This window comes from Tyto alba, unplaced genomic scaffold (assembly GCF_018691265.1).
Source record: "Tyto alba isolate M040663 unplaced genomic scaffold, T.alba_DEE_v4.0 Super-Scaffold_28, whole genome shotgun sequence".
NCBI classification, from domain to species: Eukaryota; Metazoa; Chordata; class Aves; order Strigiformes; family Tytonidae; genus Tyto; species Tyto alba.
In genome coordinates this window covers 16,166,965-16,231,706 of record NW_024881302.1, presented here as the reverse complement: position 1 = coordinate 16,231,706, position 64,742 = coordinate 16,166,965, and the positions used below count along the sequence as shown (strand labels likewise).

General features: G+C 40.4%; 2 protein-coding genes and 1 long non-coding RNA gene across 15 annotated transcripts in view; 2 read left to right on the top strand and 1 right to left on the bottom strand.

Annotated features, from left to right (window-relative positions):
- Positions 1 to 11,743: 11,743 nt before the first annotated feature.
- IL20RB (interleukin 20 receptor subunit beta) lies at positions 11,744 to 24,017 on the bottom strand. Its single transcript, XM_009965925.3, has 7 exons — positions 23,905 to 24,017; positions 20,551 to 20,677; positions 19,637 to 19,827; positions 16,743 to 16,867; positions 13,403 to 13,553; positions 12,947 to 13,092; positions 11,744 to 12,352 (listed from the first exon to the last, which is right to left on the bottom strand). Exons 1-7 carry the CDS (start codon positions 23,990 to 23,992, stop codon positions 12,227 to 12,229), a joined length of 954 nt encoding a protein of 317 aa, XP_009964227.3. The 5' UTR covers positions 23,993 to 24,017; the 3' UTR covers positions 11,744 to 12,226.
- Positions 21,109 to 24,601, top strand: LOC116959367. The gene is made up of 3 exons (XR_004405807.2): positions 21,109 to 21,504; positions 23,543 to 23,642; positions 24,563 to 24,601. It is a non-coding gene; the product is annotated as an uncharacterized LOC116959367 (long non-coding RNA).
- A 39,104-nt stretch (positions 24,602 to 63,705) lies between these two features.
- Positions 63,706 to 64,742, top strand: part of RBFOX1 (RNA binding fox-1 homolog 1) — a 1,320,820-nt gene continuing 1,319,783 nt past the window's right edge. For 3 of the 13 annotated variants that reach the window (XM_032983544.2, XM_042798376.1, XM_042798372.1), the window contains exon 1: positions 63,707 to 63,985. In XM_032983544.2, coding sequence (XP_032839435.2) covers positions 63,764 to 63,985 — 222 coding nt within the window. In that variant the 5' untranslated portion in view covers positions 63,707 to 63,763. Of the gene's footprint in view, positions 63,986 to 64,742 lie in introns of all 13 variants that reach the window. The other 10 variants (XM_042798374.1, XM_042798373.1, XM_032983541.2 and 7 more) reach the window with 6 other exon arrangements.

Sequence of the window (64,742 nt, the reverse complement as noted above, 5' to 3'; positions counted from 1 at the left end):
TCAGGGCCTTGCCCTGGCAGTCAGCAAAGCCCCGGAGGAATTTGGATTTGCAAGTGTGTAATGAGTAAACCCCACATCTTTCACAATACCAAGTGGAGCCCCTTTCTCAGGCTTTCATTTCCAGACACAGCCCCCGCGGATGCTCAGTTTGAAGTGGGTCTGTAGGACATTTTGTAGGTCCTGGTTTGTGCAGGCAGAGAGAACTAGAGCAAACCCTGGCCTTTACTCGCCAGATGGCAATGCTGTGAGAGCAGGGAGCACTGCATAATATCCCGTTTCCAAAAAGAAATGTACTGTCCTGTCTTGTTGGTTGGCCAACTGATAGAGTTTATGGCCTCTTTCCACACTGCTCAGAGCTATCTGGTGAGTACTGAGTGCTGCGAGGAGCCCAGGGCACCGGACGGTGGTGGTGGCACAATCTGTAAGACCTTGTATTCAAGCACTGAGTTTGGCCACATTTGTCACACAACAGTTCTGTGTCCTTAGTAGGTGAATGAAATTTTCTGTGCTGAAGGAGTTGCACATACCTCTTGGACTGAGTGATGTTTCCTTCCAGCCTTGTTTGGAGCCCCTGCAAGGGCCATGGGGATGCTTGTGGCCCCTCAGAGCAGTCCAGCAGTGGGTTTCCAGCAAGCCCTGGAAATAACCATGCAGCCACACAGACTCATGCTAATAGGTGGGACAATGCTCTCATCTCACACCCTGTATTCTGTTAAGGCATCACACTGAATCAAGATGCAAAGCTCATCCTATGCCTTACTGCCTGCAGACGTGAAATGTGGTGGTGGTTTATCCAGCTCCTTGAAGAAATCCAGGAAGGACCAGGTGAAGTTTCTCCTTAGCAAGCCGCCACACGACGTCAGGGACCTGTTCCTGATGCCCCTCTCACAGGTAGCCATAGGACTCTGTGTTATGCCTCTTGTTAGTGCCTGTTCTGCGTGTCTGGTCCCCATTGTTTATGAGATTTTTCACTATTTACACAGGCTCACTTGGCTTTAGCCATTTTGTGTTATAAATGAACTAGAACGTTGCTAGAAAATTCTGCTCCGTGACAACAATTGTGATGGCAACTTTTCAAGGTCAGTGAAAGAGCTTTGTGCTGCAGATACTTCCCTACCTAGGTAGCCTTCATTTTGCCCACTCCTGCCTGTACGTGATGGCCACTACCTCCTCAGTGCCAGGTTTTTCTGGTAGCCTGTGCTAGCAGAGTGTCTCTGTGCAGCGTCTTCCCTGTCCTGTTGGAATTGCACTGCACCTCTCCCTGTTCCAGTCCTTTCAGCACTACATTTTGCAGCCAAATAATCAGCATTATTTTCTTGGTTTTAATTGCACACAAGAAATACAGATGATAGCTGTTTAGAGGACCACAGGATTATTACTTCAATTATTTTTATGTTGCAGGACATTCCGCTTAGTAACGCGTTTGTATGTTCCTGTGTGTCTCAGGCTTAACTACCTGCTTAGAGGAATAAACAATGCACTTTAAACTTTGACAGAATGCCTTCACAAGAAAGCTAGCACTCTTCTTCAGGATTATCTTTCAAGTGGCTGTCAGTAGCTGAATCATCACACTTTTCCAAGTGTGAATACAGGTCTTTACAGGTCTTTTCTCACGAATTTTCTCTATCTCCTGCTCTGTGGCTTGTGTTTCCTGGTCCCAGAACCAACTTCTGCACAGTTTCTCCCTGTGCCCATCTCCCCGAGGGGTGGGCATCCAAGAGTTTGATTATCTGTGATAATTTTGTCCTAAATGCTTTTTAGATTTTGGTTTTACTCATAATCCTAACAGGTATTTCTATTTCTGTTCCTCCTTATCTTCTTTATTCTTGTTTTTCAGGCTGACAGGGCTGTTGAGAACAGAGATGTTGACAGTATATTAAAAAAAAAAACAAAAACAAACACACAACAAAATAAAGCAGAAATTTGGTTTCTTTTGTGATACAGAACTTTTAGAATTTTAAGCATTTAAAAATATTCAGCATGAACTGAAGTGTACTCAAAGTCAGGGAATTTTTTTATCATTAATTGTTTTATTTTTCCCAGCAGAAGTCAGTTTTTTTTCTAATTATTAGACTCCTCTGGCCGTGTATGTTGGGATTACTTGAAAAGAAGGAAACTAGTCTGTGCTATACTCATGCTGTAATGCTCCAGTGATTTATCTTTATATAATCTGTTTATCAGATTTTTTGTGTATAAAAATGGAAAGATCACACATACATTGAAAAAAGCAGTTCAGATCCTTGGATTAAGTTGTATTTATGTAGTATTACCTTTAATAGTAAAGCAGAAGCATTTGCTACAGAGAAGTAGTTTTCATATTGTGGCTACAAGAACCTTTAAAATCCTTTTTGCAGCAATAGCTTTTCTCTGATGTTGTGAGAAAAACTCCTTTTGTGAGTTATAGCTAAACCCACTTTTCCTTTACTGTTTCTTATAGGATCAATGTAAATTATTATTACTTGGTATTTACTCAAGTACAAAAAGAATTTGACCCAGAGGATTTAAAATAACAATAGCATTTGCAAAGGAACCCTTTTGATCAGGCTGTGTTTTTCACTAGTGGGAAACAGAAGCAACATTCACTAAAATGAGAGGGAGCCCTAATTTTGGGTCCTCTGGTGATGATGAGGGGCATGGTGGGTTTAGTCTGGCTCCTTATCTGATACAGAAATTGACACTGGGATTATGGAATTATATGCTGATTTTAAATCAACAGTTAAAAAAAAACTATAGCTTTTCTTTAAATTCTCATTTCTTACAGGTCTGTCCTCCTGGGCTTCCTCATACGTTTGTGTTGTATCTTTCAGCTGTCGCTGGATTGGGCTTCGTGGCTCCACCTGCCACCATGGGTTGGACCCCTCCTGGTAGCTCATTTTTGATTTTCCTCAGCACCACAGAATCCACTCATTCAATTCACTCATCTTGCAAGTGGTTCAAAATCTCCTTTTCTAAGCAGAATTTTCTTCCTTTGACATAGAGATCTTCATAGCCCATCTTTTTCTTGTTCTCTTACCATGGCAAATACAAATTCTTGGTGTGTCCCTGATGTAATTCCCCTGTCCCCACTCTGCCCAGAAAATTGCCATGTTTTTCCTTACCTCAGTCACATAACAGGATTGAATTTTACATTTGGAGAAGAGGGTTAGGATAGAAATGCTCTACATACTTCCCCCTGAACACTACTCTGTATGTTAGTCAACTACGCATAGTTTGTATTCTTTCCACTCCATACGTAGGCTACCATTTTCTGTTTTCACCTCATTTAAAAATTTTTTTTGTCAGAACTCTAACCCAAAGTAGTCTGTGTTCAGCAGCAATGCTTAGCACTCCAAGCCCACAGGTTGAGCTGTACAATCCTGTTCATCTAAGAGATACTCTTGAGAGAGATTACTGATTTTTTTACAGAAATTAATCCTTCAGCAACTGGACAGTCCCACTAGGGTATATTTGAAGGTGGGCTGAATATTAATATCATATGAAATCTTGGTCTTCTTTTTAACTTTTGACTCGAGGTGTCTTTCATGCTCTTTGCTTGTGGGCATTGAGGCAAGCACAGGAAGATTGCTCAGGAAATTCTTCCTGTTTCTAAACTTACCAGGCAAAAAAAGGTTTCTGACAGTACTGTAGCAAAGACCTCTAGCAGTCATGACAGAAAGGAAAGCAGTAAAACAAACTGCTGATTCTCCTGTATGTTTTCCCTGTAACAGTTTCCTTGGCTCAGTGTTACTGGTCAGTAGACAAGACATTCCTCGCTGCCTTCTTCAGAGTGGCTGGTTTGGATATTTTAATCAGTTGTAGGTGTTGCTCATCTTTGCTTGGACACCAGGACTGTGCCAGTCAGAGACTACACGCACTCTTCCTCCTGACAACAAATGGGGCCTCTGCAGCTCTCCCATTTGCAGTCTGTCCCAAACAGAGTTAGATTAATCACCCAGCACCATTCTCTGTAAAAACTGGGTGGTCCATATATTTATAATAGGACTGGGATGCTAACAAATTTATATTTGTCTGGTATCTGCATTTAATTTTTCCAGCAGCTGGTGGAGAGGAAAGGAGATGAAAAGAAGTGACAGGCCTGAGTCATGTTGTAAATTGTGTCTAGGAGAGTTGACTGGCTAAATTGCCTGAAAAGGCAGTCCAAAAGGTCATGGCTGACCAAGTGAGATACTCCCGTGTCCATTCCCAATAGGCCATTTACATGTGTCCACCTATTCCGGGAGTGAATAAAATGTAATGGTATCCTACTTTTGACCCTGAATTAGAAATTTTTTTGTCTTGGAGTTATAAGAATTATTTCCTCACAATCAAGATGCATACTGTTGGATTGGATTAAGATAAAAGCTTAATTAATACTTAGTACTTTTCTTAAGGCTAGCTTTGCTCAGATATGTTTAAATTATTACAAGTTACAGGCCCACTTAAGAACTCTAGAAGCAGAACTCACCTGCTTTATTGCTACAGTTAAAGAAGCATTCTTGCACAGCAAAGCCTTAATGGCAGCTTGTGAGCCTTTCAATATTCGTAGTCTCCTTGGCCTGGCAAAATAGTAGCCCCAAAGCCACAATAAACATAGCAGTGCTGAGAAACGTCAGAGGGCCCATTACATAAACGTGCTTTTTTATAACCCAGGCATCTGATTTCCACATTCATATAAAGTTATATATTGTCATATCCCACTGTGCCTTTGGAGGTGCCTAGTCTGCTAACTACAGATGAATTCGTTTATATCACTTCCATTTTTTGAAACATTGCTAGGGTTACACTGATGCTAGTTGATCACTGACAGTTGAACAAAATCTTTCGAAATCATATAGATTTCAGAAATATTGCACCCTAGCCCTTGTGGCAAAGCAACCAAATCTGAGGGATTTAATGAACATTTGACTTCTTCCTCAGAATGGCCTCAAACTCTGAAATAACATTTTAACTCCTCTCAGATATCACCTCACCTTTTTTTTTTTTTTTTTTTTTTTTTAAAAAGGCATTTTTTGCCTTCTATTATCAGTATATTTCTAGGAACAGAAGCTAGAATGTTTAAATGACTGTAGTTTTCAGTCTCTGCCTGGCAAAGGAGTAAACTGTGTCTATTTGGTATCATTTATGCGAAGAATAATATTGCTTATTTGTATATCCATGTATTTTATTCCCATAATTAGGCTACATCCATATGCCCAGGCATTGTGAGTGGTAGAATATGATTTGGCAATGAGATTTTAGTTCAAAAAGGGGTGTCCAGGCAGATTTGTTTGAGCAAGGTCTGTATCCTGGGGTTCATGTTTCTGTATATTCTCTGCAGAAATCATGCCCTGTACAAAATCCATTTGGGAAAATAGACTTTACCAGAGCAGAACAGGAGAGGCCACTTATGTACAGGGATGGCTTTTTGATGGGGCCAGTATGACTTGCAGAGAATGAGCATACCTTCTGTCACTGAAGCCATATTCCAAGCCAGTGGATCAAGAGTCCCTGGGCTGTGCTCATGATCTCAAGTGGTGTTGTTGGCTGGGAGACAAATGGACGCAGGGTAGTGATCCTGAAGGTGAGCGCAAAGTCTGGCAACCACAGGAAGGCAGGATAGTCAGGCTGGCTCTAGAAGCTGAAACTGAATTTTACAAAATACTGCATTCAGTCTACATTGAGACAGAAGCTACAGAACACAGCAAATTCATACATGCAGCAAGTAGATTTTAAACATTTCATTCCCAAATCTCAATTGGAGCAGAAGTCTTTCCCCCTGGGAAGACAGTAGAAAACAAAGCAACAAAAGTAAAAATCAAGAGATCGATATTAAAAGCAAAACAGGGAGGAAAAGATATCTCTTCATGGCACAGCTAGGTAATTACATAACTGTTCCAAGTGGAAGAGAAAAGGTCAACAGGCAGATGACAGGCTGGTGCACAGAAAGCTTGTGCCTAGCAGGGAACAATATTTCACAGTGCATTGGAAGAAAAATCAATGATTATGCAGAAGTGACTACGAAAATGCCAAACTGTATGGACAACATGAAAAACTGAGGAAGCCTGGGTAAGACTGTCCCGCAATGCCACACAGTGTCATGGAGAGAGACATCCTCTAAACTGCAGGACATTTGAGGTAGCACCAAACTCAGCAGAGTGATGGGAACAATGTCAAAATTAACTATGAAGTTGTACCAGATGGCAGAAGAGGGAGTCAAGGCCAGAACTTGGCAAAAAGAGGGAAAATGTTAGCCATCAGCCTGTCTGGATAGCAGCAGGAGGGATGAGATATATGAGCAACCTGGAGGACAAGCAGGACACTACTCAATAGAATGAAAGCACAGCAGTGAACAGATAGGGATTATACAGTGGGAGATTGGTTTGAAGACCACAGTATGTTTAAAAGTATAGAGCTGCAGCTGGTTTGTATCAAAGACCACTTTCAGAGGACTATGGGAACTCTCCAGTCTCAGCAGAGCGGCAAAATGAAGGAGCATTCAAAGGAAAAATGCAATAAATCTCCTGGGATGGGAATGAAGTTGCAGGAATGAAAAAGTTCAGCAGCAGCATAAGGACTGCCTGCTCAGCTCAGGAGCCTGGGGCTGTTTTTCCAGGCTCCCGGCCGATCATGAATATTTACTCTTTCCAAACCCTTCTCTGACTGAGTTTTGGATGAGGAAAAGTCCTCCTTTCTGTTCTCAGTTTCATGCAAGCTCTCAGGTGGGGAACACTTCACCTCTCCACTTGGCCTCTAAGGTTGTATACATCTTTGAAGAGGTCCCCCTTTTCTCCACCATGTGTGCTCCTGGTAGTCTCCAAATCATTCAGGTTTCACAGAAGTCCGATATTCTGCATATGTTAACATAGCCCCATAACACAAAATGGACTGCATAATTTGATGTAGATACAGAGCACTCAATGAAAATAGTTCTGCCAAATGTGAATTGTAGAATATCTGTGATTGGAAGGCCTGTCTGGAGTTCTTTTGATCCAACCCCCCACTCCAAGATAACTTCAAACCTAGATCAAAACTACTGGGGGCCTTGCCAAGTTCAGTATCATGCCCAGTATAATGCAAGAGTGTTTCTGTTCAGGCTTAAGGAGGCATTTTTTCACTGTAAGGACAGACAAGAAGGTGAACAGGTTGCTGAGAGAGGTTGTGAAGTTTCTGGTTTGGGAGATTTCCAAGCTCAGACTGGATAAAGCCCTGAGCAGCCTGGTCTGACACGAGAGCTGATCCTGCTCTGAGTAGGAGGTTGGGCTAGAGACCTCCTGAGGTCTCTTCCAGCCTGGATTATCCTGGGATCATATGAGGAGCTATGCACCACAGCTAGTACTGAAATCTCCCACCCACGCGGATGAATTCCAGGCTGAATGTTGGAGTAATTTATCCATTTTGTTCCCAATGAACAAACATCCCAAGCATATCTGCTTGGTAAGGTAATCCTATGCTTTCAGGCATAAAGGTTCAGCATGGGAACCTTCATAAATGTCTTCAGAGTAAGGAAAGTTGTTACAAATTTAGTTTGTTTTTTTTCTGCCATTGCTCTCACTTCTCTGAGAGATCCTTTGATACGTGATCATCTATAGGCCCTGCAGACTCCCTGGCAAGCATCCCTTTTCTAGGATCTATTATTAGTTTAGAAGTTTGTAGGAATTTGTATCTCAAATTCTTTTTGTCCTGATTTATTGTGTGTTTACATTTAGTCAGATAGAAATTGTGATCCCTCATTTTTTTCTCATTTGGATATGACTTCAGATTTTTGAAGGATGCCTTATTGCATTTACTATCATCCCTCACCTTGCTGTTTCACCATGCCAACACTTCTCCGCTCTTCCAAGAGGCTTTGTTGACAGGTGGAATGCATTTATTTTAAGTCTCTGCTGTGTCTTTAAATAGGCCCCATGCTCTTGATTCAGATGTCTGACAAAAAACCAAAGGATAATGTAAAAATAATTTAAAAAAAATAAATTTCCAATGTTGCTAATGTCCCGAGGGACAATGACACAAGTCCTTCAGCTCATTTGTAGAGGAGGTTGAAAAACCCCCGGGGGTCAGTGGCTGGAGGGCCTGTGTCCACGACCAGCGAGCCTTGTTGGGACATGACAACCCTGCCCACCGCGGAGCCATCCCCTCCCCGCGCAGAGCCACCGCTCCGCTCCCGGCTCCGTGGTGAGGGGCGACAGACGCTGGGGTGGCACCGCAGACCCTGGTGCGGGCAAATGCCGCTCCAGGAAAGTGGAGGCTGGCAGTTTCCTCGTTTCTCTATTTTATTCCAGTGCTGAAGATCTGCAAAACAAGTGCAAGCTCTTGTCAAACCGCGCTCGGGGACTGGAGGCTGTAGGGGTGAGCAGGATGTCCCTGGGGCAGGATCACTGCCTCTGGCCTGCACCGCCAGAGCATGTCCTTGGCTCGAAACGGCTGCCTGAGTTTGATCCTAAGCAAATCATGAACATTAAACTCCTCAGGAGTAGCCATTTCTGCAGTAATAGCTAAATTATAGCCCATACTCTGAATGAAACCAAATTAGGTTTCCATATGTAGTATTTATTTGGGCAATTTCACTTAACCTTGTCATCTTTTAATTCCTTCTATACCTTGATTTAGTAATTTCTGAAATTCTTTATAGTTCCGTTTATTGAGAAAACCACAAGAGACCTGAACTGAGTAATTTTCTGTTTCTGCAGTTTTGTATTTTAATAGCAACAGAATCGTCTGTACATAAACTCTTTAAACAATAAACATCTTTATCTGCAGTGGTTTAGATGTTTATTATCTTTGTAGCACTTCTTTTGCAGAACACAGTACTACCTTTACAAGAAATTGAATCGATTTGTAGTCAAAGTAGTGATTTTGGTTATTTTTTGATTTTGTAAGAAAAAAATGTAACATATAAAGAGACAAAACATTGTAATAATGCAGAAAATACTTAAAATGGTAATTGATCAAATTAAAGATCTCTGATTGGACAGTGAAATAAATGCTGGACTGTAAATTAATATCAGCCCTTAAAAATTGCTGACAGTAATATACCTCTAAGGAAATATACTTCACAGGAAAAATTAGGCTATATTCCAGCCAGTTAGTGTCATGGAAGAGATAACTGAATTCCTTGCTTTCTTGTCAACCCAGTAATATCATGTAACTCTTTTTAAAAGTTCATGTAATCAACAGTCCTTACGCTGGTATACATTTAATAGATTGAATCTTTTTTTTTTTTTTAAAACCGGTCTTTTCATCATTTCTTCTGTTCTTCTGTTCCTATAAAGTCTTCAGGAAAAGATGGGTTTTTTTGGAATCACATCCCACAGGTTACGTGCAGCACAGAAACAAAATTCATTAAAAAGATGATGCAGGTTTGTGCAACAATTTCTGAGGAAAGTAAAAAAGAAGTATATTTTCAAAGAAATGGAGCCACTTGCTGCCGCATCAATGGAAAGAAACAGACAAAAGTTCATCAGGACACATTGCTCTTTGCTTCAGTTACTTGTCTGGTCCTTCTTTGAAATGTAGTATCATGGTTGTGGGAGCAAGATCAGTCATCAAAGGCAGCCGTTGCCATGACTGCTAAGGCTCGATTAACTCTTGCAATGCACAGAAATGAACTAGAGGGACTGATGGCAGCTGTCTATGCCGATGCCACCGTGCTCCTATGTACATGGATGGCAAAGGAATTGCTCTTGTTCTATACCATGATTTTCAGGCTTAACAAAATGCAGCACGTACTTCAATGCAAGAAGCTTTCCAGGGACTTTCAATCAGCATCTCAAACCACAGATACAAACTGGAATATCCTGATGCAAATTGAATATGATCTTGATAAGATGGCAGCAGCACTTAAGCAATGCCCTTCCATCTCCCCATTGTAAGAATTTTTTTTTCAGGCATTCCTTTTGTTTAATGTTGCCTGGGCAGTTTTGTACAGCTGAACCACTTTACTGGCAATGAGGAAGGGCATAAAATCCATTGGCAATGAGGAAGGGCATGGAAAATCTAGCAAGTGGGAAAGAAACACATGCTTAATATGCAGCTGAAAAATAATTTTTAAAGCCCTTCACATTCAAATTGACAAAGTCATTTTCTCCCTGCTTTCCTCCATACTCATAAACAGTTGCTGGTACTGCCATAATGCAGCAATGTTGGGGAGAAGAGACAGGGCGAACTGCTAAAGCTTTTCAGACCTGTAGCCATGGAATGGGCAAGTCCTGTATGGGCACGCCCCTTGGGGCACACTAGAAAGCAGGACAAGACACTGAACTCATCCAAATCAATGGGGAATAAAATTAGGATAAATGGGACGCATAGGAGCTTTCTAAACCACCTTTCCCACCAAGGCCATTGTAAGGGGGAGCTATGCACGAGACCTGCTGGCCCCTCAGTACTTGCCACATCAGCCCATGCACGTGCCCTTCTCCTCTTTGCTCCCAAATCTTCTCCTCTTCTGGGCCCACCGTCATATGGGTGTTTGCAGCTAGGCATTTCTTAATTAACTATCAACAGCCATTAAAGTAAACCCTGAAACTTCACTGCTCGGACTTGCACAGATTTTCTCACCATATAATTTGCTACAGATTCAGCTGTACCAATCTTACTCTTTAACACCAAGGCACTATATCCTAATATTGTCCAGACAGAAGCTATCGAGACAGGAATAAAGCAACTGGGCTACAACACAAAAGTGAGGTGCTAGTCAGGGGCTGGGGCGTGAACTCAGAGGTACAAATAGTCCTGAGTCACTTCTGGTTTTTTTAGTGGTTCTTGGTTGCCACCTGATGGCCTGATACAAGATTGCAAGAATTAAATTTGAAAAGGCACATTCTTTCAGAAAGAGATGTCTTACATTTTATTAGATCCACTGATATCTTGAAAAAAAAGTTTCTCAGCTCAAAGTCTTTTCATGTCCTGCTAACACAAGTCTCTGCTCTGCAGTTAATAAATTACTTTTCTTCTGACAGCCATAATTGCAATATACACAGAACAACTGTATTTTATTTGTATTTAAAAGTAATTTCTCTCTGTATTTTGCAATTTCCTTCCTTAAGATGATGACAAAATATCTGGAAGACAATGAAATCATCAGGCCTGGAATGGCCATTAACATGGTAATGCTGCCATGTTTGATCCATCCACCCTGATATTCCCCCACTAGCCACAATGAGCACCCCAGCTGCCTGTCACTCTGGCCCTCTTGACCACAGTAGCAGGTTTGCCTTGTGTGACATAATCGGTGTCCTGATTCAGGTGTGGTGTGGAGCCACAGGGATGGCCAGCTGGCACCCTGGGCAATCCTGACCACATGATTTGTACATCTTTTTGTCCCTTTCCCCATTTCTTGAGCCTACCTTTCTCTGTCCTGTCCTTACTTTTCTCCACTTCAATCCCCTTTCATTTAAACAATTCACCCCTAATTATCTTTTTCCTAAAGGTCCTATTTTTCCCTCATGCATATCCAGCTTTTGTATTTTTGACACATTTGCTTAGGTGATCTTAGCCCTATAAAGTATTAGCGATGCTGCTGGTCTGTCAAAGCTCTGCTCCCAGAAAGGTTCTCAAAGCTCCCTCCAGCCGTCTTTGAAGTCTGGCTGTTCCTCACATCACTTCCCCCTAAGCACTGGTGAAACGTGGCCAGCCCTTATGGTGCTGCCTGTAAGTTTTGTTGGCACTGTACGTTGTTATCTGTCACATGCAGCCAATTATTATGTTGTGTCCAGTCACTGTCAATATCCTTTTCAATGAGTTTACCTCAAGTCAGGACTTGCACCCTAAAAACCTTTTTTTTTCCTGCTCATTCCAGCTGTTTCAAACATGTGAGAAGCTCTTACTGGCTGCTTAATTTCTTTTAAAAATACTGAGGCAAAAATACTGAGGCTGAAATGGTTTGGAACTAAGGGACTGGGCTCTACATATATTGCTCTGGTGAAATCCTGGTGGCTGAAGGGTGGGCTCTGCCTTGGGACCATTGATGTGGCCGACAGAGGCAAAGGGAACATGAGGTAACTCATATCTGGTCATGGGTGTGGATATGAAGAGAAAGTATAGAAACTGTCAGTTGTCACCTATGACCTTTACTTGCTTTTTGTGTAGGTGGATGAAGATGCTACAAAGAGGACGAGAGCAGGCCGTCATGCATACCACCTTTTGTTTGCAGCAGCTTTTAGACTCAAAGAAAACAATGTTACGTATCGGTACTGAGGAAAGTGACTGGGGCACAATCTGCCAGCTCTGCTTAGGAGATCTGTTGCCACGGGCTGTTCTTTCCTGGGGTGCTCTAAAGTGTTTCTTGAATCCACAGTCGGAGAAGTTCTTCTGAGGGCATCACACGCACCATCAGATCACATTGCTCAGCTTCTTCGCTGCCACAGAGTATCAGCTGGGTGGGGGACTCTGACACTTTCTGTAAAACAAATGCACTCACTCACTGTCAGGCTGATGAGATAGTCTGCCTGTCTTCTACTTTTCCCCACAAACCGTTCCTCGCATCCTTCCTGCCACAACTGCCCAGAGACCCAGTGCTCAGGAACGCACAGCCACAGAAGCTGCTGCCTGCATTCTCACTTGAACTGAACGGCACGTTTAAGATACTAACTTAAACATACTCCTGACTGAGCGAGAAAAGCAGCTGCTTTTGATGATTGGTTTCTCCTCACCAAGAAGTAGATAAGCTCAGTGCTGGTACCAGGGGACACGGAGCGCTGTTGCCAACGACACAGCTGTTTTGTTCAGGCAGCAGCTGGTCGGGCAGGGTCAGTCCCGGCCTCCCAAGCTGCTTCCCCCCAAGTACCAGGAGCATCATCTGCTCAGGGCTCTAAGGCGAAGGCAGTGACAGCCATGCAGCCAACTCATGTGGGCTGCTTGACCCCTGCAACTCAACTCATCACACCAGAACGAGCAAAGCTGCCTATGCTTGTGTCTGCTTTTTCAGCCTGCCCCATGCTCCTGTGAATACCCAGCACCCTAAAAACCAATAAAGCCCAGTAAAATAAGTTACCAATGTGTCTGGCAGGACAGCAATGGGGCAGCAGGAATACTGAAAGATTTTACTTGTTTTCCAGGTAAGAAAGGGGAGTGTCAACGCAGCCACAGCAAAGCCAGCAGAGGAGATGAGGGCAGTAACCAGCCACATGGATGTGCCACCTAGAAAGAACGGAAGCGGAAAAAGTTCTGAGAGACTGTGAGGACAAACCACACAATGCAGTCAGCCTTCACCCTCTGCGGCTGTGCTTCCCACCCACCCTGGTGAGATTGTTGACACACTCCAGGAAAGGATACCAGTGTCAGTGCAGGAGGCCACACTCCTGAGCCTTCCTTTTTTACCCCACCCAAAGGAACAAATGGGCAGCACATTTGCAAACAAGACAGGAGATAGTGGAAACAAAAGGAAGAGCTACTGGGGTATCCTTCTTGGGCGTGACTACACCAGGGGAATAAGAAGGCTGGATGTTACCTTGTGCCCTCACGCACTGTGTCTGGCTGAAGCTGCTGCTCCTGTTGATCGCCTCAACGTATGTCTGAGCTTTTACACAGTATTCAGGTCCTGCCTCCATGGTGTCCAGGTGAACCACGGAGCTGACCTCCTTCACCACCTTCTGCTGCATCTGCCACAGACCCAGGAGAGAGGGCATCAGAACTCAGGGCAATGACCTGAGAACAGGAGACCTGATGTTCAGACTTCACTGGGAGAAAAGGAAGGAGCAACAGGAGGTATTAGAAAGGACAGTGTGAATAAGAAGAGAGAGGGCAAAAAGTAGCAACAAGGAAGCACAGTGGAGCGCAGAATGAGACCCCATACACCTGGAAGGGTAGGAGGGGATGTAAAGAAGGAGCTGGGAGGCAAAGAGGCATAATGGTGATGTTGGGTGGTAACACCAGCCCATGACCTGTGGGGGACTGCGACCTTACTCCCCAGGTGTAAGGTCTTGACTGATCTCAGTTTTTGCTGGGATACCAAAATCATGCCTGTGCTAGCATGATATGATGGGAATGCCAGAACCATGCTGTGATAGTGGTGTGAGGGCTGTGCTGTGACTAGGGCACATAGAGGGGATGGACTAGGCTAGTGAGTGAGTGAATTTGGTGTGTGCAACTGTAACACACTTCAGCGATACTTTAACCACATATGAACACCAGTATATAATTTTCTTGCAATAAATAGGACTCCATTAACTGCTAGTAAAATGAAGTTGCTATTCCCAGTCTCCCCAGTCATGAGAGGACAGATAACAATTAGCTAGTTGCTCCTAATTCTTGTTGTGTTGCAGAGGCAAAGCCCGTGCTTGCAGAAGGCCTGATCAGCTTTCAGCATCACATATGTACAGACACCTCCAGTGAGCCAGTAGGACTCTCCGGACAGGGCAGGTCCTTCTTTCCATCAAAATATCCTTCTCCACAGAAATGTGATCTTGAGGGCCATTAGTTTGAAAAGATTTCAAGGACAAAATCAGGTCAATGACTACCTGGGGTGTGTAACCTTTTGCAAAAACCTCAATCAGACATGTCAAATGTGACCATTTTTTTTTTTAAATTAAGTGTTCCAGTAGAGAACTGAACATGTACTGACCAGCAAAACCTGATGTTGTGATGGTCCAGTTGGTAGAAACTATTCTGATGTTTGGAATTCATGTTTAGGTTATTAATATAATAAACTGAAGAAGAGTTAACCATTCATAAAAGGCAATCAGGTACAAACCTATATGATTCTTTCTAGTGACAGAAAGCTCATGGACAAGGTTGATCTCATTTACTTGGATTTCCAAAAGGTAGTCAAGATTATTTATTTCAAAAGCCTATTAAGCTAACAATCATGGAATAAAAAGGCATCAGAGCTGAGTGCACTAATCAGGCTGCAATGGCCCTGACCAGCTCTGCCTGGATCCCCGTCTGCACCCTGGCCCATGGTCCTGGTCCATGGCCCAGGAGCCTCATTTAAGCTCAACCTAGGACCTTCAGTCCCAGTCTGAGCTATGCTGGAGGTGTGCCTGTCTCCAGACTTGTCTCCAGGATGGACCTTGGACCTACATTGTGTGTAGCTTGTCTTCTGGATGGACCCTTGTAAAGTACATTGCAGCCTTGTCCCCCAGTCCTGGCTCTGGTCCTACCTCTTTTTGCTCCTGGCTGGGGTCCCTGTGCAGACCTTGGGCCTGGTCCATCGCTTGCCTTCTCTGGATGGACCCTCTTGCCAGTATCTGGTTCTGCCCACTGTGGTCAGACCCTGTGGTCTGTGCTTCACTGGGGAGGGCACTGCTTGCACTGGGATCACCCTTAGCTCCTGTCTTGCCTGCTCATAGTGAGCTTCCTGATAAGACTTATGTATGGTTAAATTGCTAATCCCTTCTCAGAGTGGAAGGAAGTCATGGTGGAGGCCCATGCAGATCTGTGCTCACCACTGTATTGCTACGGATGATCAGGAAGAGAAAGGGAAAACTGATACATGCTAATGATACTAAAAATCCACTTCAGCATAATAAAGATGACAGCCAACTGTGAAGAATGGCAAGAGGATCTTGTAATAAAATGCCAAATTAAGTTCAACACAGATAAATGTGAAATGGTGCTCATGAGAATTTTTCCCCTTCATTTTTACAGTCAGTGACTGGACCTGAAGTCGAGCTCCCCCGTCAGAAACAGGAACTTGGGGTTCAGGTTTCATGGAACAGTCAGCTCTGTGGTAGTCACCCATGTTAACAATTGCAGGGAGAAGAAAAGAGTGTGAAGACTTGTTTTGGTTTATGGTGCTAACCCACAGTGCTCCTGCACCTTGAGCTATGCAGGTTTACTCCCTGCCTCTCTGGTAAAGGCAGAAATAGCTGGAAGGGCTTCTACAGTTCTTGGCCTGAAAAAAGATATACAATGTAAAACTATTAGAGTGGTAGGGAAAGTGAATAGGGAATAACTGTTCTTTCTCCCTCTCCCCCCTAAACCAAGTCTGAGACTGCACAACAGTTAAGCTGCAGAACTCCTGACTACAGAAAGTTGTACATGCTAAAAGTTTATATAGCTTGAAAACCAGAACTGATAAATTAATGGAACAAAAATTCATCAAGGGCTATTAATGATACCACTTCTGGCCCAAGAATTTCCTGGAGCTGTGTCTCTGAAAGATCATAATCTAAGTCTAATTACACACAGGCTCTTTCCTTACTATCTTCCTTGGTCATCTCCATTGCCCATTGGCAGAGAGAAGATCCTGGGTTTGATGGTCCCATGGTCTGACTTTATATGGCTGATTTCACACTTTTAGGTTGTATGGAAACAACAATTTTCCAGGAAAAAAAAAAAAAAAAAGATGTCTAGTGAAAACAGAAGGACCTGAATGGAACATAGTCACACTTCAGTCTTACCTAGGTATAAGAAATGCCCTCAACTAAGCAAGTTACAGCTCACTGTCACAGACAAGCTGCTGTACAAAAAACTCCTGAGAAAACCATGTCAGCACCTCAGTGTGACACCTTAACCTTGGTCTGAGTAAATCAAATGATGTTCAGAGAAGAAAGTCAGCATAAACACCTTCAGTTCCTGACTTCTGGTTTCTTTCAATAGTTGAGGTCTCTGGGAGGATTCTTCTCCCAGAGTAGGAAATGTGGAAAGAACAGACAAGCTTCTCCATGGGGGTAAGAGCAACCCATTGGTATGTGGAGAGGAATGTGGCACACACTGACTCCAGGCAGGTCCTCCAGCCTCACAGTGGGAGCTTGGGCTGGCAAATAGGCCCTGGGCAGCGTCTGTATGCTTTCACTCTAAGTATCTGGGCTCTCTGTTATTGCCCAAAACCCAAGGGTAAAACTCACCCTACTCTCCTGGCCCTTCTTCCAATAGAGAACACAGAACTGAAAGGCAGGCCCCATGTCTTCCAGCTCCACTAGTAAATGATACCCATCTGCTATGACCTTCATCAGAGGTGGGGTCAGGGAAGCTGCCAACACAGAGAGAGTACCATTATCACATCAGAGACAACCCTTAAAAACTGTCTTCCTTCTCCCAGCGAGGACAGGAAAAGAAGCTGCCATCGTGAGCACAGTAACATTAATCTGGAATAACAGCTGGTTGTTTCAGCAGGGCACAGACTTCTCCCTGCTCTACCTCCCAGTACACCTAGATACAGCAGCAGGCTTTGAGCAGAAGGACCATGACTGGCATTGCAAATGGGAGTTTGGCAGTAGCTGAGTTGCACAGAACTTAAAAGGTTTTGAATTTCCTGCAGTGGAGGAAGTGTCTGGCTTGAGGGTCCTGTGTGATCAACAGCAGCAGAATCAGCTGGGCAACCAGAAGTTGAGACACCTGATCAGGCAAGTTCTGCTCCTGGGCATTAGCTTAGCACTAACAAACAGAACAGGAGCTGTGAAACCACTGCTTCTTATGGGAATTTTGGCAGTTATTCAAAGGTGAGAAAAAAAGCAATGAGACTCAGGATAACTCTGGCAGTTTACATGAATCCTGATTTTCTTTTAGTGTCTACATGGTTTAGATAGACTTGGGCTGATGACCTGCTGTGACTTAAGTTTTTGTGAATGTATGCAAGTAAATCTGTAGGTGATTTGCTTCATGCTTAATTTTATATTCAAAGCTTGGTTCAGTCTGGGGTTCTGCTGTGAGGAGTATTAGTGAAAAAATCAGAATCAACCAAGCAGGGATGAAACTACACACTGTACAATTGTGGACTGGGAATCAAGGTAGTATTGAGATCATATCTGCACTACTTATCTACGCCATTCTTTACCACTCTGTTGTAGCTGAAACTGGTTTCAACCTCCTTGCTTTCAAGAAAGGAAGGAAAGCAATGTATAGCCACATACAGAAGAGATGTTCTTAATAGAATTTGCTCTTACATCCAGTGAATTGCCATTAATACCAAGCAATATGAAAACATAATATCCAAGTATGTTCATGAGTGTGCCGCAAATGGGAGGCCTGGAAAACTACTTTATACTTTTAAATGAATAGCTGAGAATCTGCTTAACATGATGTCTCAAAAGAAAAAAGTAAAAAAAAAAGTGATAACAACCCTTGGAAGTTAAAAACAACTAGTGGGCCAATATATTAATAAATGGACATTGCAAGATGCAACTACTAACCAAACATGAGCATTTTATTTATCTCTGTGCTGGCACACTACTTATTATTTGAATTTTGATAAATGAAGAAGTAAGACTGACTCAACTGTTAGTTTTAGGCAGATCTTTTAAAAGCTTTTTCCATGTGTTATCATACTTTAGGTGTATCTATCTACACCTAAGGCTTTGACACTGGAGCTATTTAGTCTAGAAGTACTGTGGGCTGTACTGATGTTCTGACTCTCCATGAACCACACATGGAACTTGTGGGTTGTGCTTAGAATTCCTTAGTTCCTCTCAGACTCAGTGCCAGGTTTCCTAAGAGATGTGAAAGCAGAGGCAAGGGAAACTGAGCAGTGAAAATGCATAAGGGAATTTACAGTGAATTTTCTTTCTCCTTTCAAAATTTGTCCATGTATGCATATTCACATTGCAGCCCACTGCAAGCTGTACCCTCTGAACTTTCACAGCTTAGCCAGAGGATTGTACTGAGATTTCTAAGACAGGACCAAGCTGTCAAATACTGCACTCTACCATAAGAAAGTAGATGCTTTTCTTCATGAAGATGGCCAAGCTAAGGAATAAGCTTCCCCTATCTCTGCCTGACCCTGTGGTCTGGGGCTCAACTCTGTGCCAACATAGCTCCTGGAAAAGGGAAGGATCTTCCATCTAAAGCACTATCTAGAAAACACTTTCACACCAAGAGACACACTCACCAACTCAGGTGGCATTTCTGATGGTGCTGATCCAATGACTGATGAAGGCTTAAAATTTGGTCAGTTCTGGGCTCAGACAGGCAATTTCTTTTCTGCCTAAAACAGATGACTGCTACACATCCCAGACTGAGAGCTGCATTCTAATAGTGACCTCAACAGAGGTTTTCCACCACAGTTTTTATTGCTGAAAGTAGTTGACCACATGGTAGAGAACAGACATAATGATTCCAGAGAAACACTGGAAATAGTATGCTAATTTTAGGCTGCATCATGATTCTTGGGTTGAACTGGGATGCAAGCTTTGCATGAGTTGGAAGGATATGGAGAAAATACCCTGCACTGCTAGGACTGCAGCAACAGTATCCATTTTTCTTTCCTCTTCTGAGGTTACTCTATTTATCAGACAATGTGGGAAGAAGGAATCAGGTCTGGATGGTAGCAGGGTTTCCAGGACAGCATGGGGCAGATAGAGGATGACATGGCTGTTTTCTAGAGTAAGTGCTTCTGTAGGATCAAGTTCTGGACCTTCAGAAGTGACTAGATAACATGGATTAGATGGAACATTGACAGCAACCCTGATTGATCAGAATTCTTTGAAATCAGGGGCAAGAGTGGCCAACTTGCCAAAAGAAATTCCTGGAGTTGTCTCATCTATCTTTGAAGCCCTGGAAATTCAAGCCCTGGTAAATTCAGCCCTGGATCAGGAGGGACTCGTTGAAGAACACAGTATGGTTGTCTAAGAGTGAAACATCCTAAGCCTGCACGAGAGAAGCGGAGAAGTAGGATGTGGTCTCTGTGTTTATGGGCTTCGTGTGACATGCACAGTACACAAACATGCACGTGAGCAATCTCTCAACGCCAAATTCTGAGAAATTAAGACAACCAATGTATCTTAAGCTGAAAAGCAGGACTCACTTGTGATGCGATTGAAGAAACCTTTCAGGGTGCCCCACTCTGATCTTCTAGCACCAACATCTGCCCTTACACGCAGGTTGTAGGCCACAGTGGCTGAGATATCCTCTGTGATGTTACACACTGTGGCTGTGATGAGTGAACATTCACAGATGGGAATCCAGCTCTCATTGGCGTACTCTCGTTCATACTCCCTGAGGAAAGGAAAAGAGAGAAGACAGGCAACAGTCTGATGGGAGATATATCTGTGGCATGGGCTAAGGCTGCTTGCTAATTCTTTCCAGGTGAAACCAGTACTGGGATACCTGGAACTGGAATACCAGGAATGTATGAAATCAGTATGGGTGTGTTTTAGATCTTATCTAGAGAAAATCTCCCAGAGCCAGTTTATTCATGAGCCAAATGCAGTATGATATTGTAGGAGGTGGGGATAGCCAACGCAGTGTTGATGCATCAGATCCTGCCCACTCATTTGACTTGATCATCCCCGGTAAATCAGAATTCCAAAGCCATACTGTGAAACAAGTCATAGCTCGAGATGTATCAGAAACCTCCCATAATGTGTGTTAAATGTTTAAAACATCAACACTGAATAAATCTCCAATGTTTTCTCTTTCCTCTTCTAAATAAACTGTTGCTAATCTTCCTAAACTATTTAATTCTTTGGACAGAGAGAGTTTTCACATGGGGGCTTAATGCATGCCTTGGATTACTCAGGTAATTAACCTGTAAACGGTCTCAGAATTATCTCAGTCTCAGAATTATTTCTTTTCCCTACTTGTGATCAAGTTGGTTGGAGTATCAAACTGATCCTGTGTCTGTGAACTGAATAGTGCTCAAGATATCCAAACGGTGCAGAATTTTAAGTCTAAGTAAACAGTGTTCAAAGAGGAATGAAGAAAAAAACCAGAAGTTACCCCTGAAACTCAACAGAGTATCTCACAGTTTCTCCCTGGACAATCACAGGACTCCAAGTTAAGAAGTGTTTCATGTTGGTAGAAAGAATAGAGATATTCTGAGGTGCTGGCAACAAAGCATCTTCACCTAAAATTCCCAGCAAAAGGAAAAAAAAAAAGGAAAAAGGTATATGAATGTACTAGAAAAAAATCTCAGAATGGTGCAAAACTGTGTTTTGCATCAGATATACACACTCTTAATTTCACTACTGTCACTTCAGTGTTTCAGAGTATTTTACAGAGAATTAAAAAATGACAAGCAAAGAGCAATGACAGAGCAGTTAGGCTGGCACTGCTTACTGAAAAGCAGAGCATGCCTTTTCATATTTCAGAGTTTTTCATTGTATCAGTAACAGTGAGAAAAGGTCAAGATTTTATAAAGCCATACAATTCAATTTAATGAAGTCAAGTAACAGATACTCTATTTCTCTCTGTAGAATGTTCCAGTGGATGTCATGGTTCGAAATGTGTTATTTCTTTCCAGGCTTGTCTGGACTGGACACTATAGAAGATCCTACCTCTGGTACAGCTTTTTCATGTTGCAGGATTCTAATAATATAAGTGCTTGTAGGCCGTAATCAAAGTACCTCTTAATAGAATAAACTTATTCAGTGGACTATAAATGAAATTATTACATTACTCTGAGGTCCTCAAAGCATAAGTAGGGGGTTGTACCTACAGTGTAGTTAATTATATCCTATGGCATCTTAATGTAAAATCCTTATCAGCATTTGGACCAGCGCACAGTCAGGATTCCCGAGGGACACATCCTGCACTTTACTATGGGAACAGACTTACCTCTCTCTGTTCTGCTGCTTTCCACTCCCAAGGAACCACTGGAACGGAGGAATGGATGGAATGGTTGCACCCAACCCAGCATAGCAGTTGTCACTTCAACACTCCCCCAGAAACAAGGTAACTGTTCTATCACAATGTATCTATGTTACTTAAAGATAACTTCCTAATTATTATTTTTTTTAAATTATATATATCTATCACCAAACAAGGTCTATCTTCCATTAGTCTTTAACTATCTTTTAAAGAGGGTGTCTTCTTTTAAGATGTGTTCACCAAGTTAACCAGTTAATGTCCATTGTTCTACCCAAGATCAAAACCAGGTTGACAAGTCCATGAGCAATGTTTTCATGATGATTATTCTTTTAAAACATTGGAATAACATCAGTATTCTTTCTGCCCTTAGAATATTCACTGTATTCATAACTTTATAAAATCACCAATGATGTGGAGAACCTTGATGCCAACTCTTTTATGATTCTTTGGCATTAGATATATGGATCTGTTGACACGATGCTCAGCTGTTCTTTAAACTAAGAGTCAGATATTGCCATTTAGACAGCAGAAGAGTCACTGCCATATCAGCAGTTCTATCGCTTCTGGCCAGTTGAGGGTCCATAGTAGTGTCAAGGCAATTTTTGTCTTTTTTTAAAAATAAGAAGGCTTTATTGACCTTGGCTTTGCAGCTTAATCACCCATTTGGTTTCTTGTATTCTCCATGGTTCTCAACATTTAGATTGTTTGCTACTACTTTACCTTGTACTCTTGGTTCCCGTGTTCATTTGGGGAGTTGGCATACCTAAGTGTGTGAATTATGTAAAAGGCTTCAGTTACATGATCAGACACTAGTTTTTCCACATGACTCATGCACACAATGGTGTTCCAGGTCTGAACAGGGGTGTACTGCACTGGAGTGTTTCCTAATTTTTTTAAGTCATTGACTTTAGTACTTTTTGCATATATATATATATATATATATTTTTTTTTTTTGTATGCAACAGTTCTGAACCTAGAAAATAGACTAATGATGTAACAGCCCCAAAAGCTAAAGGAATTTCTCTGTAAGCTAAATGGTGAAAATGAAAGCCATATGTCTTTAACTCATAGAAACATAGCATTTTAGACAACAATAATAAAATATGCTAAACAATCTCTTTGGCTCTAATTCTAACCTGAAGGCTCTGGGAACATCCTCTCCCTCATTTACTGATTGCACAAACTGACTGCAAAAGGCAAGACCCTAGTACATACCCCTTGCCTGTTCTTCTCCCCAGCACCAGGGATACAAAGCCTGGACTCCCAGGCTAGGCAGGAACACGCTGTCTTCTGACCTGGTGTCTGTTCTGCACAACTGCAGGGGTGGATTTAGACATAAACATTGAATCAAAACGTGTTATTTGCTCAAAAAGGAGACTAGGACACAAATTTTTGTATTTCAGATCAACACCAAGAGGATGGGGGACATAGTGTATGTTATCCCACCTTTCTCTCCTACTGCCTGTCACAGTGTAGAAGACAAAATTGGCTAAGTATGCAGCTGAGCAAGGCTCAGTCACTACACGCACAGATAAAATGGCTCCTGTGCGGATACAGTACACAACTAGCCAGGCCTTAAACAAAAATACAGTAAAAATAAAACCAGATTTCTTTATAGTTGCTCAGCTCTGCCATCTTTTGAAAAACATTTCCCATAATCTTCTTTACTCCACAGAATAAACTTTCAGAGTTTATGCAACTTGACGCTGAGTCAGTGGTTTCCATACCTAGCTACCAAGAACTATAAATAATGATCCAAAGTGTTTTCCTGGCTAAGGAAACTATAACAGTATTTTTTCTGAGACAGAGAAAAAAAATGCAGCAAGACACAACCTGAATTCAGGAGCGAAGATGGCACATTTAGAAAGACAAAACTGAGCAAAATTCAAGCACATTGGCAAGCCATGTTTGCTTTCCAGAGGACTGACCATTGCAAAACCACTGAAGTGTAGTCGGAACATCTGAGGCCAAATTCCTTCTCAGAGATGCATTTGGAGCCTTCCGTTTACTTGGAGAAGCAGATTACAAATTGCACAACCTCCTTCCCGGGTAAAGGAGACCCTCAGAGAACACTTTAGAGCTATTAACACCTTATACCCTTCCTCTCTGATCCACTCCACAGGCAGAGCATCCCCTGCACTCAAAGAGACCAGCAATAAAAGAGGACTTGAAAGTTCAACGTCCCACTGAAGAGCAAAAGAGCAGAGACAAATGCAGTTTTAGTAAGTTAATTTTCTTCAAACTGAAATTCCCCCTTACATTTCAGAATTAACTTGCAGAACATAGAATTTATGATTGTCTTCTTCATTTGCTTATGCTAGTATTAATTTTAGACAAAGAATTAAAATTCCACATCACCTGACCTCATACTATTTGGCTTAAGTTTTGTAAAAGCACGTGTAACAAAAGGGAAAAAGAATTCTTGTTTCTCACAAGCCCTTCGTCTTCTGACTTAAGTCAACTGAAGATATTTTAGCCATTTACCTGTGAGATTTGATGCAATCAGAGCGCAGAGGAAGAAGCAGAGGAGCTTTAGTAACATTTTGCTCACGCTTGTCGCCTTTTCCCACATTCATACCCTGTTGTGCAGCTCAGAAACTTCCCATCCTGGACAGTGAGCTCTATCTGAGCCAGCCATGATGCGAGCAGGGTGGAGGCTCCAGGGGAATACTGCAAACACTGCTCCTCGACCTGTCCGTGCCAATGCCAAAGTCATATGTGCATTGTTTGTAAGGGTGTAGTTACAGGGAGTGCCCAGGTAATCCGATTTCTTTACAGGTCTGTGCAACTGCTCAACTAGATGACATAACTCGGTTTCACTTTGTAATTATATGTATTAAAAAAAGACATTATAAGGAGGAAACAGGATTCATTGGATATTTCCATGCAGTTTATGTAGCTGTAAGAGCTCACCTTTCTGCTCAGCCCCCAAACTAGATAGATCTTGATGCTTCCACGCACCAGGCAAGTTCCCCAGTGTTACTAAGGTATGCCTGTAACCACAGACCTCGCACAAAGGACTGGTGAAGGACTGTGGGCCTCTGGGCTGGCAGAAGGGATTTGTGTGCTCCTATTTATATTCAAATACTATTTTTATGGAAGCTGTGTTGGGTGTGTACTGAGGAGGACATTGTGTTTTCAGATCTGTTTTGGTGCAGGCACATGTATCCCACGGTTCTGCCATGTGCCAACGTCCACTGCTGTCCACCTCACCTCTTGAGCAAAGGCAGGCTCTTCAGCTGGACGCAGCTCTGAGACCTTCTTAGAAACCCAAACTGCGCACTGGCTCCAAGGCTGGAGCAGCAGCTACCTTTGTGCTTGTGAGGCTGGTTTATTCAGAGGCCAAGGGAAAGAAAAAAAGTAGATGGAAGATTTTTATGTTCTGCAAAATGACACTTAAATTCAATTAAATTCTGACTGTACAGATCATGGCAGAAAGAAGACAAATCCTGTCATGTGTTTTAGCTCTGATGAAAGTAAGTATTAGAAACTTCTCCTCTAAAACCTTTTACTTCTCCTTACAGATTGTCATGTTAGAAAGGGCTTTTTTTTTTTTTAATATTTCCTTTCTGATACCTTTTAATAGCAAATATGTGCCTCCTGTTTTCACTAGTGAACTAAAGGGATCTGTCAAAATATGTTTAGTCCATATTTTCTGAGGATAAGAAGGATCTTTTTTTATTTATTTATGAAAGAATAAAATTTGTATTCAGTTAATCACAGGTCTCCAGATTCTCAGACATGAAGGAACAGCACAAGCAACTACACTCCAAAGTTTGTTCTTCTCTTCCTTTCCTCTTTCTTTCACTTATTTGCTTTCTTCTTTCCTTCATTTCTTCCTTCTTTTCCTTTCTCTGCTGTCCCTTTCCTTTCCTCCTTTCTTTGTTCTTTCTGTCCTCTTTCCTTCCATCCTCTTTCAATTTCCTTTCTTCCTCTATTCCTATCTCCCTTCCTTTCTTCATACCTTCCATCCTTCTTTTTCTTCCTTCCCTCCATCTTTGGGACACACTGAAAAGCACATGCCAAGCATTTCCCAAACATGGGGAAGTATTCCTTCCATGATATAAGGATGTTCTCTGAAAGTATTTCATAGCTTTCAGGTAAACTTTTATCTTCTTGCTCTTCATTATCCTCCATGTCCTACTATATTTATTGGGACCAGCGCTGTTCAAGATCTTTGTTGGAAACATGGACAGTGGGATCGAGGGCACCCTCAGCAAGTTCACCCACGACCCCGAGCTGTGTGGTGGGGGACACGCTGGGGGCAGGGGTGGCATCCAGAGGGACCTGAACAGGCTGGAGAGGTGGGCCCAGGCAAACATCATGTTGTTCAACAAGGCCAAGGGCAAGGTCCTGCCCATGGGTTGGGGCAATCCCCAGCACAAACCCAGGCTGGGCCCTCGAGGAGCGGCTGGAGAGCAGCTCCGAGGAGAGGGACTGGGGGGGATGGTGGGGGGAAAACTGCCTGTGAGCCAGAAATGTGCACTCGCAGCCCAGAACCCACCCGTGCCCTGGGCTGCAGCCAGAGCAGGGGGGGCAGCAGGGCCAGGGGGGGGATTCTCCCCCTCTGCTCCGCTCTGGGGAGACCCCCCTGCAGTGCTGGGGCCAGCTCGGGGGCCCCCAACAGCAGAAGGACACGGAGCTGCTCGAGCGGGGCCAGAGGAGGCCACGGAGATGCTGGGGGGGCTGGAGCAGCTCCCCTGGGGGGCCGGGCTGAGAGAGTTGAGGGGGTTCAGCCTGGGGAAGAGAAGGCTCCGGGGAGCCCTTCGAGCGGCCTCCCAGGGCTTAAAGGGGGGGCAGGAGAGAGGGGGAGGGACTCTGGGTCAGGGGGTGGGGGTAGGGTGAGGGGGAATGGCTCTAAACTGACAGAGGGCAGAGTTAGATGACATAGAAGGCAGAAATCCTTCCCTGTGGGGGGGGTGAGGCGCTGGCCCAGGGTGCCCAGAGCAGCTGTGGGTGCCCCCTCCCTGGAAGGGTTCAAGGCCAGGTTGGACGGGGCTGGGAGCCCCCTGGGCTGGGGGAAGGGGGCCCTGCCCGGGGCAGGGGGGGGCACTGGGGGGGCTTTGAGGGCCCTTCCAACCCAAACTGTTCTGATTCTATGAAATGGCTGTTCTGAAAACTAAAAGATGGGTATTGGGGTGGGATTAGTGCTGTGAAATGCATGCAGTGTCCAAGAGGAAAGCATAATATCTTATTGCTAACACTGTTAAAGATATTATGCTTTTGCTGGAAAGCAAAATAACTATTTGCAGAAGAAAGGCAAAATCTAATCATCAGTTGAAAAAAATCTGTTCTCTTGTTGTACTGAGAAGGTATAAATAAGGCTATCATGAGTTTTGAGCTATCATTCAGTTAGGCCTGGGTAGCATATCTGATTCTTCACTGGATTATGTCTTGTGGTGCCATAAACATGCAGATGTGTACACACTGATTAAATATTCAGACATGAGTTGAGATTTATCTCAAAACCTACATGATCTGTTATGAATTATGGCTCATACCATTCACTTTATTACAGAAACAGATGTACAGAAAAGAGTTTACATACAATTTGCAATAAATTTATTGGGATCAGGTACACAGCTAGAAGTTTTCCTTTCCAAAGATTTCTTGTTGTCTGTGAGCCAGTGAGCCTCCTTTGCAAAGGTGAGGAAAATTAATACAGCCCCATAACACAGTTAATCTGTTATGAGCAATAAAAGTGGTAGAGTGAGTCTGTCATAATAATAAAGATTGCAACTGCCATGAGTTATCAACAAGACTCTAAAATGAAAATTATAATAATATTATTCTGTATTTCCTTCCTTGATCATAGCCACCTAAGGCACAACATAAGCATAGAAATGGATTTGTGGGGCACCTAAACAAAACCTGAGGTGGAAGCTGAAAGTAGTGTATGTACAGGGCTAAGTTGTGCAAAACAGGAGGCTTGGGATAGAAGTGATTATTCAGATTACAGCAACATTAGAATAGAAGTGACAAAATACCTTCTGAGATTTTCCCTTATTTTAAAATGCTATATGGAAATATTTGTCTCAAAAGAGATAGAAGTACTCTTTCAATTTTATGGTTTTGCTTTCAGAATTTTATTGGTTTTACAAGTCATTTTGAACTTGATGAAATGAATGTTTTCATAACTTTTCCTTCACAATTATGGTTAATGTTTCTGTGAAATATTTTTATGTTATTAAGCATGTATTTCTAAAGATAAAAGTTATTAAGCATGTATTTCTACAGATAAACATCTGTCTGATCAAGTTTGGTTTGTAATGCTTGCCTTGTATTTCTAGTAATTCAGGCCAGCGGTTACACCAGTAAGCCTGGATATAGAGATCTGATTCAGTTCTACTTGTTTGAAGATTTGTGATCTTGGATAAGGAACCTGACTTTTCATTACAAAACAAAGCACTGGACTTAGTTAAAACAACAGTTTAAAGAGCTGAGAAAAAACACTGAGAAAAATATTAAAAATTCACAGAATGGTAGAAGTCAGTCAGAACTAGAACCGTATCGGTAAGAAACTACTGAAAGAGACTACTACTAAAAGGTAATTTCCAACAGTTGCCTTATTTTGAGGTATTCTGGATTATTTTTGCTCATACAAATCAATGCAAACTGTTGCAATACTATTTGGATGGTCAGTTTAGCACTGTTTACCATCAGCATCACAATCATTGGCCCAGGAGATGGACAGAAATGGGAATCTGTTGCATCAAATTTGACTAATATAATTTTGATGATACTCAAAATCTACAACCAGAAAAAAAAGAGACTGTACAGCCCTTAACATGCTGTTTCAAGTCAGCCATCAGCTTAATCTTGCCAAGAAATAGTGGAGAGATGGACAGAAAGGAAATTGGCAGAATATATAAACAAAGTTGAGCTTTTGGTATGTTCGCTACAAATGAGGAGTCCTAAAATAAATTGGCAATAAATTGATTTGTTAATACTTGGCTAGACTTTGCTTTGCAAGTGAAGATCAGCATAAGAAGAAAAAAGACATACTGAGAAACTGTGGAATTTGGCATATAGTTTTAAAAAGCTGCCACTACAGGGAAAAGGAAAAATTGACTTCCCTAGGGCCTCTGATATTGTTTCTAATGTGTCTGATTGAAAAGGGGAATTCCAAAATAGGTCATGACATTTGCCAAACACATTTGCAACAATGATAATTCAGTTTGTAAAACAGAGGAAATCAGCATTAATCCAAAAAGTAAGAAAAACAGTTGCATTATTTGTTACTATTCTGAAAAAGAAATGTAGCTCAAAACCCAGAAGGATGTTTACAAACATAAGGCTTGCTGATAGATACGTCAACACTTCCTAAGGGAAAACCCAAGGATATCAAACAAAAATACGTAAATCTGATTGGTTTGTTTACATTCTTAGTAAATCACAGCAAGTTTAGCTGTGAGGCTAGCTAATACGTGTAACAGATTTGTTAGGTGAGTGGAAATCACAGAACTGGTCAAGAAAGCTTGAGAAAAACCAGGTGTGCTGGGGAAGAAGTAGTTACCAAGTTGAACTATGCAATTAGTTGCAGGCAGAGATAATATATATGAAATAGACACTTACTCAGAAATGGGTTTGAAATGTGTGCTGCTGGAACTTGAGGGGGAATTACTGATAGCCAAAGACATAACTGCTAAGAATAGTTGCTTGGATTTCCTTATGATAACAAACATATATAAATGCCCAGTCACTATCTTATCAATTCTTTCTGAGGAAAATCCTTTTAAAGATGTGCAGCGGGTAAAACAAGAAGTTGACAGACTGTTTTCAGTGATGAATGGTCCTGCATCTGGGGACTGACGTTTGGGACTATTGCCACTGTGGCAGCCAAGAATAGTGTTCCAGCAAAAGATAGAGAGGGCTAGCTTATATGTATCTTGGAGTCTCAAGCAAACCTTTTCTCTATCTAAAGCAATGATGACAAAGATCTGTTGTCTTTGCTTAGCTTTTTTGAATAAGATGCAAACAGTAAAAAGGCACAGTTGCAAAATGTGAACTGGAGGGCCTTGTTAAAACTTGCCAAATAAAGTAAATTTGGGAGAAAAATGGATGAACGTGTGCTTCCAAAGTGTCTTCTGGGTTTGTTGTGACATGGAACTGAAACTTCAAGTTGCTGCAGTGTGAGGAAGCAGGGCGGTCTGACTAGGGATCCGTTCTCCTTTAGGGAAGTGTATCAGTGATACTGTAAGAAACCAGTGTTTTAAGTAGCCTCCTCACCATTTATCAGTAGAAAAGAGATGTTTGACAGGTAACTGAGAAAATACATGAAGAAATGCATGAAGAACTGCCACCTTAATCCTGGAATTTAAGCAAAAAGTACACAGCCACACTGGTCCTCAAATTAATTACAAAATTACTTGCAATTAATTTATGGCTTTTACCACTTACTGCAAATAAGCAATACTGTGGAAGCCATACCTAACTCAGTTTGTTTGTTCACATGTGGTTATCTGCAAGGAAAATAGATTGAAGGAACAGAAAAGAGAAGACTCAGGCGACAATTTGAGAAGAAAGCTTTCAGCTTTCAGTCATATTTGAAAAGCAAGTGAACAGGATTTTATGTAACTACCTATCACAGCCTCTTTCTTATAGTTAAATATCCTGGTGGAGGCTAAAACATTTGAATAACTGATTTATTTACTATGCTTTGTGATAAGCTTAAACTGCCAATCTGTGGCAGAACCTAAATAAATGTGAATAGTTTAGAAAGAGGTAATTTATCAGGACACAATCACTGAAGAAGAAATTCTCTCTGTTTAGAAGACTTGAAGCGCTGCAAAACTGACCAACATATTCGTAGACTGTGTCCTGTAGACTTCTGCAGGACTTTGTTGTTATTGCAGAACATTTGTTTAAGAATTTACAACATTGCAAAGCCATTGCATGGGATAGGAGAGAGGGGAAAACCGTATTTTGGGAAGCACTGTCTGGCTATCATTCTCAGGATTAGAAGCATCTCCTCATAGTTCAAAATCAATTTCTTACTGAAGACATGTGACTGTCTGCAATGCTGTTAGAAAGTAGCTTAAGAGTTAGCTGAGCTGGCTGTGAATATAGTAATTCTGATCCTGCAACAATTTTGTTGGGCAATAAGAAGCTCAGTGTGGGCTAACATAGCTGAACATCAGCGTAAGTAAGATGCTGAGCTTCCTGTTGCTGGTAAATAAGCAACGTTGATCTGCCTGAATCAGGTGTCTCTACACTGCACTTCAGTGGAATGCCAGCTACTGCTGTTGTTTGTGGGTTGGGAACAAGGCTGGCAGAAGAAAATAAATTACTAGAGGGAGAAGTACTATATTAAAGCATAGTTTTAAGTTCTTCAATGAGAAATTATAGCACTACCTGAAAGAAACTCCCGGCTGTGGTTAAATCTATAAAACATTTTCAAAGCTCTTTATGGGGAAGAAGTTTTGTCAGGACAGACAATACATCCCTGAAATAGCCTTTTAAATATGGGAGTCTTGAAGGATAACTTTAATACATGGCTGGAAAAACTGCAGTGCTGTGCCTTCACAGCTGCTCATGGGCTTGGGCATACAGGTACTATAAAGCTTTCTCCAAACTGGGACACTAATTGCAAATATTGCCTTAAGAGGGAAACCAAAGAACTAAGTGCTCAATGAAATGAGTGGACTCAGGAAGAGATAATTATGTCCTGTTTTCCCATAATTAGTCAAATAGCAAAACTATTTGTTCTATCCATCCAACTCTCATCTCCACTCTTTCAATGCTTCTAACTACACTGGTATTAATTTACTCCTTCAGTTGAATGGCAGTGTATAATACAGGCCAGATGGGTACAAGAGCTGGTGCTGTGAATGATATTATCTGAATGCCTGATTTTCTCCTTTAGTCTTTCAACGAGCATTTTCTCTATGAGTATTAGAGACCCAGTATGGGACACAGGATGGACTCTCAGGAGTTTATACATCAGTAGATATGTGGATCCTGCCAGTGGGCTAAGCTAAATAATTCTGTTTACAAACAGGGCCAAACGCTCTAAATGTAATTTTTATGTTCCTATGATCATTATCAAACACCTGATCTCCTTTGTTAAAATATATGGAATCCCTGAAATCAGAGTGAAACAAAACAGAACAATCACTCTTATTTATTTAATGCTTGTAATCCCAAAGGAGCTCATAGGCTTTATTTCAGATGCAATGGTCAATTAACCCTTCCCTAATCTGCTTCTATATTTGTAGTGAAGGATAGCTGACATCTAACAAAACATAGCAACATACACACAAGTATATAAGAGGGAGTGAAACTTTGGGTGGATGCTGAATTTGGACAGGCTGTAGTTTCCATAAGAAATGTGAGGAATAGTATGTAGGTTCAAGAATGTACCTCGGTGTTCGGGTATTGAAGCATTAGGCTGCACCTGCTCAGTGTTGACCATTTCTTCTCTTGGTGGTCTGCAGTTTTCCTAAAACCTTTGTCAGAAGGAACCTATGTCTATTTTAAAACAGAGTAACTTTGACCTATTGTACTGGCTATTAGACCTGGTGGTTCACTCTGTGCTGAGGCAGACCATGCCTTGGATTGTGCTGCAGAGTGAGTGATGCCTTGTGTTCCTGAGCCTGCGGCTCCTAAGGTCGGGAAGGGAGCTGCCTGGGGTGTTACAGCGTGCCAGCTAGGAGAGCTTTAGCTCTGCTCCTCTTCCCCTTTAGTTGGCAGAGTTCTGCAGACATAATTTAAAATTGTATCAATGGGGGGTACAGAGATCTGGGAAAAGGGACTTCCTGTGAAGTAGGAAACACGGACTTTGAACCTCTGGCTCAGGGTTCAAAGCAAAACCACAAATGAACAATCTGAGTTTAATACCAGAATGTTGAGATAACTGAGTGAAAAATTAAGGGAGATAATGGTTCTATCTAATCCTTGCAATTTGATTTGTACAATGCACTGCTTTAGTCTGATTCTCAAACAACCTGGTATTTAATTTTTGTTTTATCATGATACGCAGAAGAGTTGACTTTCAAGGAAGACCCTCAAACCAAAAATTTGTTGTTAAAATACCTATGGTAATCTATTATAGAAAATAGCTTTTTACCCCTTTACAAATATTACATTACAATATGCAAAAGGATGGATAGAAGGAAGAAGAAATTAACTGTGAATCACAGAGAGGGTGACTGTGTATGCTAAATGTTCTCGGTGTCAACAAGACAATAAAGGGTCAACAGGATTTAGGAATTGCTTCAGTGGCCACTAAATGTCACTGTTGCTCCACAAAATGTCTGTAAGCACCTTATTTTGTCAAAGATAACTTGCCTTCTGAAGACAAAAACTTTTGGAAGCTATAATATACACTTTTTAATGTATTTCTGTTACTTTTGGATAAGACCTATCCCCAATTAATCTAGACAAGAAAGAATATTAATTTTAGAAAAACAAGCACTTTGTTAACTCTGTCCACAAGATTTAAAAAAAGGGAGCCTTTTTTTCCTTCAAAACCCTTTGTATCTGGTGTGTTTTCTAGAACCATAAATAGATCAAACTTAGTGAGTTAGATTGTTTTTTTTTTTTCTTTCAGTTGAAGTAAGAGAAGCAAAATAAGGAACGTCTATGCAAGAAAAAATTGGTAGAATGTATTATGGAAGTCTCTAGGAGGTACATCCAGCAATTCAGTGCCGAAAGATAATCTGGGAGTCTTGATTTTGGGAACAAGCCTAATGTATATTCTGGTGAGGATTAATATTTTCCTGTTTGAAAAAGTATCTCTGGGTTGGATGAATAATTCAAACTGGTCCAAGAATCCCAAGCACAGTGAACAAGAGTCTTGCAAAAGACACAACAGAGCTACAATTAACAAAGACAATACCTTCTTTCTATAGGGCAAGATGGTTTGGGGAGTTTTGCTGTGTATGTAGCAGTTGTTTTTCATTAATTCAACCTTAGATTTTCCAGAAGTAATGAAATAAGGAAAGACAATGTAGCTTAGAAGAAATAGAATCTAGAAGGATTTTAAGAAAAATTGAGTTACCAAGAAAGAAGCAAGCGTCCTTTGAAATATTTGTGCAGGTTTAGGAGCCAAATTGAAATATTAAAAGCGTCCTGGAGTTCAGTAAGTATGTGCAAGCATTCAGCTATGGGACAATTCTTATTATGAATCACGTTTCTTTTCTTACTCATCTCTTTTTTTCACTCTGGTTATTTTTCAGGACACTAACATGGGAACTGTGTGTTTGTTTTTCTGAAGTCCATCTCCTCCATTTTCTGCCATTTCCTAAAGCATGAGCTTATGTTCTCTGTTTCTTTACAAACTAAGCCAAATTCAGTGGAGTTGCAGTACAGTCAGTCAGTGAGGAGCTTCTTCTACATACGAGGTTACAGCCTGTGGCTGAAATCATTGTGAGATCACTAGTACAAATTTTTGATTCTCAAGTCTCTTATTGTATGCAGCAATATGGTACTTTAATGCCTTCTGTAACTGCAAAATACGCTCATAAAGACAGGTTTACTTCCCTGATTTGAAGAAGATAAAAATGGTATGCATTTCAAGATTATATACAATATATGATATATACTAGGAATCCATGGATGAGAACAGATTGTTAATTTATAGAGTAATTTAAAAAGAAAGACTCCAAAGCCATCTCTGCATGGTCCCAGTTACTGCCTGTAGAAGTTTGTAAGATCATCCATACTAAATACTCTGAGCAGATGCAGGAGTGTACATCTGGATGTCTGACTCTTCTTAATATTTGTAGGTTTATGAGAGAGACCATCCAACATAGCTGTCAAAATTCTGTGTTTGGCCTGATGGTCAGATATTGGCAGATGAATATGGAAGTAAACTCAGAAAACATTTCTCACTTAGCCTGCCATTGGCACTAAGGATAAGGATATAAGAATTTTTAAAGAGAATTCTGTTTGTGCTGAAAATGACTTAAGGAATAAAAATTAAGAGAAAAAAAAAATGTTAGCATAGCTGTGGCCAGTGAGAATAATCCATCTGGCATTAAAAAATTGTATTCTGGGAAGTTTAAATGATACGCTTAAAAGCAAGCCCATTAATTCTACCAGATAAGCTCAGACTTACATTTTTAGTATGTTACACAGGTTCATATACTTCTCTTCTGATCATCACAGGCTGTCTAGCTTGTGAAATGTTTCCTTAGAAGAGTTTCTATTCCATAACATGGTGCTACTGCTACTGAGGCAGTAGTCTCCTAGTTCCCCTAGCCTCTAACACTTGTTGCTCAAAAAATATTGTCTTGGATTCTCTGCTGTTGCAATTCTTTATAGACTTCAGCTATCCATGCTCCACAATTCCTGGAATGCCGTTTTGCTATACACCGTATGAAGTTTAAGCAGATCAGAACGATTCTTTGACCTCTGCCTGACATGAATAGCTTGGACACAGCTACCTGCCATGTGGTAGTAGCTGAAGCCCAGCCTGCATATCTGATACCTCTGTTTCTTGCCCATACACAGTCGGTGAGCTTCTGATCCAGTTACACAGGCTCACCACTGCCTGCTGACATCTGTCTGCAGTCTTTACTTAAGGCAAGACACCAGATGTGAAATAAATGGGTGGAGAAGAGGAAGCATAAGAGAGCCAAGGTGCCTTACCCTCTGTTAGAACCCTATGCCACAAGCACATACTTTGGAAACAGCTAACATGCCATTAGTTTAAACTTCATGATTTCTTATTACTACATATGAGCATGAAGAAGTGAATGAGCATAAGCCATATACATTGAATTATTATCTTTAAGTTAGCGGAACTGACCCTAATAAAATTTAAAATATAGTTCTGTCTCATGCTTCTGTTCAAGGAGCCTGCTAATTTTCTTAACATTTGCATGGAAGAAAAGTTAAGGCAACCTTAATGTAACTTTGAGCAAAGCCTGAATTTCTAAGGGCCAAAGTGTCAGTTTTCACAGATCATTGATCTATTTCAAAATAGCCTTCGCCACTTTGAATCATTAATGAAAGGATCACATTTTCTTGTCTGAAGGTACAGTGAACAGTGCTGGCACAGAAAGGTTCTGACATCCTCTCAATAAATTTAGACTAGATATAGACTCCAGAGTTTTATGATTTCTCTGGTCATGTTATGCTCAACATATCTCAGAAGTTCTGAACTACTGCCTTTGATTGTGCCACACCTCTTTCTTATGGTTCAAAACGGAAAGAACCAGAAAGGGGACTCTGACGAACTTTCTTCTAGGTAGCTTCAGCTTTTGACCCAACAGAAGATTTTGTCATCTCAAATATTGCATTCAATGGTCCAAAAGTGAAATCCCTTCTAATTTTTACTGTTCTGAGTGACAGCAGCACTTGGTTCAGTGAAACTCCAATGTGGAAGTGCAGAACTGAAACCACCATAGTATTTTACTTCCCTTTTAAAATTGGGCTAATAACGTGGGATAAATAATTAAAAAAAATATTAATCCTGCTCATTATGATAATCATCTATATACAGATTATATTGATTTACAAACAGAATTTACATCTTTCTGATGGAAGGCCTCAGGTGATATCTAAGTGAACTTGCTAAGGCAATATATAAATTCAGTGATCTTTCTTTATAACAAAGTTAATTGTTTTAAAGACTTGCAGAAACCATAGACCTTCAAAATGCTTTTACTTGGAAAATGTCTTTTGCAGCTTAAGATATCTAAAGCGCCTAGACTTCTAAAAATGCAGTAAAAAACACAGACCAAAATGTATCCTTCCAATGTCTTCCACTGTAATCTATTATCCAAGGCCTTCATGCATACTACATCATCAGAGCAATGCTCTTTGATGACTACTGAGTTCTTTTATAAATTATTCATACATCTTTTTATATCACCTGCTATGGCATCAGCCAGGGACAAACAAATATTACAAACATGGCACCAATAAAAAAGAATGCATAATCAGCCTCTAAAATTTCTTTATATTCTGCCAAGTCCTGCACGTCACTGTAGAATACTAACAACCACTGGATCCCTCTAGTTTGAAGGTCCCCTTCTACAAGAAACATGTTGCTAAATATTATTTGACAAACTGCAGCTCATTTTCTACTTTCATAAATGTGATTGATTCCTTTTGAACATGGTGTTTCTTTTTTTTTGTTTGTTTGTTTGTGTTGGTTTTGTGTTTTTTTATTTTTATTTTAATATTTGATTTTCAAATCTTACAGTTTAATTCTTTTGTTACTGATGAATAATAGAGACTTTGAAACACAGGTGGAACAGCAAAGCACACAAGACTTTGAATGGAAGATACACACATGCTGATGCCATTACTACTGCATTTTCAATAGGGTGAATGAATTAAAAGAAAGACAGAGAAATGTGGATTGGTGGATGTTGTGAAAAAGAACTCCAGTATGTTGATATGACTTTATTAGTACAGATTCCATTCTGTGTTTCTTTCATCAGAAGGATGGACACTCCAACAACCTTGGTTCTATACTGTGTTTTCATTCCTGGTCTACAAGTTGTAACCTACGTATCAGAAGAGATGTTCAGTAAAGCTGCAAAGATTTTGAAGAGCAGTTTAGAACTATCTTGACTATTGGAGAAATGGTCTAAAAAATTATAAAATGAAACAGGGGTGAGTACAAGATGAAGGGCTCTATTAGATTAGTCAGTTGCACAGCTAGAAGAAGGAAAAAAATTATTACTTTGCAACTCCTCACTGGATCTACACCATCAGTCACCAAAGCACAAGCAAATAATCCTCGATTTGGGGCTACAAAAATAAAGAAAGTTCAGGAATGACACAACTAGGAGTCACACACAAACGATGAGAGACTGCATAGATGTCCTGTCCTGCAGCTGCTGAGCCATCTTCGTGTCCCAATACAATTTCTGAACACAACAATAGCCACCGTGTGTGTAACAAGCACAAATTCACTGTTCTAGATGTCAACAACATGAGGAAGATTTTCAGAACAGGTCAGTGATAAAAGAAGACTCAGGGAATGAAAAATGGTTCAGGGCAGGAAACAGAGCAGCATTTCCAATGATTTGTTTAGAAGGGCTTAATGCCCAGATCTCATCCCTTTATTATGACATTGCTGAAGTTTCTTTCCTGCTACCATCTGAGGCAATGAGCACAGTGGAACTGATGACATAGGCAGTAGTTTGGAGTTAATCTTCCTGTGGTAAACACATCTGTTTGAAAATCGTTCCTTCCTTCTTTACCTTTTGAAAATAGAGCACTTTTCTGACTCGAGATGGGAATGGGTGTTTTCCATCTGACTCTACAATCTAACATGGTCTGTTCCTCTTTAACGATTGAGCAGTAAGGTATAGAGATAGGAGAATGTAGGCTCATTCATTTATTCCTCTACTGAAGTAACATATATGCTATCATTTGTAGTTCCTACAACTTTCACTTAGTAGTGCAAATCATTTCTCATAATTTATCTTCATTCTTTTAATTAGCACAACCTAAGAATTCTCCTGGAATTCATTATCTTTTACCTATTGCCGCACCTAAGTTATAAAGTTGTTCTCAGTAACCCAGAATTTAAATGATTCCTTTTTTTTTTTTTTTTTTTAATGAAATGAAACTCTGCAGACCCAAACAGCAAAGAAATTATGATTGTGAGGAGAACGGAACTGGAGATAAAAGAAGACTGCAAAGACAACTTTGTTCAGCTCTAAAGCTTTTCTGTAATTGCTGCCTCTTCCTGGAGTCCCTGCACACCTTTTACAAAGCATGGGAATAGGTCTGAATGTGCTTGGTTACCATACTGCAGTAATAGCAAAAACACCATGTCACCAGTGCAACCAAATTCACCAACCATCCCCCAAAGGTGAACAGATGTTCAGCTCTGCCATGGACAGGTATGCCAGAGACCCCTGGGATGCCCCCAGCTTCCAAACTGAACTGTCAGGATCCTGCAGATCTTAGGGGTTTTATTATCTTACAAAGGCACAGTATTTTTGAACATCTAAATCGAACAAAAAAGGTTGTCTGCTTCATTTTCCTTTCCTATAAATAATGTTTTCTTTTAGTTCCTGTTGCTGCTTTGTCTTTATGAAACATTTCACTCTTGGTTTGTCCTTTGATTCATATATGTAATGATGTATAAGCTTGGCTGTTCTTAGCTATTCTTCATTCAATGAAGATTAAATAAAATGGTGCCAAACCTTAAAACAATTTAAATTTACAAGGTGAGGCACCCCTCTAAATGATGAATGGTTAAGATTTTGATTTATAACCTTACTTTTCCATATAAAATGATGACTCCTTGAATAAATGAAAGGAGTTTCCGTAAAGCTGAAATGCTGCCAGTATACTACAATCACAGAATCCGGGGAGTTTTCTGTAGCAAGGGGTTTTGTGTCACCAAAGCAGATGGTTGCTCTTTCTAAAACCACAAAGTCTATAAAAGCCCAAGATAGAAATAACTGAAAAACAGTGCAGATACAAGTGTGAGGAGTCACCTGTCCATTTACAAACATCAGATTATAGATGTTTTGGTAGGTCTTAAAGGAAAAACCTGACAGCTGTGCTGTAATTAACTGAAGTTATAGGTTAACCCCATATGGAAATTAGAAGGGGTCTGGTAGAAGCTGAAATTAATAAATAGCCCTGTCTGTTTTTGTTTACTTTAATATTAACTTTTAATCTTTTGTTTCTGATAAAGATAAATGTTCTAGCAGTCATAAAAGGCCTACTTGTACAGAATTCATATTTGAGCACTTCTAAGAGGAAGGAAAAAACCACAAGCTCCAAACTTCAAGCCTCATCAGTGTAATGTGTAATCCTTACTCTGGACATAATGGGCTCATGGCCTCATTGCATTCAGTGTAGTTATCTATAAAGAGAATTATGTCAGAGAGTAGAATCAGGAAAAACTGTACAGAGTACAATGGAGATTTTTATTTTCCTTTCGTTGCATACATTTAACTATCCCTTCTCAAAAAAGGCAGCAAACATCACCGAGTGATGTAGAGTGATCTATACATTATGTTGTTCCTAGCATCAGTCATATATAGGTAAAAAATATGTAGCATGTAATCTCATTAGTGCTGATGTGAAGCTGACATAAATTAATTGCGGTAACACTTTATTTAACTCTGAGATACAACTGTAGGGAATATACTTACACTGAAATAAAGCATATAATAGAAAAGATTTCTGTTTGCAGCATTGTCTCTGACTAATGAGTCTAAGAAAATAAGAGTCTAGAAAAGAGGAAAGAAAAGCTAGCTCTTCAGCTATTATCTTCTCCGCAGAGTTGACATACACAGGCTCATTATTGCATTATGTTTTATTCAACAAAATCACTTTAATGTTGCAGCTTAAATTGAATTCACTAAAGCATCTTCATCTCTTACCTAATGTGTCTCAAGTGCCTGCTTCTGCTTGCATTTTTTTTCAGAATTATGGCAGGGAATCTTTGGAAATAGCAAAATTATATGCAATCCACAAAACAATGTGGCTGTAATGGGGTAATAGGCCTTCAGCGTAATTAAAGAAACATTCCCTCATCAAAGTAATTCTGCAAGAGACCTAGAGGCTGTATTGTACAAATCATCCACTTAGTAAAATTCTTTATTCGATTTGCATTTAAAACCTAGTTATGCAAATAAGTTCACTCAGTGGATCACAAGAAATGTAATGACTTAAAAAAACTACAGTGATTAAACAAACCTGCTTCTTCTACATAAATCATGGTGTGTAATTCCCTTTTATTCACCTAGAAATATTTCTATTAGTCTCTTATATAAAGTCTTCTGGAAGATAGGAATTACTTTGATATAAACACATAATCATGTATGGCATCCACTCTGGACAGGACAATTCTTCTCTGAAATAAAATCATCCCAAAACATGGGATCTATCTATCAAAATCTAATTATTTGTATCAGACAAGAGGAATTACATTTACACTTTTGATCTCAAAGTTTGATTCCCAGTTTAAACTAAAGCAAATGGTGGTGAAAGGTGATGTGTGTCAGCAAGAATTAGTAATGCACATGGAAAAGGCTCATTTTAACAAGGCTCAAGTTCACGTGTAGCAGATGGAAAAGTCCCATTTCTCAGTCTAGCTTTAGCCTTGAATACCAATGCTGGTGTAAGTCTCTAAAATCAGGACATAAGGTTTGCAAGTTGTATTTGTGTCATGGTACTGTTCCGTAGCTACTAATAGGTCGTGTGAACTGAAGCTTTTGCAAAATGTATTTTTTGTTTCTTTCAATTTTCATAGAATCTATACAGATACAGTTCTCATAGCATTTTTTTAATAGCAGGGATAGTCCACTAAATCATGTTAATCTTTCTCTTAAATACCATTTTAGTACATGAACTAATGCATTTTAAATAAAACAGTGTATGAGGATGAGCAATGGAGCTATATGAATGTCTCCTTTCAAACTATTTTACTGATACTATTAAACAGTTTGTACCTAAACACACCATGTTCCAGTCAGAGTATCTCATGGCTAACAAACTCTGCGACTGTAATTTGGGAATTTGGAGCCATTTAAACCAGATCTCAAGGTACTTGTTTAAACTGCCCTGAGATTATCCAGACACTAGGTGTTAGGGTGACCTTGGGTCCAGGCTCACACCGGGACCTTGAATATTAAGCACTGGGAAATCAAATTTCCTTTAAATGTGGCATTGCAGCCACTGCCTCTGCTCTGCTGTTGTGCTCAAACTATTGTGCTCCTTTCCTAGGCCAGGCTTCCTTCGCTGTTCTCTGACACCATTTTTGAGATGTGTCAGTAATTAATAGTCCCAACCCTAAGTGCATTTACCCAGGAAATTATGGAGGCAATAGCGTGATTTTTCTGTTGCATCCGCTGAGTTTACATTCAGTCAGAAAAGATTTGACACGTGGGAATATTTTGAGAAGAAAGGATTTTAGTTTCAGTGGAGCTAGATGAGGTTACAAATTGATTGTTAAAAATTTAAGACTACTGTTTTGTAGTGATCAAGCATTTCATTGGGTTGCCTTATTTTGATGCTACTAGGAAAAAAGTGGTCCTTTTCCCCTTTGGTTTACCTTGAGATATTTTTTAAGTTTCTGATATTTGTACATTCCCTTTTTCACTCTAGGGTATATACACTTTATGGTTGTTAGTCTGTAAAACTAAGGTGAAATATTATCGTGTATACATTTTACTAGATTTGCATTATCTGAGCTTTGATGTCAAGGGAAAACATGGAATAATAAAAAGTAAGCACCAGAATTTACGATGAAATATATGTTAAGCATTAAACTCTCAAACTTGTGGAAGACTACAGTCCCCTAACTCCCATCAGTGTTGATTTGCATAACTGTCCCCCAAGCACTGTAACTTAGCAGTATATAAAGAACAAAAGTAGAATTCTCTTCTCTTTCCTCCCTCCACCTTTCCATTCTCTACCAAATCTACAGAGTATGAGCACTTTCAAAGAAAAACCCAAAAGAATTTGAGGGCTCTCTGGCAGTGCTGGGGGAAGAAATAAGGAAGAGAAGCAATGAAAAAAAATGAAAGTGACTCAACCAGATATTAAATCTTGACTTTGGAAACAGGCTAAAAATTCTTATATTTAAATAAATATAAAATATTAAAGTTTGCTTCAGGACACAGGTCTCTCCCTGTCTTTACTGTGAAATTTTATCACTCTGTGACTATATTCCCACTTAAGTGAAGGAGGGGGGGATAAATATTTTTGAAGGCTCTGAAAAATGTAATGTTTTATAACTCTCACATGGATTACCACTGAGTAACGTAACCGAATTTGTGCATTTTGCTCTATGAAGTTTTCCGTTCCGTGCAAGTTTCTTAGAAATCTTCACACACAAGGGAAACGGCTTCACGATGGCAACTGTTCCCGCGGCCGGGGCTCCTGGCGGTGCTGCCGGCATGAGCGAGCTGATGCAGCTGCTGTAGCTGCTGCTGCTGCTGCTGCTGCCGCCGCCAGATCCAGATCCAGATCCAGATCCAGATCCAGATCCAGATCCAGATCCAGATCCAGATCCAGATCCAGATCCAGCTCCCGCTCCCGCTCCCCGCGGGAACAACCAGCGCCGCTCACCCCTCACGGCACCGGCCGGGGCTCCCCGCCGCTTCCCGCCTTTTACACCGCCCGCTCGCTCCCGCCCGCCCAACTCTCGCGAGACCCGCCGCCTGCCGGCCGCGGGCGCCTGAGGGCGGGCGGCGGGCGCTGCTGGCGGCCGTTTGAGGTGAGGGCGGGCAGAGCCTGCGGTGCGGGAGTCCTGAGGGCTGGGAAGTGGCACTGTGTCTAGTACCTAGGAGGGGAGCCTGCAAAAGAAAACACTGGAGAAATCTTAGTACCATGCAGAACAGAAGCTGCGTTTTGAGCTTGCGGAAATGTAGTTTTTATTCACCCTAAAAGCAGCAATCAAATCTCGGATGTTTTCAAAAGCAAACGTGTTAGTATTTTTCATTTCAACTTTGATATCTAAATTGTAATTGGCTATCAAGCCTTCTGTGTGAAAAAGAAAATTTGTGTGTGAAAAGAAAAATTAAAACTGTCTCAGCAGAGTGGACAGTGTTTTGTGTGAAAAGAAAAAAGTGTTTCAGCAGAGCAGGCAGTGTTCTGCCTTGTGTTTGTTCCTGCGTTTGGATGCTGCAGTATTGCCGATGGTAGAAAACCAGACCCAAATAACTCACTGTCTTCAGAGACGGATTTTGAAAAACAAGAATGTGCACAGCCAAACACTGAACAGCAAGAGAGAAACAGTATACAAAATATCTGCAGATTAGCTGGGCGCTATTTATTCTGTTAGGTGTTGAATAAGTGAAGAGTCTTGAAAGTAAATATATATTGTTGTGAATGGCTGTGTCATCAGCCATGGTCACAAGAACTTGAGTATAATGTGGTTCTTTTTCTAGGTCAAGTATTAAACAAAAAATGAGTGTGAAAACTTATTTATTTTTAAATTTTGAAACATTTCAGTATCTCAGAAGCTTTCTCCCTTCTTGTTGAGCTATTTACCAAGCTTAGTCACAGTTTCAATCCTGCTGAAATCTAAATATTTTGACAATTCTGCTATTTGTTACAGTGTTTCATAGCTCTAAGATATATAAAAACATTGTATAGCCACAAGAAATGGCTCTGTACAAAAATAAATTAAAAGACTGCTGAAGTTAGGTGCAAGGAACATTGGCTATATTTTATTGCCTGAGAAAAAGGAGATATTGTAGACTATCCCTTACAAATTCCTTGCAGTCCCAACAGGATATGTGAGGGATGGTTGTCATACAAATGTGAAAGATAGTATGAGCTGTTCGATTTTTATTTGTTACTGTGCAGTTAAAGACTATGATTGGGAAGATTTTCTGGTACCCAGTTCCTAGGACTGTGCTCCGGATCAAGTTAGACGCTCTGAAGGGAGCAGGACACGGTGTGCCCCTGAGACCCGTGCGTGCTCCCTGGGGTGACGTTTCCTTTCCAAAGCGTGGAGCTTCCCGCAGGCAGCCAGGCAAGGGGGCAGGAAGGGCCCGGGTACAGGATCTGCATGGGGATATGCCAGACTGGCAGGCAAACTCCTTTGCAAAAAAGGTCCATGACCGTGCTTCACAAGCAGTGCAAAGATTTTTCCTATCTGGGATATACCTTAGAGGTTTACTCAATTTGAAAAGCCTGAAAGCTATAGGAGTAGAAAGAAAGACTGAAATAAAGGATACATCTTTGCAAGAGAAAAATATATTCAAACCCTCGTTTATTCTGTTTCAAACCTTAGTGCTGCATAAAGAGGTAGTAAAGAGATCTTTCATAGTACAGAGCTTGTATACCTCTAGATTCATAGTTTATTTTAATAAACCTATTTTTTTTAATAAACCTTTAGCTACTGGTGACCCTTGGTATGCTGCCTGCAAAACATGAGGCAGATGTATCTAACAGCATTAGCAATACTTAGTATTACTGTGTTTTAAACTGTTTTATAAACTTATACTATCTGTGGAGAATTACAAATAGCACTCTTTTTAATTATATTTTCTTTTAAACAGACCAGACTTAAAGGGGTGGCTCTACTGTTACTTTTTCTTGTTAGTAACCACTGAAATCAATAAACCCACCTGTGCCAGGATTACTTGTTGTGAAATCTGGATTACACTACTGATGTTCCTGAGAGAAAAATACAAAATCCTATCATGTACTTTTTAACTACAGTTCAGGTTAGTCATAGGTTTATTTGTTTTGGGATCAGTGTTTTTCAGGATTTCATCCTAATTTCAAAGTATTTCTTTAGTGAATCCAATCTATTCTATTTTTTAATGCAGTTATTGAATGACAAGTAGGTAAATTAACATATTGGTCTATAGTCACATGTATTGCTCTGACTGCATCTGAAGTTTGCCATTTCCCATTTGAAATGCATTGTGAAGTGTGTTCATCAAAAAAGGTTTGATACTTTCAGAGAAACTGCAGGAACTCAAACTATTAAACCATTTTGGTAGACAAATCAGTCTGCTACTTTCTCCTTCTCCTTAGCATGTAAGATCAATGAAAAGAAACAAACATGGGAATTTCTCTTGTTTATTTCCTGTTCCTTGATGTGAAATACATTCTCTGTTACCTTAAAAATATTTCCTGAATGTATTAGGGAAAATATATAATTCAGAGGTGAACAAATATTAGTGAGGTGGCAATGGGGCAAATAGCATATTATAACATCTGATTTCTTCTGGAATGACTGGTAGCACTACTGGCATAAGCAAATGGAATAAAAATCATACTGTTACAACCCCTGATTTTGCTTCCCTTTCTTACCTCAAGATTACAAGAGATCATGGCAGAGAAGTAGCCAAGTCTGCTTCCACAGCAACAAAATGTCTATATTCTGTAGGGAGGATATTACACGGGAGGACATGTCTTGCAAATACTTACAGGAGAACTGGAAAAGGCCCTCTGGAAAGGATAACGTTTCTTTGAGGGAGTAGCAAAGCTGAGGGAAGAACATCTGTTGAGAATTAGTCATGCTACTGCTGGTTTGTAGAGGAATGAAGCCAGTCTTGGCTCGAGATACTGCTGCTAGTCAGGAAGAGATTGAAAGAGCTACATGCTACATATAATTCGTTATCCTACCTACAGTTAAAAAGAAAAAACAAATAAGAAACCTGCCCCTCACTCCCTCCCTTCCCCCCAGCCCCCCCCCCAAAAAAAAATTCAAGTGCAAAGCAGAGCTTCAGTTTGAAATGGAATATTTTACTGAGATCTACAAAACCTTCTATGAAGAATACTGGTGAGTCATTTCTGGGCTATAAATAGGATGTATTTCAGCTTTGTCTTTATACTTGTTACAATCTAAAGATTTGTTTGCAGTGAAGAATGATCTGGACAATCTGCAAATCTTAACATCTCAGTTGTGTAAACTGAGCAGGCTGGATGGGCCAGGAGGCAGGCCTGAAGTACTAGCTGGATATGCCATCAGCTCTTCTGGCTTCCACTGGAAACTTTGATGAGTTTTTGCAGAAAACATAGATTCCCTCTATTTGGTACTTTCTAATGAGAAAATACACTGTTGGAGGTAAGGTGTGAACAGGCCTAACCTTTGCTTTTATTCCTTTATTGTTGTAGGTGTTGCCTTTCTTCAAATTGGATTATATACTGCAAGGAGCAGAGAATATTTACATTTGAATTACAAACATTCCTGAGGCTTAGTTGGGCACAAGAGACCTAATGAGGTAGGTGGCATATGCAAGCCTAACGTGCCTACTGAACTTGGAATTTACTTCTGTATTTTGAACTGGCTTACATTAGCACAATACAAATAACATGTGCTATCCCCACATCTGCTAGCTCCAGACTGGTATACATAATAATTATTTTCTTTATCTAAAAACAAACAAAAAAAAAAAAACCAAAAAAAAAACCCAAAAAAGAGAAGATATATAAACCAATAAAATTGCAAAAGTATCTTAATAGGATGAAGGCATCCTGCTGCTGGCAAGTTCACATAACTGGCTGTATTGCACTTGGATGTCAAATGCAGTTGAAAAATAGAAAAATGTTAAATTTTAAGACTTAAAGGGCAGCTCATGAGTCACTCCTACAACTCCTTATTTTTGCAGTGTGCTTCATGTGAAGGAATACCGTAGAGTACAGTAGAGCAACTCAGCACTGACTAGTTTCATGTGAAATAGAGGCTAGCCAGTGCCCTTGGGCTGCTGGGCCCTGAGAACAAAATGAGTTACCACATTCAGCAATGATGTGTGAACCTCCCGCAGAGGTGAGGAATGCCAGATGGTATTTGCTTTGAGCGGGACATAGGAAGGAAGAGAAATGAGAAACGAATTGCTCCAGTTACAAGTCTACAACACAAGCCTACTAAGAGCCTACTACAAGAGGAAAGGCTTCAGGGCAGCTTTTCTTAGCTTTATTGTGTGTCCTGGCTATACAGCACCAGAGTGTCTCTTTGGTTCATAAAGTCCTTGCCATCCCCGTGTAGAATTCTGTAGGAAATCTAGGAATAGGATGGCACTAAATTGCATATAAGTTTATACATTGGTGAAGGTTTTTTTCCTTCTTTTTTTGTTGTTGTTGTTTGTTTGTTTGGGTTTTTTTGTGTGTGGTTTGTTTTTTTGGTTTTTTTTTTTTTTCCATTTTGTGTCTACTTTGTGTAGGCTTGCTAAGCCTTGTGTAACTTTGCAAAACCCTCCTATGGTCAGTCTTGATATACCCAGCAATGGTCTGTTTTACAAAATTCAGCACTAATAAGTTTTCTGTAGATTTTTTTTGTTGTTGTTGTGGGTTTTGGGGATTTTTTTTTGTCCCCAAAACAAAAGGCAGCCTCCTAAAACGTAATAGATAACTTGCTTCCAATTGAACTAGTTTTCTTTCTTCCAATATACACATACCTGGAACAGGGAATGCAGAATGTTAGATATGAGCTAATTTAGTATGTAGAAATTGCCACCTCTTTTTAATTAACTATTGATTTGGGGAATTTGTGTACTGAGTTTAATCAAGTGTGATGAGAATAGATAACTTTACTTAGTTTGTTTGAATTTTAGGTATATAAATCTGATGCAGGGCATCTATATATTAGAAGTGGAACTTCCTGCTAGGAGCAATCAATATCTTCCCTGGAGCCTGGAATTCAAACTGCAGCTCCACTTCATTTTATTGGAGTCTCTCTGTTAGAAAGTTTTATGTGGCAACAAAGATTTTGATCTTAAAAAAAACCCTAAAACACTTTAGCATTACCATCACTGTACATAACTGGATATGTTCTGGAAATGATGCAGACACTACTTTTCATTCAGAAATGAAAGATGGTACTACCAGTGTTAGCTGAAGCCTGAAGGTTAGCTGTTGAGTGGGGGGAAAGTACAGCTGCCTTCAGAGGCGAGAGTTTCTTTCCCTACAGACTGTGAACCAGAGTGAGGAGAATACTCTGCTATAGAAGTAGTCTCCTATAGAAAAATTGGGAGAAAAGTCTTCTCTTACTGTCATTTGAAAATCTCACCAATTATTTCAAACTAATTATTCAAAAATATTTAAAAGATTCCAATAATCTACTTCATAGATCTATTTGAAAATGATGCCACAAAAAACTTTTACAATCTTATGCTTTTCTTCACAGTCTAACTGTGACTACTTTGTCTGTTTAGTATTAATAAAATGCCTCTTTGCTCTGGTGATACCAATTATTCCATGGCCTAGTAAGTTACATTATTAAAGTTTCTGATATTTTAAATTTTAATCCTCTTAATTTAGTCCCTGAAGAGTCACCTCCCTCCTTGAAGTACATCCTCCATGTATTTCAAGAAGGTTATTGTTTCCCTCTGTGATTATTTAGTCAAGGTATTACACATTAAGGCTTTAATTGTTTTTTTCTGAAGAAATCCCTTTAGTCCCATTTGTGGCTTAGGTATTTGTGCTTATTGACCAAAGTCCATCTTCAGTACAAATGGATGCTGTTACTGGTAGGTAAACAAGCTTTAAATCAACAGGCTAGCTTTCAAGTGCTTATGCTAAGCTTTTTCTTATCCCTAATTTTGGCTAGGTTCAACAACTACCTGATGGTCTTTCACAATTTTTTGCTTGTTTTTCCATGATAAAAACCTCAGATTCTGGTGGTGTGCTCTGTGTCTGGTACCACTGACTACTCTTTTGTTATTGTTATACCATGAGAAGAAAAGCCCCTGGAAAAGGACTGCAATAGATGGTTTAGTGCCACAAGCTAAAAGAAAAGGATGCAAATTCATTTCATAGTGGAAGGATTTGGACCTTTGGGTGGTCATTTTCCAGTATAGTTCTCTTTCTTTTTCCACCAAAAAAAAAAAAAAATTAGCATGAAATGCAGTTGACAGCCTGGCCCTCAGCTACTGCTCAAAGTAATAAGCAAGTCTGTGATATACAACTGAGGTTAATTGTTAAGGAGTAACTTTTCTGCTTCAAAGTTTGAAGCACAAAATGCATTTTGCAGTGGCTAGTACAGCTATCAGAACTAACTAGCCTGACTTGGGCTGTGGCACTGGGAAGGTGCCGTTAGACTAACAGTGTCTGATGTGTCTGATATCAAACTGTGACAATGAAAGGCTCTGTTAGCTTAATCCTGCAGAACAGGAGCAAGGGAAAAATTCTGCCTTATGCAAGGGAGAAACAGGCAAGTTTTGCAGTGGTGTGTAGAGGGGTTGGGAATGTCACGGTTGTTCAGGGTCTATTGGTAGCTCACTCTTTAAATAAAGAGGCGTAACATACTGTTGTCACAAATGGCTGCAGAACATGTATTGGGCAACTTTTTACATGTATGAGAAATAGGCAAATATCTATTGAAAGCTGAGGGATCATTTTTTCCTCTTACACAATCTGTTTGAAGTAGATCAGTTTCCAGAGGTGCAGAGTGAGCAGCACTGAATCTGCTTTTAAGAGAGAGACAAGAATGAAAGACCTCAACTCCCATTTAAAAAATGCTTTTTCTTTATATTAATATATTTGAATTTGTGTAACATATAAAACCAAATGGAAATAGATTGCTGGGGCTGAAAAGAAACAGCAGCTTGAGCCATGGTTGAGAATTAGTAGTATGAACTACAACAGCAATGGTTTGTGCTGTGTTACCCAGCTAGTATTTGGAATGGTTTAAACTTCTTACTGCTCAGGGTGCATCGTGGCTAGGGACAGATCTGCAACAAAGAGAATGAACACCCAGTTGTATTTCAAAACTTTGGGCTTTAGAAATCTCTTTTCATGACAGGGTGATACGATATACTGCTTGAAATAGCTCTTCTTCAAGTAAGAGATGGAATTAAGTGACCCCAAAGGCTCCTTTTCAACAACCTTTTAGTGTTTTTTTGTGAAAATGCCTTAAGCTGATACCATTCAGGACAGTAACAGTTTTGAAAACTATAATAAAATAATGTTAAAATATGGGGAAAAGTAGTAGACTTATTAAAACATTTGATAGGGAGATAAATTTAGTATTTATTTAATATAACCTTACACAGCACTTTGTTGCCTATGTAGAAAACCGTTTTTTGAGACTTAAATTCTATTCTTTGCTGTGGTATTTGTCTGGAGTGACTAGCAGGTCAGCCCCTTAATTTATGCCTCAGTTTCTTTATGTACAAATATCTAGAATAATTGCAGATGGGTTTCTAGAGTCCATGTGTTCCTATTGATACACAAAAACAGGCATTGAAAAAATTAGAAGCAAAGAAACTATGTAAGAGTGTAAGAAGATCATAGGTAGAATACAAACAGAAATTCACAAAAATTATCCAGAGGTGAATGCATTGTAGTATAATTTGTACACAACTGATATTAAGAGATGGATTTCTATCAATCACCATCTTACAATGCTGAAATCTTTTCATCTGGTCTAGGCAGATCTGCTGGGCCATGTCCTTGACAGCACTGAAGGGAGAGTGAAGTTACAGTAGCTATATACATCTATAGTCTCTCAGAACTGATGATTTTTGAGGAAAGTCATGCAAGGAGGTGCCATATAGGGAAAGCAAGTATGGTAAGATCTGTCTCTTTAAGCAAATAAACATTATAGTTGTATTAAATAATTTAATGGAAAAAATATTTAATTGTAAAAGCTAGAATGTAGATCACTCATTCTTCATTAAAAGATTTTGAGTAACATCTTTCAACTTGATACCTAAACTTAATGGTTTGCCTAGGTGGTACAGAAATGATCAATCAAAACGTAACAGCTAATGCTGTGCATGTGTTATTCTAGCTGCTGTAGGAGCCAACATTATTATTAAATTTAATGGCTTCTCTCCAGGATTTCAAATTCTATGGCATTTAATTACTTCCTTCTGTGGTTTGCACCGCAAAGGTATAGCTGTTTAAACATTGCTGATAAATAATGGGGAGACCTTTAAAAATGTGAGATGCAGAGGCTATATGTCAGTTTTAAAAAGATCACCCAGGTCTGATTAAAATGCAATAAATAAAACTCCCCTTACTGTAAAGTGTGCTGGCAAGTGCCAGCAAAGCATCCTTCTGTGCTGCAGTAGCTGGACACTGGTGCTGTGCTCAGGGCACAGCTGCGGCCCCGGCCGGGCTTGGGGGAGGTTTTTGGAGGACTGGGGGGCATTCATCACTACGCTGCTAGCTGTGCTCATCTACCCTGTTGCTTTTGAGTACACGAGTGTCATGGCTTTGGATCCCCACCACCACCCACGAGTCAGCTAATCTGCCAGCAACAATTCTCCTCCCTCTTGTAGGCAGGTGGATCTCATCTCTCCCCAGTTATCTGTGTTTATTGAAGGAGGTCCTGCCGCCCCAGGACTCAAAGCCCTGGCAGACACCAGCCACGAAGCCAGGCTTTGATCTGCACGACGCCTCCACCCGCGCCCTTGTCTCTGGCCGGCTAGAGGAGCTCACTCGGGCCGCTTCCCCCCTCAGCCGCGCTCCCGGGGCTCTCAAGCCCGGTTTGAGGTGGCCCAGCGGGTGCCCCCCCGCGCTACCGGCCGTGGGGCTCCCCGGGTGGCGCACAGCGGGGCTGGGGCCGGCTCAGGGGCTCCCCGCTCCCCTCCCCGCTGCGGGCCGGCAGCCGCTTCCACACACCCCACCCGAGGCACCGGCGATGGGGCAACCTCCTCAACCCCCCGCGGTCGCCTCACACGCCTCGGGCTCCTCACGGCGGCGACATGCGGCAGCTGCTGCTTGGAGCGTCGGCTTCCCGCGGTCTGAAAAGCCGAAGTAAGTGATAAAAATTACATGTCCGAGGAGCTTCTGCCAGTCATAAGGGTAGTTTGCAGTTCCTTGTTTTAATAGAACCACTTTTTTTGAGTTGTGGTGTATTCTTAATCTTCTGCCCTAGAGGGCAGCTTTCTCACGGTCAGGTTTGCAGGTATCCCTAGGGTAAAATCAGGATAGCCCCAGTGACTGGATCTGAACTACATAAAGACTGGCATAAGCTAATACTTTAATGCTTATAATATCTTGGTCGCTTATTTTCCATAACATATTTCTTCAGCTTCTTGTCAGACCCATACACCACCCAGCAGCTAATCAGATTCCTTGTCATTGATGTGTAGCGTACCACATGCAGCTTGCTCTGCTTGGGTTCTAACTGTAAATTAAAGATACTTGCTTTACTGTAGTTGCTAGTTCTGCAGAGGTACAGCAGGTTTTTTCCCCATTCACTTTCTAAGGAGAACAAATAAGGCCTTGCTCCTGTTTTGTAGAGGATGTTAGACTGATATATTTCCATACAGGTGAGCATAAGAGATTATAATTCTGTTGCTTAGAAAAATACATTCTGGAAGTTTAGGGCATTAACTAAATGAAGGATAGTGATTACATAGCATAAATACTTGCATGAGAGGGTGGAAAGGGGTGTAAGATGTCAGATGTCTCTGTATTCCAGGTTTGGTTTCTTCTCCTGACCTTCCCACTTCTAATTCAGTGTGTCTTTAAAAATATTTATTTCACCATAACTACGTTCTGAGCATAACACATCAATGAAATAAGTGATAGTAGGAATGAACAATGGGCACTTAAGAGGGTTAGGGGTATTTTACCTGAAATACTAGACTCATTTTGAGGCTGATATGAGCAGATCTGTATTAGTATTTTCTGTTGCCCTCAGGCAGGTTTAAAACTACTAACCCAGAGCCTGCTTTACATAATAGCAGATAGTCAGACGTTACTTGTGGCTTCAGAACATGTATTTTATCCCTTGGATTAGAGACCGCATGTAGTACTTGAAATTTCTGCTCTTTCTAATATAAACTGCTTATATAGCATTTAGGCACCTGAGATAATGTGTGTATAAACAAAACTAAATAGCAGCCTTGCCTTTGCCATTTGAGAATAGGAACAGGAGGAGGCAAGTAACCTGGCTATGTTTGTTGGAGACTGAATGGGTTTCTCTAATTGGGCCATAAAAGGCTTTGGTGGATCAGGACATACCTTTCAATCCCATGTAAAGCTGTACCCTCATCAGTCATGAGACTCACAAAAGGCAGAGACAGCTTCTTTCTGCTTCATGATGGAAGGAAATGGGATCCCTTCCTTTCAGGGCTGATGCTTGGAGGAAACTGAACTTGCTAAAAACCCGTTGGGATCATATGCTTTACTTACTACACTGCAGTATCTGTGATAATAACTTACTTGCTTTTAGGGCAGTAAGGTTCACCTCCTGCTTTGGATCTTGGTCTTTTTTTGTGGCTCATGTAGTAACAGACACACAGAGTTATACTTTATTTTCTTCATTTGGCTACGATGAGAAGATTGTTATCTTTTATGGAGGAATGTTGTAGCTCAGTTATTTCTACTTCTGTTGCTTTCAGGTTGAGTTAAACTGATGAGCTCTACCAACTTTTCACTTGGTTAAACTGGTTATCTTGACATAGTTTAACACATGTGCTTTTGACCTGACTTCTTTGCTTCTGCAGTATAGACAAAGAATATTGATTTTTACTGATAGAGTCCATTTTTTTGTATATGTGGACTACGGTGGTATCTATTTGCCCTAGTTATGATTAAGGTTCTGTTGCATTAAGCTTTTTAAAGCATGGAACATGACACTACTCCAGAAAGATACAAGGCAGACAAAGAAAAGGGATGTGATATACAAGCAAAGCAAGAACTACAAAGTGTGAGAGGGAAACAAAGCTTTTTAAAGGAGGGTTTGAATGAGGCTGTGCTGAAGGGAGAAAGGTAAGGGCCAGGCACTGCAGACAGAAGAGGTTGTAAGATGAAGATGCAAGGTGGACTGGAAGAATATTCAGATGACAGTCACCCTGGCTGAATGTTACAGAAGTTCCTTTATTGATTCCAGCCATCCAATTTTTGTGGCTTTGTCTTCTCCTGCTCCTTTAGTAAGTAGCATTTCCAGTATTGTGATAATAATGTTATAACTGATAACGTTTCTCTTGACTTCACTGATCAAGATCTTATTGTAAAATGGAATAGTACTGGAAAGAGGAACAAAAAACCCCAGAGTTTAATGAGAGCCAATTGCTGCATTTTTCAAGCTGCTTGTTTTGATTTGTCAGTTACTTCTTTACAGTCCTGTGCTTTATCATCGTTCACTGATGTGCCAGTGAGTTTGGGAGATATGTAAGAGTTGCAAAGTGAATTTTTGTTCAAAGACGGAGGAGAAGAGAGCAAAGGGCATTTTTATAAGTCTGCGGTCTTTCAGACGCATGCCTTTGTAATACAAATAAGTTTATTTCAATGCATGACAGCTGTTGCTGCCAAAACTCTGAAGTCTGTTCCTAGCATGAAATCTAATGATGAATGAAATTAAGGCTTTGGAACTGCCAGTGCATTATTAGGTCCCAGACACAGGTGGTGGGATAGAAAACACTACAAAGTGGAAATCTAAGGGAAAAAAAAAAAAAAGTTTGTGGAAAATAGTTTTCTTGGTGGTACTGTGTAGGAAAACCTTTAAACCTGGAGAAGGAAGGAGATTTCTGTAACCTTACAGAGGTAATGAGTGCTCTAAATAATTTCCCGGTGTCCTTTTTTTTTTTGGCAAAAAGGAATTTAACTGAACTAGATTTTTAACATTTAGAAAAGCTGGTCTTTGGTCCATATTTCCCCATGTTCCTACTTCTAAGGCTTATTCAAAACTTTCTAAGGATGCTCAAGAAGGAAAGAGCAAATAAAATTACCTTTCAGTATTTTCTTTCCTTTTTCCTGGTTTGTACTTGCCTGGTTGGAGTGGGGGACAGTTAGTTGGAAGACAATTTGAAACAAGTGAGGCAAGCTGTTGTGGTGGAGAAAGCACATGTTACTTGTCTGGAAGTGGCACCTATATTACAACACAGTAAGGGTGGAAAAAAGTGTGAAAAAAGCAAAACCTAGTTGTGCTCTTGCCTGAAGCTTAGTCATGGGCTAAGATAAGCAGATATGTAATATTAACCACACCATCTACTAGGAGCTTGAGTGGAAGGCATTTATTTTATGACCAAGTATCCTGAAGGAAGAGTCTAATCTCTTCCTGCACTGGTTATATTATAGAAAAACCTAAGTCTATAAAACAGATGTAAAGATATCCTTGTCCTCCTTTCTCCCATCCTTATCTAGCAATCTGTTTTGCCTCCAGCATGGAATCATTGGCTCAGAGCACTAATGGACTTTAATTGCACAGAGCAGCCTCAGCTGGCCTCCCCTCACCTGCTGGGTGGTCTGCAGGGGGTTCTGAGACAGCCAGTTTGTCAGGATGATACAGAGATTCCAGAAATTTTCCAGTTACGAAAGCTTGTTAGTTCCCTATAATGTTTAGAGAACACTTGGAATAAGATTTAACTTTTAAGAAAGTGTATTTGAAAGTAACAAGCTTCCTGACTGACATCTCCTACTACTTAGTATTCTTTGTCTGAGGTGCCTTTTGCCTGCTTTCTGCGCTCCAAAAGATATTCTGGATCATCTATCCAGGGATGTGAGGCTGCTATTATCAAGGACTTGCATTGCAAAAGAGCGTTCCATTTGTCAGCTGGCATTGAGGTCAGTGTGAAACCTGCTGTAGAGATGTTGGGCCAAGCAGCTTTGTAGCATGGCAGTCGGTGCCTGAACTTTCTCTCTGTTACATTTTTGAAAAGCAGGCCTGTTTTCCCTGAATTGGGTTTAGGTGCTTTTTGTGGTAACTTGGTTATCCTAGAAGCAACAACGTGTTGAAAAAGCATGATCCAGCTTCAAGCTTTTAATCAGAATTCAAATTGCAAGCTATATGGTCTATAAGTTTGTGAGCCAACCTGAGATCTGCTGAAAATGCTTTCTCTAACAGAAGCTCCTACTCCAAAGAGTCAATTTAAAAATGTTAAACTAGAAATTAACCCTTTTAAGAGGGCTCAATATCTTGTAAAGTATAAATAAATGCACTTCTAAGTCTCTGAGGGTATTGAGGCTTATAAATTACTTCAACATTTTATTGCTTTTATATGTAAGATAACATATGGTACATCTTTTGAAATAAGCATGTATTAGGTATTTGAATGCCATGAGCTGGTCTTGTGCAACAGTGAAAATAGTATTTTACGCTCATGAACTTAGGCAGTTGCTATGTCATCAACATACAAAGGTATTCATTTGGTTGTGTTTAACTTACAGTCCTGACAATGGCCAGCAGTTGACCACCTGAGCACCCTTTGGAATGCCCAGCACATGGCCTATGCTCCCTTCTGGGACTAAACCAGGGTGAAAATGTTTTGAAAACCTTTGGCTGACCTGCGCAAAAATAATGAAACCCACCCTCAGCAGACCTGTTGTTATAGTTGCAATATGAAGGTTACTTTGAAACTTGTATTAAACTGCTATCATTCTGATATATCCAAATCCAAGCTCCTCTCAAAATAGGATGCCTTTATCAACTCATGAATGGGTTATTTTGCACCCATAGCCACTCTTAATTGCACAACAAAAGTACAGGACTTGCCAGCACAAATGGCTAGTAAACAAGAATGGTAAGGTTCTTCTCAGGTTCTTACTGTATTATTTGTTCTATCTTTGTTTTCAAATTAGTAGTCCAAATACTTCAAAATACTTAATTCATGAGGGAGATACTATGGTTTAAGGGCATGTAAACTGAAAATTAACTTTGTGCGTTGGTATGTTTAATGTGACCATGTAAGCAATATTCCATCACAGTCAGGGTCCTTTCAGTAAGCTGACATCAAAACATTTTGGCTGGTGCAAACGACTAAGAAAAGCTTTCCTCCAGAGGACTTAAACAGCATGAGAGAAAACATAAGCTGTTTACGATCTAATTAGGAGTTTTCTGTTTGTGTATAGGTCCACATCAGTTGGGGCAATGTTTTCAGGCTTTATGTCTGTAGCCCTGTCCTGTGGGTTGGGTAGGCATTTGCTGAGGGGGAGAAAGAGATGCCATTCGAGCATGCTGCACCGACACGGCGCTGTGTGATCCTGCCTGTCAGCCTGTCGCTTAGGAGACTGTAAATCCAGGCAGTGGTTTTACAGGGTATAGTTGTGCCAAAATGGAATCTGACCTGATCTGTGTAAGTCTGGGATGCCATCTGAATATGGCTTTGTGTCCTGGCACCTATAGTATTTTGTTTATCAGTGTATGATATATTTTCTCACCTGACTTTTATGATTCTGAGCTTTTGAAATAATAAGTAAACATAACCATCTTTTTAAACATTTTTTTTTATACAACAATATTTTCAGAAGAAGAGATCTTTTTCAGAGACCACTGCTTCCCCCCCCCCTCCCAGTGCTTGCAGTCTTTCAGTAGCAGTTTGTTACTTTCTGGGCATTTAAGATTCTCTTTAAAGAAAAACTAGAAAATACTTGGGATTTTTATGCTTTCTATATGATTTTAAATGTGATAGGCTGTGTTTATAAAGCCTATATTAATGGCTTCTCTTTAAGTTTACTCAGGTTTGTAAGGGTTACTGGATATTAAAAATCCTCAGAGCATTTTAGGTGTCATTGTTTGTCAAATGGAAGACTGAAATTTGATCTCAAAAACTCAGGCAAGGCAATAGGTGACTTGTAAGGTTCCTACCAACACCTGCCCATTTGAAGGGATGTTTGGCAAGCTTATTCAAAGGGTGAATAGGTTTGGGTGTGCTGAGGTAGACCATACAGTACATCTCATATGCTTCATGTAGGCCACAGAGAAAGCAGCAATTGCTTTGATTAAAAATTAATCCCATTGTTCAATTAACTACCGTATTCTGTCCTATAGGCATATTAGTGACGTTAAAACAAACCAGCTCATCCATTTAAATGCTTACTTTTTCTACTCTGATTCAACATTACTATGGTTCAATATTATCAATAATGGGATATTTAGGACTTTGAGGTTAAACATTATTTAATCGGAAGCCCATAGTGCTGCACTGGTGGTAAGCAAGATTTTTTGTTAAGAAGGTTTTCAAAGTGTTACAGAAATTTCTGTGCAAATTGTCTACTTAGCTGTGAGGGATTTCATGTCTGCTGTCTACATTTGGAGTTCATGTTATGATAAGGATAATGGAGAAAGAACTCCCACCCATACAGTGGGTTTGTATCAAGAAAATTACTGGGTCAACAAAAGGAAGAATGGTCTTTATAAATGTATTTAGTAAGAAATAAGTTTTGTTTTTGTTTTGACTTAAATTTGTTGAATTGTAGATTTGAAAGTATCTTTGTTTCTAATCCGCTTTGATTTAAGAAAGGAGGTTTGGAAAGTGGATTAAAATGCACATGTGTGTATCAGCCACAGTTGTGCACGTCTTGCATAATGATCCTACAGGCAGGACAAGGTCCTGTCATCAACCAGGTACGGTGGCAGCAGGAATGGAAATTGATATGTTATCCTGCACAGAATGCAGCTTGTTGCTTTAGAGAGAAACTTGAGGGCATAAACATTAGGCTGTTTTTAATCATTCGGGGTAGATGATAGAAACAAACCATACCATTTGATCCCAGATTGGAGAAGCATGCCTTTCCACTGCCTGTGGGTAACCATGAATCTTTAATACTTAAGTCCTGGCATGTTTTTGATAGAATGTCATGGGGATATTTTGATGTTTGATTGGTTCTGAACAATTTAATAGTTAGCAACATATCTTATTTGTGTGGTTTTTTCATAGCAGATGTAACTGTTGCATCCAAGTGTGCTTCCGTAACTGCAGTCCTGTTGTTAGGTATACACAGCATGTGGGGAGGATGTATTGCAACACTGTTATTGGGAAAGAGGATTTCTGTAAAGTTCTGTCTTTTGCCAGATCTTACTTATTACATGCCATCTGCAAGGGGCTATTTTGAAACTGCCACATTATGGCATGAATCTAGTTCCAAAGTGCTCATGAGAGCCACAGAGGCCTTATTTGTAAATACCTACAGCCTGTTCCAATACCTTTTGAAGAACTTTGTGAAGGTTTGGGATTATACCCCCTAAAAACCCAAATGTCTCAGCAGTTCTAGACAAAGATATCACTTTGGCTTATACCATGATGTATGGCTTGCAATTTTATTTTGAAATATAGGTGATACAAAAGCCACTATGTAAAAAGATTATTTCTCTTTCTGTTCCTAGTACAGAGCAGAGTAAGTTTGTAGGGAAACATGAAGCTATAAACAGTAGTGTCAGTGACTGATGTTTGTCATTGAACATATAAATATTTCATTATTGTGTTAAGGTTTTAGAAGTAATTACAATGATGATATGCAGAGTTTAATTTGGAAGCAATAACAAAATAAATGAAAAATTAATTTTCTGTGCTTATCAGTTTATTTTCAGACTTATTAAAAAAAACTTGTTCATCCTGTAGCAATAAGATGTACCAAATTACCTGATTAACTTACAATTCTGTTCTCCTCCCATTACAGTAATTTTACAAGTGGGTAAGTTGTGTGCTGTTCCTTTTTTTTTTATGTATGAAAGGAGATCTGAACTTTTACTGCTGATGATATTGCCTTTCATTGGCAGGACTGGCATTTTATGTTCTCTTTCGACATGAAGAGCTTGCAGAGCCTGTGTTTTCACTGTGAAGAAGGCATACATTAGAGGGCTTTACATCAGAAGATTAGTCTTATATTGGCTTGCAAACTAAGGTGAGGTAAAGGAATGCAACAAGTATTCCGTTAAATTAAACTTCATAGTGCTCTGATGTAAATGTCATTCTGAGGTAATTACCATCATTTTACTCATTAAGATACTAACATCTCTGAATATACCAAACTTCTGTGTTGTGATGGTTGTGAACTGGTTGAGCTAAATTGCAAAATCACTTGGGAATGATCTAGCTCTGCTTATGCTAAACCTGCCTGCTTTCAGTGGCAGCACAGCTAGTTAACAACATAATCTCTTGGTTGATCTGTCCTTGAAGCTTGAAATTCACTTCGAGTGTGTTTTCCTAGAAGAGCCTAACAAAGGGATCACTGCCAAGTTTAAACTCCAAGAGACTTGGGAGGGTGCAAATAATGCATAGGCACCATCCTGGCATTCCACAGGAGATGAAGTTCACCCCCTGGACTGAAACAACTGTCCTCGATATTTCAGTTGCTTGTTTGTAAAGTGGATGCAATAAAATAAACCTTCTTTCCATCTGAGTGTTACAAGACTCAGTCAGAAGGATTTTCTTCCCTTTTTGCCTCTGTCCAAACCCCTATCTACCCCCTGGGTCCTTGCATCCAAACCCCATGGCTCTTGGACAGTCTCCCAGCAGGAGACAGCACAGTTCTCATGCCTTCAGTTGCCTCATGGCTCACTGTGTTTTGCTGTTGCACAAAAGTTGGAGATGGAGAAGTACAAGTCTCTTTGCCAAGATCGTAGGCCACACAAACGTCTGCACAGGTATCCGGAGCATACATAAACAGAGTTGTAGCTGCTGTCCGCATGCTCCTCCCAGCTACTGTTCCCCATTTGGTTCCAGGTAAGCACTGATGTTATGCTTTCTCTGCCATTAGAGAGGACACCTCTGTGAGAAGGTAAGCAAGGAGTTGCAAGTTGTATTAAATTTAGCATACCTTACAGTCCAAGAAGAAATGGTGACTAGGGTTGGACTGGCTGCTGAGAATGGTATTGCATATGATACCTGTGGAAATCTGGCTGTTCTCTTTTGTTGTTGTTGTTGCATTTTTTTAGCAATGATTCCAAGCTAAACGTCTTTGAAAGCAGTTTCTGCGAGAATTCCTGAGGGCTCAAAGCACTTTGTTACTCAGTTTGGCATACCTTCCTGGTTAATGGCCTCTTAGATGTTACTGAGTTGTGTTAATTGCTCTATTTGGCTCATGATCGGTTTAGTGAAGGGTTCTGTGTGAGGAACCAACATGGGACCTGAAATCTAAAAATGCTCATTAGGTAGAAAGTGACTCCTGTCAAAAGAAGGGAAGGGAGTGAATATGGCCAAGAGGCTAGTTGTTAAGCTAATTGTCTAGTCAAGTCAGAAGGTGAAACAGTAAATCAGGGTGACATTAAGCAAGGGATGTAGCTATACAGAATAATGAAGGCAGCTAGCTAAGTCTGTAGCACTGACTCTTCTCCCAGGCTGATCAGTATATCCTCTTCTGAAATGTATAATCTGAAAGATGTGGACTCTGTTCCTGAAGTAAGCTCTGTGCATACAGCCTGGTGCTCCAACTTAAACTTACAGTATAGGCTAATGTATTGGAGAACTGCCTGATATCAGGGATCCTTTTAGTGCAACATACTGTAGAAACATAAAATATAATGACTTGCTATTGTTGCCATAATGTATTTGCGTGCTAAGTAACAGGAAGCAAAGGCCTGACCAACCTTCCTCCTTGAGTACTAACAGAGAATTCATTTGTTGTCTTGCCATTTCTCCTTTTTTTTTTTTGCATGAAAATGTTGACATTTCAAAAATATTTGGTTTTGATTTGAAACAAAAATACTGTATCTGCCTCTAAATTTTCTTTCTTCAGAAACAGAAGCTATGCTTGAAAAATAAGGAACTAGATGTTTTATTTTTTAATTTGGAAGAAACAGACTCTGCCTATGATCAAGATACCCTGGAGACACAAGTGTGCAAGGAACCAGGCAGCTGCCTGGCAAGCATACTGGCAGGAATGTAGCTGGATAGGTCATTGAGGCAGCCTATCTGGCTGCCGAGTTCCACTTCAAATACAAATAAAATACTGGTAGAACTGGTAAATTCTTGCAAAGCAGTTGGATTCCATGAAATGAAAACTTTTGGATGGAGAACTGTTCCAGCTGAAATTGATGCAGTTTACTGTACAAAAAAGCTATCTGTCTGACCACTAAGATAGATAGAACAACAATTTGGTTTCAGAATTATTTCTGTCTTTTAATATTTTGGGTAAGACTGGGGAGCGTATAGAAAGAATAAACTAAGTAGAAATAGAAAAGAGGATTAAAGGACATGGTGGGACAAGAGTGATGGAAAAAGCAGGTACGAGTGGTGAATGAGCACTAGGAAGAAGAAAGCTTCAGGCTTTTGCAGTCTGACAGCTCTTGCTGTGTAGAGCTGCATCTTCTAGTATGAGGGAGATGATCTGAACAGTTGCAGAGCTCTTTCAAGAGCTCCAAGCCAGAGGGAAAAGCAGGAAGTGTTGGATCACGTTGTTAATAAGCAGGGAAAGATGGTGAAGGATTTTTAAGTCAACAGTTCTGTATAGTGGATATAACTTTTTTGTACAAAATCCCAATTGTTACTCACTACTACTGCTCCTGTAGATGAGGATACGGACTAGTGTTGTAAAGCTTTCATTTTCTCCTGAGCTATATGTGTGTAGGAACTCATGGATCTGAGAAGTGAGGCGTGAGCTGTATTAATCTGTGCTCTTGCTCTCATACAGAGTGAAACTCTCCCTGCAGTGGCTGCCTGGCTGTGCTCTTGCTGACAATCTCTTGTTTATTGAAGAGGATCATAATTACCAGCCAAGCAGGCTACTTCTGTAGATGGTTAATCACAAGTGGACACGATTCAAAAGAGAAGGCCAAACTGTGGAACTAGACCACTGCAGATTACAAGGCATGTGTTCTTCTAGCACCATTCAAAAAAACCTAGCAGTTTTATTCTTCATCTGCTGAGCCTGTTTGGCTTGTGTTCATCCAGCTTTGAAAGTATTTACAGCTGCAAGTTAAACTGAGGCAAATGCCCACACCTGTATGACAAGAAATTTTTAGTAGGTGTTCAATCTCTCTAGTTCTGAGTGTGTAGACTTGAGTATCTTGGATCCAATTATCAGAACTGTTTTCTTGCGCTTCCACAGATCTGGTTGGGGTGTCTGGAATGACTGATGTCTGTTAAGATTTCTCCCCTCTGTGTTCATTCTTGACTAATTAAGTTAATGTTAATTGCTCAAACTAAAGCCTATTCCATAATGTCAGTGAGATTGGTGTTGGGAAACAGATTAACTCCCTCTAACTCTGTCAGATTCTTGGAAGACATACCTCGTTGGACACTGGAAATACTGGACAGTTTGATTAGGTGCATTCATCCACAGCTGACTGCTTGGTCACCACTTCTGAAGCTTAGTCCCTAAGCCCCTGACTGGAACATACCTAGATATTTGCAGATGGCTTCTTAGGGTTTTACTTCACTCTGCAAGATATAAGGAACCTCACTTAAATCTACAAGCACATAAGCAGGAGAAAACAGAACTGATATTATCTCTTTTTTTTTTTTTTTTTTGAACTCTACTTCATATTGCCTTCTGTATTGGAAGAATGAGGTGAAGCAGCATATTTTTTTGTCTATGTGTGAGAACACTAGATTACTGTTACTTTTTTAAAAGAAGTCTGGATATTACACCAATCCTTTGATTATATATGTTAGTGTTTTTCATAAACTGGCTGAGAGCAAAATGGATCTCCAAACTCTCATGTTGGGTCATCCCAATCTCATTCCTACAACTGCAGGACTGGAACACAGGGTGCAAAATTGATGTGAGAGTGTGGAATATGGATTTATAAGGTACAAAGGTAATTTACAAAGTAAGGACACCTTAAAAAAAAAAAAAAGCTGTAATGAAATAAATTTGAAAGAAGCTTTTTGGAATGAAAGCAATCTTTACCTTTGAATGGGTAATCATTCTTGATATCAATAAGAGTATATAGCCAAAAAACACTACGTCCCTCAGGGACAGAAGTAAATTTGGATTTAAAGAAGGTGCAGCAAATATTTTGTACTTTAAGGAAAGGCAATTACTCTGGCTCGGGTAGAACAGAAGTATAAGGGTTTTGGCAACGTAAGCAGCAGAATTGTGCATACAATCAATAAAGGAAAGGTTATTACTTTTTATTAGGTGAAGGGGGTGGAATAGAGAAAGAAGCTTGTGAATAGCCTGCACTGGAAACTCCTCGGGCACAGTGCAACCCGGTGATCAGGAGAGGGCGGCAGAGAAACAGAAGTGCTATGTGCCATTCCTGCAAAGGCTTCGAAACACCACTTAAATTTTTAAGAGGAGCGAGAGCACATCGGAGCTCTCGGAAGCCAAATCCCTTTCAAAAAGGCATCTTTATCAGTCTTTAAAAAAAGTCCATAACACTTTAAAAATGTCAAATTCCTGTGGCAGCCCAGAAGAGGTGATGAAGCAGCGAGGCAGAGATGGCAAGATGAGAAGGGAGGACGTGGATGATTCCCAACCTGAGGGGAAGAGGTTGAAGCTGGAGAATGAAGGAGGAAACATTGGGAAGAACAGGGGAGCAGCAGAAGAAATAATGCCTTGTTTAGGCAGAGAAGAGCCTGTGCCCGAAGGCGGTGGTGAAGGCAAAAGTGTAAGTGAGGATCTTCAGTGGCTCTGAGCTGGGAAAGGGGGAAGGGCTGTGAGGTTACCCCTGAAATCATTTGTTATCCTGAAGTTGGTAATTGGACATCGAGTGGTGTAGGACGAATGTGATCAAATGTCCCATCTCACCCTGTCAGAATGTTACTCTTTAGTTTTTTATTTTGGCTACATGCTTTCTAGTGCAGGAGTGTATTTTAATCTGGCTCTCGCTGTTAGCTGCTTGCAAAATGTGTATGTTGAAGTTATTTTTGGGGAGCAAGTGAGAGGAGAAGGCATATTAACTACTGAAGCTTGTTTTTTGGCTCCCTGTATCTATTTAGAAATTGGGTAACAGTACATTGAATTGGACACTTTTAGTGGTTTATCAGTCTGTCCATTCAGACTTTCAACTACATTTATGTTGTGGAATACTATTTTACAGCTGGGGGTTGAGGGTAGAGCCTCCAGGGCAAGAGGAGAGTTTGTGGTTAGAGATTTCATCTGGTGAGAGAGTAAATGTCATCTGTTGAGATTTGGGAGAAAAAAAAAAAAAAGGCTGCTGAACAGTTGTCTATATAAATATCACCATTACCAGATCCTTATATGAGGTTAACTTTGTCAGTGTTTTCTGTCTGGTTATTTAGCTCAGCTGCTATGCCTGCCAGCAGATTTCTGAGCCATAGCAGAAAACTGAGGAGGAGAGAGCATGAACATATGGACTCTCAGCCAGCTGAAGCTTTTCCTCTCATGGTGCAATTTGGGCCACG

Excerpts from the sequence above, each read along its gene's own strand:
- IL20RB (XM_009965925.3), bottom strand. The coding sequence starts at position 23,992 with ATGTGGGAAAAGGCGACAAGCGTGAGCAAAATGTTACTAAAGCTCCTC. Across the intron at positions 19,828-20,550 it reads TACTCTGTTGAGTTTCAGGG|GGAGTATGAACGAGAGTACG; the intron begins GTAACTTCTGGT and ends TCCTTTCCTCAG. Across the intron at positions 13,554-16,742 it reads AGAAGGGCCAGGAGAGTAGG|ATGCAGCAGAAGGTGGTGAA; the intron begins GTGAGTTTTACC and ends GGTCTGTGGCAG.